The sequence below is a fragment of the Peromyscus californicus genome, unplaced genomic scaffold (assembly GCF_007827085.1).
Source record: "Peromyscus californicus insignis strain IS unplaced genomic scaffold, ASM782708v3 Scaffold_6__1_contigs__length_162567912, whole genome shotgun sequence".
In the NCBI taxonomy this organism is placed as follows: Eukaryota; Metazoa; Chordata; class Mammalia; order Rodentia; family Cricetidae; genus Peromyscus; species Peromyscus californicus.
In genome coordinates this window covers 30,523,435-30,595,523 of record NW_026294584.1, presented here as the reverse complement: position 1 = coordinate 30,595,523, position 72,089 = coordinate 30,523,435, and the positions used below count along the sequence as shown (strand labels likewise).

Sequence of the window (72,089 nt, the reverse complement as noted above, 5' to 3'; positions counted from 1 at the left end):
CTTTCAATATTATGGTGCACTTGAGCTGGATCATCTTCCTGTGGTCCATAAGGTAGCGCCCAATATTGGAAATGATTTTCCAAAATTAAGTAGTTTTGATTGAAACAAGCCTAGCAATTATATTGTTGAGTTATATCTATTGTGCAATAAAGTGTACATGCACACTGGCAGGAAATATCTGGGCTAAAGCCACAAGGCTGGTCATTTAGTGGGGAGTCAGGTTTTATGACTGGCTGGCTGGATTTTAAAACTTTTATCTAACACAGCTTTGTAAGCACTGGAATGCATTCCCACATTGGCATTTGCCAATGAGCAGTTGAATTACTGTAACCCCCATTTCTAAATGTAGTAAGGATGTATTTTCATAGTCATCTTTCTTTTGACAAAATGACTACTCATACTGAGAATGAAAAGAACTGCGGACACTGGCATCACTTTCCCCACATCCTCCATGGGATTCTCCTTGGTGTTTTGCTTCATCTGAGAAAGTATGGTGATCATGTGCTTTTGTTTGGACACATGTGTTAACCTCGTAACTAAGAAATATGGTCCCATGGGCATGTGTGTGGTCCCAAATTTTCTTCTACAGCTCCTCTTTTCCAGACAATCCATGAGCCTTTTCTCCTCTTTGTGAACTCACTCCAGTGTGAGCCCTTGATTGTCAAACTAGCAGCTCACAACTTTTTGGACTTGCTATTCCTAAACAATGCAATGTACTAAAACACTCTTCAAATGTATAAACAGAATACACCTACAGAAATAGCAGACCCTGAGCTTGTACACATGGGAAATCTGGTTTGACTATTTTGATTAACTTCACTGCTCAAGTCAATCAAAATGTAATCACCAGTGAAGGCAACAGTTTGACAGATTTTTTGGCCTGCTGATTGCTGATTTGGTTGGCTTGCCTGTCAGGTTGAAGTGGTCAGATTGACTGGAGACATTCTAACAGACAAATTTGACTCAGGAGGACGTGGGTGGCTGTATACCAGAATCTACTTTAAATAACTTTATTTGAAATCTGCACCTATTTCCCTGGAACCAGGGAGAGAAGTTTGAAAGTGACATGCTACAGCATTTGACTTTCTAGACTGAGATGTCTCAGCGATAGTTAGAGTTGGCAATATATATTTATAGGCTACAACACAATCACATTTTCCTGATGCATACACAGTTCAATAAGACTGAAACTTTATTCCAACTTGGAAACATCGTAAGAAAGCCTCATTTTTGCTGACTTTTCCAAAGGGTTGATGATAGACATATGACAGTAAGTAACTTCTCAGATATCATGGAGCTCATTTAATTGGCAATGCATTTAATCAGCAGTGTTTTTTCGTAAACAAAGTGGACCTTGCCAGGAGTAACAGTCATTCTAGAGAGAATTTATGAGAGAAAACAAAACACTGAATAGAACATAAGAGACAAGAAAATTTGGCAGAACTTATTTGAGCTAGTTTTGAGGGAAGCCATTTCAGGTATCATTTATAATGTCCCCTTAGAAACTTGATTTTGTAATGAACTCCTAAACTCAGGCAAGACAAAAATAACACTGTAAAAATGGAAAGAATGATTTATGCTTATATTCGAGTCTTGGATTTTATGGGGAAGACATAATGAGGTTATTGTCTGCTCTAAGCATATTTTTATAAAGTCTGGTTTATGTTGGTTGAGTAGCCTAATGTATTTACATTGAGAATCTGAAATATCCTGTTATTGTTAGAATGAATTATTTATGTGCTGCTCCTTAACTGCCTCCAAATTCTTACTTTTCATGTGAAAATGTTTTGTAAATGTTCAGGATTTAGATGTTATCTCATGTACTTAAAAAATAAATTCAATGGTAAGTTTAGGTAGAAGTTAGGGGCAAAATGTTTGCAAAGACTTTAAAATAATGACAAGTTTCTTCAAATAGCCTAACACTCATATTTTCTCTATGTTAAAGTCACTTAATTTATCATGCTTTTTTTTTTTAATTTGTGATTGATCAAGAGAAAGAAAGCTTACTTTGGCTTTACTTTCAAGTTTATGTTTCCTAGCCATATTATGAGTAATTGTTCTTAGCAATTAAGCCTTTTACATGAGTGAGACAGCTATGCAAAATTTCTTACTAAAAAGAATGCTATCAGAGGAGCTTTGGGTATATATGTTTAAATATCACATATTCTTAACAAACTGTAATATCTTTATACTGTTTCAGTGATCATCATATTTAAGATTGTTTTAGTAGGTTATGCAAAAGTATTGTACAATTTATCTTACAAAGAGATGATTTTTGAAATGTTCCCTCCTTGGCATTAGAAATTTTCATGAAGGTATTTGTTATCTTGTGCAGCAAAACTTTCATGATGGCTACTGGTTAGTTAAGCAAGGAATTGGTTTTGGATGCTTGCTTTGTTCTATCACGTACCTCCAATCTTTAACAGATTGTGTAGGGCATAGTGAGTAAGGATTCTCACTGGCTGGCCATGATAGTCAGATGAGAAAAGGTAGACAGAACAACAAGAAATGGATATAATTCAAAGCAAACAGTCTGTATTCAGCAAGTTGCACCATTATCATTAAGACTATGAATGTAGTTTGTAACTTAGAAGTGAGCACAAGGATAGAGGTAAGTAGAATGGGTTTGCTTTCGAATCTGTAATCTTCATTTCTCTGCACCTTAGTTAATTAACTAAAATATAAATAAGGGATGGTTGTTATAGGTGATTAAGTTAGAGATCATAAAAGGGACTAATCAATGGATATAAAAATTCTATGTGAATAAATATTTTGTATAATATATATGTGTATATATATATATATTAAGCCTCTGATGGAGAGTGAAGTCACCAGTTGTGGAAACATTGAGATGTCAAATTGTCTGTGCACTACACCACTATTTTTGCTGTGCTCATGGGAAGTGGTAATATTTAATGTTAAAATGTCTACCATTTTGTCATTGTAAAGTGCAAGTCATAACAAAGAAATCAGAGCCATGTATGCTACTGAAGTTTGAAGAAGCATGGTTGATGGACAAGCTTACTTCCCATACCTCTTTCGTGGTAGAGTATTTGCTGTGATGAACAGAACATTCATTGTTAACAAGCATGAGAATTTGCTGTTAGGTTGAGCATCTCCTTGAATGGTTAGTGAACAATTGCAGGGAAAGATGCAAGTCTTGTGAAAAGTCGACAAGGGTAGATCAGTGAGATCTTGATTCTGAGGTTCGAGTGTGTTGAGAAGGGTTCCAAGGCCCTAGGCTAGACCTCAGAGTCATACTGCAGCTCTTCTGATCTCTCTTTTCTGTGTATTCTCTTTGGTCTAATGGAGTCCCCTCATTCACTGGCTCCTCCACTTTCTTCCCTCTTGACCCAGCCCTTCGTCACTTTCACATCCTCCCTTTCCTAATTAGAATTGCATGTCTTGTCTCTTTCTTCTTCTATTCCACCAGTTCATCCATGGCCAGTGCAGTCGGCATGCTGCTGTCGTAGAAGACAGTCCTACAACAATATGGAATACTATTTCCACAAGTTTTCAGTTGCAGCTGGGCCTTCTTGCCTACTTGGCAGCACTCTAGCCTGTCCTCCATCTCATTGGGCAAATTTCTTATATTTAGCTTTGCTCGTCCAGCTTCAGACCTTTTTGCCCTCTCTACATTACCAGCAGATGACTTTGTAAATAACCATATTGAGATAGTACAATACAGAAAGAGATTCTCAGTCCCTTCTCAGATTTCTAAAATGTTAGATTTTTTTTCCCTAGAAAGAGAATATTTCTAATAAAACTTGGGTCTTTGCTTTGGTCTAAAACCTGTTTTCAGCCAGTTACCTAATCAATCACCCCTTCCCCTTGGGTCTCTGCCTGTGTTTAATAACTGATTACCTTTTGCCTATAAACACTATGTTGTCTCTGTCTGTAAGCACACATGCAAACATATATGTACATATAACTACACCTCTCTTCACCACAGAACCATTGCAATTACTGAAAACTGCAAAATGTATCTTCTTGTTTATGTTTAGGCACCCCCAATCCCCAGTGCGTACACATGAACTTAAAAAATAAGAGAACTTTAGAGCATGAGTACAACCTTTAAAGTATTCCCTGGAAACCCCTGGATGGTGTCACCTATACAAAGGGTAAGGAGAGCTTGGTGCTGAGTGCCCTCTACTTCATAGGTCACTGCATCCTTGATGCTACATCACATGGAGCTCTGGTACAGAGAAACAAACTTGGAAGACATTCTTATGTAGCTGACCTTTCAAACTAAATTATCATGAAGCTTCTGGAGAGAGAGGGGTCGGCCGCCCGTCTAAGGCATGAGATCTCCTTGTTCACAATTCACTGTCCCTGCAGGCTGCTTCCCACTCTTGGTCCATGCCTGAGAAGGGTTCTCCTGAGAATCCCCAGTGACCCACTTACCTCCAGGTCTGCTAACAGCATCTCCTCCTCATTGTCCTCTCTCTTCTCTGTGGCATGTGACTTTGTTAAATGCTCTCTTCCTCACACTCTACCCTACTTTGACCTTGTGATCTTACACTGTCCTCAATTCCTGGTACATTCGTGACAGTCTTTGTGTCTTCCACCCCTTGGTGCTCTTCAGATTTCTGAATGCTCTGTCCTTCAGCTTTTTGTTCTCCTGGGTGATTTTATAAAAAAAGAAAGGGACTCAGTGATTTCTTCCAAGTCCACACTTCTACCTGTACCTCAGCCGTGCACTGACTTCCTCTGAGATGCTCCTCAAACTCCAACTTCATTAAGCTTATGCTGAATTTATTGTCTTTTCTTCAAAACATACTTCATTTGGTAATTCACCTCTATACTTCTTATTTCACATCACAGAATTGTATGTGACTATTCTTCCTCTTTCTTGCCTGTGTAATTTCATCAGAGCTACACATATTGTTAATAATTACTTTGTCTATGTTATGATTAACACCTGGCTTATAGTTTACCACTACAAAAACTACTGCCTTCTCTTGGGCCCTCATTATATTCTCCCAAGTTACTGAAAATTGCTATTTGTTCTTGGTTCTAGGATGGTCTTTTAATAACTTAGTCTCCATCTCCTTGCTGGAGGCATACTTCTGAAGAGGTAAACTGACTGTAATGCTCTCTTCCCCCAAACTCCCAGTAGTTTAATAGGGTTTTAAGAACAAATCTTAGAGTAATGTATTCACCTCTTTATCAATTGTCTTCTGCCTCATTTTCTAGCTGTATTCATCTATATTTTGTTAAGATCATTGTGAGAAGAAGGGATGAAGGGAGAGAAAGAAAGAAGAAAGAGAGAGAGAAAGAGAGGGAGGAAGAGTGAGTGAGTTAAAGAAGTCGGGAGGGACTTTACCAGCATATTTACCAGCACCATTTCTGCTATAGGAGCATTTTGGTAGCATCAAGAGGTTAATGGAAGGCATTGTACTGGGGAACTGTTTTTTTTTTTTTTTTTTTTGCCAGCATTTTCTCAAGTCTAGCTATGATTGGGAAATCCCATATTCTCAGCATTTGTAGGCTGGCTGTTTCTTGGAAGTCCTCGGCAAAATCCACAATGTCACTAGAATGAGAAAATAAAACGCAGAATTGATAAAAAAAAGTATATTCATTTATTTCTCGTTGCTGCCATAACAATTTTGCTAACATCGTAGTAGTTTGAAATCAGGACAGAAATTTCTTGTCTTGGAGTCTGGTGGGCAAAGTCCTGGCAGAGCTGCCCTGGGCTAAGCTCAGGGCATAGGCGAGGCTTAGTTCCTTTCTAGGGGCTCCATGAGTTTCTGTTTCCTGCCTTCTCCAGCTTCTTTGGTTAGTTTCCTGAATCATGTTGACTTCAGCACTTACTGCCTTGTCTTCCTCTGTCTGCCTGTCCTGTCTCCATTACATTGGACCTGGACAGCTGATCCAAGGTTATATCCATCTTACGAACCTTTATTACATCTACAGAGTTCCTTGTGCAGTTGAAAATTGCATATCTAGGTTTCTTTTGAAGTTCTGGGGATTAAGATATCAGTATCTTTTATAGGGGAGATATTATCTTATACTACAGTCACAGAAAATTATTTCTAATACAGTTTGTTTTCTTCTTTTTGCCATCTGTGCAAAACTGTTTTCTTTATTTTTTTTAATTGCTTTCTTTTCTAAAAATGTATGGGAAAAAGATCCTGAGTATGAAATTCTACTAGAAATTTCTCTATATATTCCAAATTACAGTATCACTTTGCATTTGAGTTTTATTCTTTCTTTAAATTAAGTGATACAGAAGAAAGATTTAGGAGACATCCTTTCTGTCACAGTAAGTCTTTCCAGATTCTTTATAGATTTAAAAATATTTTATTAGTTTGTGTGTGTGTGTGTGTGTGTGTATGTGTGTGTGTTTGTGCATGCATGTGTGCACATGTGTACATCAGAGGACAATTTTGTGGAGCTGTGCAAGTGTTGGGGTGTGAGATTATAGGCAGGTTTTATTACCTGCCTGTATCTGAAACCTCTCCCAAGGAGAAGTGTGAAGATGGTCACTTGAATGACTGGGGTGTGTGATTTAACTTGCGGCTCATTGCTATGCTTTTGCATTCCGGGGCTTTCAGCTAGTCCATCAGCTTCTTTCATTCTCCCCATTGAATTAATGGTTCTTGGATATACACTTTTTGTATCCATCAAAATTGAAAGCAGATGTATGTTTCCTTGATTCCAACCAAACATTGTTCTTCAGTTACAACAGGAGGTGAGTCTATGACAGCTGTACAACTGAAGGTCATTCCCAAGGTGACACAGTACACAAGAAATTTGACATTGTATATATCTATTAATAAGTGCATATGAAACACAGAAAGCCAAAAAACCATCATCTATACTGTTAAGTAAAACAAAGGCAAGAACAATTTTACCCTTTTCTCATAAATGCTAGCAATCTCTATAAAAATTGAGTGATGGAAATGTACTTATGAACAAAGTCAGTGTCTGTAGTTTGTCAATCAAAATGAATAATCTCAAAGTCTCATTTTCAATTAGATTATTTTAATATTTAACTACCTAAAATGCCCCAATCATACTCTTTTGAAAATTGTTAGACTAGAATACTACAGTTCTAACGATGACATTTTATTATGATAGAAATGACTACATTAATTGATGATCATATATCAACCCATAAAGGAGATAAAAGATATAAAAATACAAGTCAAAGAGAGTTTAGAGCCATTTTAATTGTTTAGGTTTTTTCCTCATGAGTAAACCTTTATATGACACTTTAGGTCTTAAAAATATTAAAATTTCATATATATATATTCATTTCACTCAAATTAAATAGCTCATGAATTTCTTTTATAAAGTTCAAATAAATTGACATTATATCAGTACCATCCCAAATGCAAACACTAGGATATAATAAAAATGGTAAATGTAGTACATGTGTAACAGAATGATGCAAGATATTTCAAAAACAGTGAGTTTTGGATTTTTATCATAAACACTCTCTTTTGTGACTTCAGATCTATTTTAGAAAATGGAGAATTTTTTAAAAAGTGCATTGGTAACTTTCCAAAAATATTTGAAACATGACCTTTTAAAGAAGTCAGTCCTGTTTCCCATTTATTCTCTGCACCATTGAAAGAACATTTGCTGCTTCATAATGAAAATAATATCAAAAGGTCACTGGGGATGAAAAATAGTACAGTCAAGCATTACAGGAGAGTTTTGCTTTAACTGATAAGTGACTAAGAAATACAGAGTATTATTTAAACATGTTTGTTGACTCCTTTTAATAAATATTAGTATTTAAGCTCCCATGAAATCAGTTACCTCCCCCTGCATCCTCGTGTTTCCTAGTTTCCACAGGTACTCAATGTTACACAAACCTGACTAAAAATAATTGAAGAGTCGAAGCTAGGAGCCGCATATAAGAGAGTACACGTGGCATTGTCTTTATGGACTTGGGTTGCCTTAGTCTGTATTTTTCCCCCAATTCCATTCATTTCTCTGAAAATGTCATAATTCATTTTTTTCTTTACAAAGGAGTCACACTGTGTATATATACCACATTTTCATAATCCATTCATTAATTAGTGTACATACAAGCTGCTTCCATCTACTAGTTATTGTGAATAGAACAACAATGGACATAAATATGTAAGTATCCACTTCATAGGATATAGTGTCCTTTGCCCAGGAGTGTATATCTGGTTCATGAGGTCATGTGGTAGCTATCTTTTTATTTTTTTTATTTTTTGAGAAACCTCCAGAATGTACTAGCTTATGGTAGATTATAATACTGTGTAAGAGTTTCCTTTCCCCACAGCTACACCTGCATTAGTTATTATTAGTAATTCTTCATGATAGTCATTCTAATGGAGTGACACAAAATCTTACAGTTTCCTAAAGGGTAGAAGTATCAAGCACACTTTTAAATGTTCCATCACCATTTGTATTTCTTCTTTAGAGAACATACCATGTGGCCCACCCTCATTTATACTGGAATTTTGTGTAGCTTGTTATTACACAGATCTTGGGCATACAGGCTCAGGTGCTGAGAGTTCATGTCTGCAATGGTGCTATTGTGTTTGTAAAATGCTGTTTTGCTACAGATGCCCACTACTTCTGGCTCTTACAGTCTCCATGCTCCCTCTTCTGCAATGATCTCTAAAGTTCTTTGCAGAAACAGATGTGATAATCCAGTCCTATTTATTCTCCATGTGTTGACCAACTATGATTCTCTGCATTAGTCACCATCTACTTTGTAAAGAAGCTTCTCTAATTAACATTTAGATCTATGGGTATGCATAAAAGAACTTACATGGTAATTTATTTCTATATACATTTAGTAGAAAAATAATATTAGATTTTCTCCTAGCTCCTATAACCGAGTCACAGATTTTTGATCGTGTTAAATGTACTGGACATGAATGAGTCTTAAATCCAATCAGAAAGTGATTGGTTACTCTCCTAACATGTGTGCCACTGCTGTATCAGTGACCATATCATGAAAGGCCAGCCATCGTTGTAGCTGCCAGGGTTCACAGCTAGGTTAAACTGCTGATTATTTTACTCCCCTCTTACCCACTTAAAAAATTAGAACGTTTGATTCTTGGTACTTAGCTTCTTTAATTCTTTGTATATTCTCATCATGAATCATCTGTCAGATGCATAGCTGGCAAAAATAATATACAATTCCTAATCCTGTCAAAAAGCCAATTTTATAGTGATAGCCATCACTATCCTTCCAGTTCTTAAGCCAAAGAACTTGGGTTTTCAGCAATGCATTTTGAAAGATCTCTTCAATCCATTTCCCTTCTCTGCTTGAATCCCTTTACTCTTATCACATAGCAACTCTTACTTTAAGCAACTCTTCTTGTTGAGCAGAATTTATTTACCCCTTAAAAAATCATGGGTGAAATTCAGTGGGATGAAGAAAATGAAAACAGTAAATACCCCAGATATGAAAGTTCTATCAGCCTCACAGTCCTAGTCTATGGCATGTCTGCTCTTGTCCAGTTTCTTCTTTACAGTGATTTCTTTTTTTACCTATTACCTCCTATTCTGTGGTCCTTGCACATGGCACTACATCTTGCTGCACTGCTTTTTTTCTATACTCTTCCTCAAGTTCCGACACACTTAGCTGCCAGGTCTAGCTCTCAATCTCTTTCATGATAACTTCCTAGACTTCTGCTAAGGTAATATCTCTTTCCATGTGCTCATAGTCATATCCATCTTTTCCTCCTATTACCTAGAGTACTTGAAGACAGGTAGTCATCTTTATGATTGCTTAATTAAGTTCTTCACACGAAGAGGAGCCATATTAAACTTTCTGACTATTGTGACCAGCTTAAACAGCTATTGGACACAGCTGTCCATGCACTTGTTAAAGCAGCAGAAACTACTTTTCATTTGATTGACTTGCTCACACTTTGTCTAGGACTTTTATGCTTGATTTTATGGTATCTTTTGCTTTCATAGGACTGGTCACATTTAATTATAATTTGGTGTTTAAATATTGATCTCTCAGACTGTAAATTCTTTGAAGAATACATTGTGCCTGACATATACTAGGTACAGAAAAATATTTGTAGAATTGATTGAAGGTTGTCTCTTAATGATAAGTTAATTACTTAGTTTTCATTGAGTATGACCTGGCTTCAATCTCTAGAACTTGGATCTAGAAAAATAACTAATGGATGTTAAACTTGTAAATATAATACTAAGTAGATTTTTAAAGTATCATGACTTTAAAGTATTCTGAATGCTTTACGGTTATGCACAAGCCTTTCTGACTACAGTGTGTGTGGGTATTGCACTTCTTTGAAATCCAGGTGAAGGAGTTAATTTCTGATATGATTCCAGCTTATTGTTTATGCCTCACAAATTTCCATTTCAACATATTTTAAGAGTAGGTCAAATTAAACAAAAATCTGCTGGTATTGTCTTATATCTTTTATATGTATGAAATGATAATTTGAAGAATTCATATAAATAAACCAATAAGCACGTGTATAAATGGGGCTGGATGGAGTTATAAATGAAGCTAGATTTCTTTGAATCTCATTGAATATAAACATTTTATTGCTAGAATGATATTGAACTAGGCAAATTTTGCTTAATAATATTCATGTCTTGCTAAAGTGTTTTAAGTGTAGATTTTTCCTTTAAGACACATCACTGGAATTATCTGAATTCAAATGATTGAGACTGAAGGAATATGCTACAATCACATTTTACATCATTATCCATTAAATGGCTCTGAATTATATAATACTCAACTGAAATATGCTGACAGTTATTCAGAAACCTAAGTAAAACTTTTGATGAACTGAGTCCTACTTTAGTTCAGTACTTACATCTCAATCAGACAGGCTCTGCTGTATAATTTTAGGTTTAGTCAAGATGAGATTTATGGGTGTATCATATTCACAGACTACTGTGAGGAAAGTAAGATTTGAAAAAATGAGTTATTAATCTTCACTGTGGAACATTAAGGAATGTCATGTGGCTATTATAAGTTGGTACCTAGGAGTTAGTGGATTCATAAGCCCCCCAAAATAGATTTCCTCCTATATACCTCTGATATCTGAGACATAATTAATTGTGACCTATTATTCATTTGTGAAGTCCAAATGTTTTACTTCATTTATAATGTTCAAATGGAGCATAAAATTAACAAAATTTCTTAAGGACTGTCATGTTGTAAAGAACATGGCTGTCCATCATTCTTCTTAATATTTGTTTGCATGTACATGTGTATGGTGATTACATATGAGCTTTTTTTGCTATCACCAAGTAATAGATATTCAATTTGCTAATGCATTTTATTTTATTTTATTGATGATCTTATTTGGTATGGGCCTGTGTTTGCTTTGCTAGTCAAAATAGTGGTGACAATATGTCTTGGTACTGAGAGGACTGTGATGTGATAATTGCTGTCGCTCTTTAGTTTAGTGTTTCTGTAGAGAAGTGGTACCCAGAGGCAGATGAGTCTCCTCATAGGCTTTTTGTTTCAGGTCTGGATAAGTGCTCTTCAGGTAGATGATGACATGTAGGTCATAGCTTTGTTTTCTGGAGAGGAATCACATTCTCTTGGGGTTGGTTTGTTAACAAAGGAAACACTTACATGTTTGTTAAGTGGTTGTTAAATTAGCTGAGAGTTTTCATTGTTTCTCTTCTGCTTTCTGTCTATTAAAAGATAACTTTCCAACAAAGCTAAAATAAGTATAATCCTATAATATAAAATAATTTGTATTATTCATAGCAAGATTTAAAGAGATATAATACAGATAGACAGTATTATAGAATAAAAAAGTCACTGGGTCTGCATGTAGAGTTGGTTGTTTTTGACATAAATGCCCACTTGTAACTTAAATTTCCTTTCAGAAAACAAAACAAAACAAAAACAAACAAACAAAACCTGTTATCTCTTTGATGGGTTCTAAAATCCATGAAGAGCTAGGTCAAAAGGCTTTGTTACTACACACTGAAGAGTAAATTGAATTAATAATTTTAGAACAGCTATTTTCGTGTGAAAAGGCGTATATCCAGGTAGGGATATAGAGTGCCCTGCTGCAAGCCATGCTTGTCTGTCTCACCCTCAGTTTTCAGTAGCTCTTCTAGTAGCAAATCTGTCTGTCTGCCAACATCTCTTCTCACAGTGGAGTGTTTGTTATAACTGATGAACTTACATTGAACCCTCACCTTTCCTCAAAGTCTGAGACTGATGGGAAAGATTTACTTAAGGTACTGTTTATACCATGGGTTTCAAAACTGGATGATAACACGTATCTACTCTATGCTGTGAAGACTAGTTTTACTGTTTTGAAGATCCAGTACTCTGGTCCACCCACTTCTACTCACCCTCCAGCCTAGCGCACACCTGACATTTTGATTATCTCTGTGCTTTTCTTTTCTAAATGTCACAGTTGTTATTATGTAGGATGTAACCTTTTTAGATTGACTATTTCACCGAGTGATGTGCTTTTAAGTTTTCTTCACATCTTTTAATTGTTTGAATCATTTACTTCTTTTTAATTTTTTTAACTTTTAAATTATGTGTATATGCATGTCTCTGGGTGGGTTTGTGCTCACTGAGGCCACACTAGGGTGTTTGATCTCCTGTAGCTCAAGAAATAGGCACGTGTAGGTTTCCTTTTGTGGTTGCTGGCAGCCCAGCTTAGGTCCTCCACAAGAGCAGCAGGTGCTTTTAACTACTGAGCCATGTCTTCAGCCCACATTTATTTATTTTACGTGTCTAATAACATTCCATCATCGGGCCATACTACAGTCAATATATCCACTCAACTGTTAGGAGAGACCTTAAGACCACTTCTGGGTTTTCAGTTTTTTTTTTTGTTTTTTGTTTTTTTTTGGTTTTTCGAGACAGGGTTTCTCTGTGTAGCTTTGGAGCTTGTCCTGGAACTCACTCCGTAGTCCAGGCTGGCCTCGAACTCACAGAGATCCGCCTGGCTCTGCCTCCTGAGTGCTGGGATTAAAGGCGTGCGCCACCACCGCCCGGCGGGTTTTCAGTTTTTAATAAAGCTTTCATAAAGGCATTTGCTGGATATGTTTCAGTTAATTTAGGTAAATAACAAGGGCACAAATGCTGGGTTGTGTAGTAAGAGTATGGCTGATTCAAAACATCATGAAATTATCTTGCCAAATGGCTCTATCACTTTGCAATCTTACCAGTGATGACTGAGAGCCCACATGGCTCCACACTCACCCCTCAATAGTTTGACATCACCAGTGTTCTCTAACAGGTGTAGAGTGGTAACTTCATGTTTTAATTTGCATTTCCATGATGACATATATTGCAAAGCATCTCTTATTTGTCAAATATGGGCCTTCCCTGTTGTGATGTCTCTATGGCCTTTGGCCCATTTTTCAGTCACGTCATTTGCTTTTTTCCCCCTATTGTTTGTTTGAGACTTCTTTTGGTATTATGGGTAACAGTTCTTCATGAGCTACAGGTTGCTTTTGGAAGTATTTTCTCTTTATGGCTTCTCTTTCATTATCCTGGTAATGTCTTTTACAGGGAAGAAAATTGTAATACTGTAGTGAAGTCAAGAGTGTTGCATTTTTCATTGTGATACTTTAAAAAATTGTACTACACTGTAAGTCACATGTTTCAATTAGTATTAAATTTCTTTAGTAGAAAATGATCTAACCGAGTGTTTCCAATCTGGTGAGTTTTGACACATTATGTCCTTCAGAAAGTTGGTTCTTTTCATCTAGGTTATCAAAGTAGTAAAGCTAGAGTTGTACATTGTATTAATTTATTATCCTTTACTGACTTGTGTACTGTATAGTGAGAGTGTCCTTCCTCCTCCTCCTCCTCCTCTTCTCCTCCTTCATCTCCTTTCCTGCTCCTCTTCCTCCTTCTCCTTCTCTTCCTCCTCCTCCTTCTTCATCTTCTTCTCTCCTCCTCCATTTTGCTTTTCATTCATTGTTTCATTTTTCCTTTTTTTTTCTTTTTGACACAAAAACTGGATATGTTAACCAGCCTAATTTCAAACTTACGGGCGGTGACAAGACACTTATAACAAGTTCCTAAGTAGCTGGGACAACAGGTGTGCACCACCAGGTTTTACATATTAATAGTTTGAATCCTTTCTCAGTTTTATTATTTAAACTAGGGAACAAGCTTGTTAATTTTCATTCATCTTTTTAGAGAATCAGCTTTGGGTTTTTTCTCTCAACTGAATTCTTAGTTTCGTCTTCACAATGTTCCACTTTAATTGTGTTACAATTTCCACTTTTATCTTGGATTGGATTTGCTCTTCTATATTTAGTTTACTAAAATGTTAATTTAGATTTTTTAATTTCAAAATTGTTATTGATTTTTTCATATATTATACCCTATATTAATTTCTATGGAACAAGATAATACATGCAGATAAAAGAAGTAGATTTTTAATTCAAAAGGCCAGATGAAAATGTTGATGTCTCTTTGGACATATTTTTGAATTTTGGGGGGTTTTATTTTATAATAAAGTTTAATAAAAAAAGGATTACCTCACTTTCCCCTTTCCTTTCCTCTCCCTAGCTCCCCTCCAAGGTAACCTCTTTCCAACCCTTCCCATTCCCTCTCCAACCTTTCCCAATTACTTCCACTCTTTTTCTTTTATTACTGCTACACACGCACACAAACATATGCACACACACACACACACACACACACACACACACACACACATAAACACACACACACACATACAAATATGTAAATATAACCATTATTGCTGTCTTGGTCACTGTTCTATTGTTATGAAGAGACACTATGACCAAGGTAACTCTTATGAAAAGAAGCATTTAATTAGAGCCTTGAATACAGTTTCAGAGGTTTAGTCTATGATCATCATGGTTGGGGTACAGTAGTTCAGAGAGAGACAGAGAGACAGAGAGAAAGAGAGAGAGACAGAGACAGAGAGAGACAGGAAGAGGGAGACAGAGAGAGACAGAGAGAGACAGGGAGAGGGAGGCTTTTGATACCCAATGCCTATCCCCCAGTGACACATTTCCTTCAAGAAGAGCACACCTACTCCAAGGCCACACCTTCCAATCCTTGTAGTTTTTTTCAAATAGTGCCATTCCCTGGTGAATAAGAATTCAAGTATATGAGCCTATGGTGGCCATTCTATTCAAACCACCACAGTTGTCTGTAATTCTTTATCCAGGGGTGAGATCCCATAAAATTTTACCCTTTCCATCTCAGCATATATATTGATATTGCCATTATTCTGGTCTTGTTCATGCAGACATTTCCAGGAGAGGCTATTTCAAACCAGGCTTCCTGGTATTCTGGCTCTTACAGTCTTTCAGGCCCTTCTTCTGTGATTTCCCTGAGACATAGAGGCAGGAGCTGTGCTATGGATGCATCCGTTGGGCCTAGGCTTCTCATTGTACCTTAATCTCTGGCATTGTGCCATGTTGTGGGTTTTGGTGACACATCTGCAGCAAAGAGAAGCTTCTTTAATGAGGTGTGGTAGATACACTTATATCAGAAGACTTGTAGTTAGAACCACAGATCAATTTTAGAACTATGTGTATATGTCCATATCTATAACTATCTATCTGTCTGTCTGTCTATCTATCTATCTGCATGTCTATCATCTATCTATCTATCTATCATCTATCTATCTGCCTGTCTATCATCTATCTATCTGTCTGTCTCTCTCTATCTCTATCTATCTATCTGCCTGTCTATCTATCTATCTATCTATCTATCTATCTATCTATCTATCTATCTCATCTATCTATCATCTATCTATCTACCTGTCTGTCTGTCTGTCTCTCTCTCATCTATCTATCTATCTATCTATCTATCTATCTATCTATCTATCTATCTAACTATCTATCTATCTATCGTTATATATTTCTATTTTCATTGCAATCTGCAAAATCTGAAAAGTTTCGTTTTTGTTTTCATTTAGTAAGAAAATATTTCAAAAGTCCTCTTGAGAAATCTTTGACTCATGTAATTTAGAACTGTATTTCTGTAAGTATTTTGGGATTTTTAACTAGCCCTGTTCCGGTATTTCTGGTAGAATTCTACTGTCTCAGAGTAGACATTGTATAATTTCCTTTCAAGTTGTTAAAATGTTTTGTGGCCCCAGATGTGGTTTATTCAGTATTTTATCCCAGCTTCAGAGAAATGGGTATTATGTTCTTATTGGATGAAGTAGTCTAGAGATGTCAGTTATAGTAATTTATTTGTTGAAGGTGCTGAGTTCATCTATACACTCACTGGTTTTCTGTCTTCTGTGTCTGTGCATTAGAGCATGTTGAATCCCGTTGCTCTAATAGTGGGTTCATTTCCTTACTCTGGCATTTCCATCTTCTTCTGCCACAGGATTTTGGCATTCTGTTATTGCATACACATGAGTGTTTCATTAGCATCCTGGACAACTAGTCACTTACCCTTGTGGAATATCTTCCCCTCTCTCTTTCCCTTCTTTCCTTTTTTCTCTATCTTTTGTGTGTATATTGTGCTGTGGTGTATAAACTTGTGAGTACGTAGAAGCCAGAGAAGGACATCAGGAGTCCTGTGCTATCACTTTGTGCTTTAGTCCCTTGAGACTTAGAGATAGTCTAGCAGCTGTTAAACCCTAGCAATCTTTCCATCTCCACTTGACACATTACTGGAGTTACAGAGATACTTGCCAAAGCTTTAATTTCTTAGGTGGAATTGGGGTTTGGATCTCAGACACTTACAATTGGCAAGCTAGAACTCTTACCCACTGAGCCCTTCCTCAACTGCTGGATCTCAATATTACATGCCCTTGTAAGTACAATGTTTATGAATTAGGGAAGGATAGCAGTGATAGGACACAGGCAGCAGGCAGGAGGGATAAGGATTGCTTTGATACCCTAAGGAAAATGCATCACCAACTGTTACTACATAATGTTATTTGAAAATACACATGGGCTATTTCTCAATGCCTTCTTGGTGTTTTCTGGGGATTCTGTGTCTGTGGCCTGCTCTATCACAGTGATTTTGAGTGTTTCTTTGTCCTTATTGTTTAAAAATATCTCAGTTTTAGCATCTAGCATTTCATTATGCAATGAAACTTCAATTACAGTGTCTTAGCTACTGGACATTCTAAGAACTTGTATTTCTTTTTGTGCCTTAGTATTTGAGGTGCCTACTGAGGCATTCCTTCTTATAGATACCTTCGTGGGCCATGTCTAGTCTAGTAAGTCCACCAAAGGCATTCTTCACTTGGTGACAATGTTTTGGTCTTTAGAATTTCTTCTTGTTTTTATTGGATTTCCAAAAACTGTTTGCATTGCTCTGTGTGGTTGCGTTCGACCCAACTACCTCAGCATATTAGTCATTGGTATTTGATTTCCTTTAAAGATTTATTTACTAAGTACACAGTGTTCTGCCTGCATGTATGCCTTCAGGCCAGAAGAGGGCACCAGATCTCATTGTAGATGGTTGAGAGCCACCCTGTGGTTGCTGGGAATTGAACTCAGGACCTCTGGAAGAGCAGCCAGTGCTCTTAACCTCTGAGCCATCTCTCCAGCCTAGTCATTGGTACTTTAGGTCTCTAGTAGGCAACTCTAACTTCTCTGCTCTGGTTTTTGTTTTGATGCTTTCTTTGAGATGTTATCTTCAAACTGTATTTATTTTTTGGTTTTAGTATAACTTTTGAGAGTCTATAGATAGCCAGACATAACAGGCAAAACCGAAAGGCAAACAGATAGGCATTGGGTAGTATGATTGCAACACATATGGGGTGGATGCTTGCTATATGTACTGTAGTTTGTAACAGCAGTGTATTGGGAAAATACTGTTAAAACATAGTCCAGAATTCTAGAAATACGATCCTTTCATTTTTCCTTCCTTTGAAATGGTCCAATGACAGTCCAGTGAGACTGTAGCTTTCTGTGTAAAGACCGGTAGTTTGCCTATGCCTGAGCAGCATCAGGTCTATGGATTCCCAAAGCTCCTGGCCTCCCTCACAGCACTCATGTACATGGCAATCTCATGACCTATTCATTCATTCAATCACGGCACACACACTCTTTTAGGTACCTGCTATGTGTCTTCTCTAGGTTGTAAGCAGGGGCATGGTGTAAGAGCAACAGCATAAAGAACTTGGTATTTGCCTGTCATGGGCTCCTTTCTTGCCTTCCTGGCCATAATGAGACTGGACAAAGCCTTTTGAACTTGGACACAAATGACAGTCTCCCTCTACCTTCACCATGGTGCTCAGTGCCCACATACTTGACTCTTAAAAGCAAACATTGAGTTGGTGGATAAATAAACAGCAACTATAATTAAACTTCCTGAATATCAGAGAAGATTGGGGGCATTCAGTAGAAGAAATTGAGCAGATGATTTTGGTTTTTTAAACCCAGAAAATGTTTTGTTGTAACTTTGAATTTTATTTTATTTATGTTTTTTAAAATTAATTTTTTTCATTTGTTTACCTACCGACCAGTTTCCTCTCTCTCCTCTCCTTCTGTTCCCTCTCCTACCTCCCATCTACAACACCTCCCCACCCCCCCACCCCCCCACCCCCAACATCCAGTTCAGAAGGGGCAGGCCTCTCATGGGAGTCAACAAAGCTTGGCATATCAAGGTGAGGCAGGACCAAGCTTCTCCCTCTATATCAAGACTGGGCAAGGCATCCTAGCAGGGGGAACAGGTTCCCAAAAGCCAGCTCAAGGGCCAGGGACAGGTCCACATTCCACTGCTAGGAGCCTCACAAATAGACCAAGCTACACAACTGTCACCCACATGCAGAGGGCCTAGGTCAGTCCCCTGCAGGCTCCCTTGCAGTTGTCCAGAGTCCTGAGCTCCCAGGAACTCAGATCGTCTGTCTCTGTGGAGAAACCAGGAAATTTCAGTATTCTGAATGTTGCCTCAAGAGTGTTTAACCCTGAGCTATTCCATTGTTTTGATATCAGTCTGTGACTGGAAAAGTCAGTGATCTGGCAGGATCAGGGGTGGGGAGGAGTTTATGTTATCACAGTTTATTGACTCTTCCTGTGCATAGGAAACAAAGACTTTCCTGCTTAGTTTACTGATGTTCTGTAGATAGCATCCAACACAATCCCCAAGGTTGCTTGCTAAGCCTTTGTGATTCCCTGTGGCAGACCATTCAGATAGGGCTGGTCCCATTGTGAATTTTCTATCATTACAGAGCAGTTGAAAGAGGTGTAGTTCTGTTGAGAAGGGCATCTGTGTGGCTTCTCAAGGGACACAGATTTGTGACATTGTTCCCATTTCTTATTTCATCTTATTTCCATCTGACACGCCCTCTCATTGTTCTTCTGTGTGGGACTGTCTCTCCATGCACCACCAGGCTTATGACCACATTTTCTTCCAAGACGTTCATAAAAAGTGTGGCTTTTTCTTGTCATTTAAAATTCATTGAGTATACTACCGAGCCTTTCTGTTGTACTCTGCTAATTGGAATCGTTCACTCAGAAACCAAGCTACACAACTGTCACCTACATGCAGAGGGCCTAGGTCGGTCCCCTGAAGGCTCCCTTGCAGTTGTCCAGAGTCCTGAGCTCCCAGGAACTCAGGTCTCTGTCTCTGTGCTTAGGGATAGGCTGTGTATTCTAATTCTCTCCCCTACTAGCTGGTGGCTCAGAGGCATGCTATTTAAGGTTTCTGAATCCTAAGTACAGTTAACATAGTTCTGTGGGTACCTATCTCCCCGGTTTTAAATAAAGATAAACAACAACAACAACAACACAATATATGCAAATTGTCTATCCCAGTGATCAGTACCTGTTGCTTTGCTTGCTGTTGTGGTTGCTATGGGTGCTCTAGTTAAATTAGTTCTAACCAAAGATTATGAACCCCAAGAACTCTGGGATCACATCAGAAACACTTATTCTTGATATCCCATGGAAGTATGAGGTTCAGTAAATATGTGTAGTATCAAGGGATGGAGGGTGAAAAGTGAATTAGTTAATAAACTAAGTTTTAATTCCAGATGTTTTACTTAAAAGACAAGATGTGGTCCATTTGTCTGTACAATGCTCTACCATTACATACGATTCATAGCATTCATTTCGTTCCATAGCATGAAAGATTGTTCAAATCTGTGAAACTGAAAGTATTCTTTATGATGTCCATTTTGTAACTGTATACAGACTAAGAGGGATTAATTCAAGTTAGGATCATCTAAACATCTACCCTTAAAAATTACTCTTGGCATTTTAATGAAATGTTATTTTACAGCTTTAAAGCTCATAGCAATATAATTAGTAATATGTATAATCTTTATTACCAGTCTTAATTTTTTTATATGACTGAAAAATTATTTTATGGTAGTACAATTAAAATAATGCTAAAAATGTCAGCATAACAGAATTAGACTAAAGTAACTACTACAATATTGTACCCCAAACCAGCTAATATAAATGCAAAATGCTTTCTACAGGCTATTTATTTGAACTAATATATGGTGAGGGATTTAAGGAGTAGTTTGTGTAATGAAATAAAAAGAAAAATAAGCACTGTACAGCAATCTTTGCTATTGTTTAACACGAGGGAAAATTAAATAGGTTTATATATAGGCCACTTGAGAAAAATGTATTAAAAGCCACATCACAGCATAGTAAATATAAAGGCAACTGGCAGGCAATACTCCATTTTATAGGTTTTTGTAAATACTCCATTTGCAGGTTTTTAAAGGGAAGTCTGAGGTGCTTAAAGCTATCCTTTTACGGATGATGGGATAATATTAGCGATGACATCCAAACTGAGTATGCCCAGAATTCTTTGTTAAATTTGTTCTTTGCCATTTTCATCCATATATATAATGCTTTCTGACTACAGTCCCCATCCCTACCAGCCCTTCTGCCCCATCAGCCTGTCTCTTCCCCACATAGCCTCTTTCTATTTTCATGTGTTTTTGTTTTCTTTGGGGAACCAGTGTTTGTAACCAGGGCCATCTGTGTGAGTGCAGATGCCCAGAATTCTAATGGTCTACTTTGTTAAAGAATTTCAAAAGACATTTGTTCAGTTGTTCACCCCAGAGTAGTTAGGATTTTTCACAGTGCTTTTACCTGTTGATTCATTGGAATACATACTAATTTGTTGTTACTACTTTTCAGAACATAGAAAAAATGAAAATAATTTTAAAACAAAACGCTGCTCAGTATAGAAACACTGGAAAATACAGAAAAATAGAAGAAGAAAAAAAGTTACCCAGGATTTTGTCACTCTTACACTATCATACTTTAATAGTATATCTACTTCTAATGTCTGCTTCCTTATGGATACTTTTATAATTTTCTTTACAAAACCTTTTATTAAACATAAGAATCAAATATGTAATATAGTATATTTTGTATAAGACCAATTAATGTTGTTGAATATGCTTTGTTTCCTTGTAACATTTTACGACTTCTTTTTCTAAATACTCATAGACAACTGATATTTTTAGATTTATTCTTAATGGTTATAGATATTCACTTTTAAAACTACATTTTTTTATCAATTTTTAACTCATTTCTTAAAAACATCAGATCATTAAAATCCTGTCATATTAGAACAGAAGCATCAATATATTCTGAAAGAATCTGTATTATAGAATGCTTAGTGCCTTGGTTCCTTTGTGGGAAAAACTGACTTACTACATTGTGTTTCACATTTCATTCATTTGTTTTTGAATCTATAGGTCCAGGCACACTTGGAAAGCTCTACAAGACCCCAGCTACCGAAGGTCCAGAGACAGCAAATAGCACCTTTCATGACCCTCGACCATCAGGTGTTCAACCAGACTCTCAAGAGGACACCACCTCCAGCACCAAGCTTCATGCCTCTGGCAGAGCATGGACCCATGAGCCCAGACAGTGATGCTGACTCTGCAGGAAACCCATTCACAAAACTGCTGGCTCTTGGGAGAGAAGATGGTGGCACAGAATGGCACGTATGTTCAATGGCTGACTGTGAAGTCTATCATAAGTGCTAGGAATTGAAATGAACAGTTTTGCAGTAAATATTTCAGATGAAAGTATAACAAAAGTTATTATTAGTTTTTAACTAATTGGTCTGCAACTATTAATTATTTTAATTAATTATAATTATTAATTATTTTAATTAATTATTATTAGTCTTTAACTAATTGGTCTGCAATTATTAATCATATATCTATATTAATTATGCATAATAAATTATAAGTGCTCATTTTAATACTAAACTAGCTAATTCATTTTAATACTCAATTAGTTATCAATGAGTCACTTATAATCCTGTGTATTTAGAAGGTTTAAATTTTTTTTTGCATTTCAACAAATAATGCCTTTATTAAATTTATATAATCAAAGACTGTTTCCATCTATACAATACACAAAAGTCTGTTTTTGCTACTACAGCAAATATCTGAGGCAAGGTAACTTTTTTTATTTAAATAAAAAACACAAACACATCAAGCCACACAACTGTCACTCACATTCAGAGGGCCTAGTGCGGTCCCATGCAGGTTCCCCAGCTGTCAGTCCAGAGTCCGTGAGCTCCCACTAGCTTGGGTCAGCTATCTCTGTGATTTTTCCCATCTTGATCCTGACACCCCCCTACTCCCTTGCTCCTATAATCTCTTCTCCCTCTCTTCAACTGAACTCTAGGAGCTTGGCCAAGTGCTTGGCTGTGGGTCTCTGCATCTGCTTCCATCAGTCACTGGATGTAGGTTCTATGATGACAATTAGGGTAGACACCAATCAGAGTACAGGGGAAGGCTAGTTCCAGCACCCTGTCCACCATTGCTATGAGACTTAGTTAGGGACATCCTTATGAGTTCCTAGGGATTTCCCTGGCTCCAGATTTCTCTCCATCCCCTAAATGGTTCACTCTGTTATCTCTTTCATAGCTCTCATTCTCCATCCTTCACCAACTCAGTCATCTTGAACCCTCATGTTCCCACTTCCCATCACCTCCCCTCCCTTCCCTGCTACTCTCTACTCCTAGTTTACCCTGGAGATCTTAACCCTTTCCCCTTCATGGGTCAAACTATGCTTGTCTCTCTTGGGTCCTCCTCTTTACCTAGCTTCTCTGGGGTTGTGGATTGTAGCCTGGTTGTCCTCTGCTTTGGGTCTAATAGTCACTTATGAGTGAGTACATATCATGTTTGTCTTTCTGGATCTGGGTTACCTCACTCAAGATGATTTTTTTTAGTTCCATCCATTTGCATATGAATTTCATGATGACGTTTTTTATCGCTGTGTAATACTCCATTGTGTAAATGTACCACATTTTCTTTATCCATTCTTCAGTTGAGGGGCATTTAGGTTATTTCCAGGTTCTGGCTATTACAAAAAATGCTGCAATGAATATAGTTGAGCCTATGTCCTTGTGATGTGGTTGAGCATCTTTTGGGTATATGCCCAAGAGTGGTATTGCTTGGTCTTGAGGTAGGTTGATTCCCAATTTTCTGAGATACCGCCATAATGATTTCCAGAGTGGCTGTACAAGATTGCATTCCCACCAGCAGTGGAGGAGTGTTCCCCTTTTCCCACATTCTCTCCAACATAAGTTGTCATTGGTGTTTTTCATCTTAGCCATTCTGACAGGTGTAAGATGGTATCTCAGAGTCATTTTGATTTGCGTTTCCCTGATGGCTAATGATGTTGAACATTTTCTTAAATGTCTTTTGGTCATTTGAGATTCTTCTGTTGAGAATTCTCTGTTTAGATCTGCACCCCATTTTTTAATTGGATTATTTGATATTTTGATGTCTAGTTTCTTGAGTTCTTTATATATTTTGGAGATCAGCCCTCTGTCAGATGTGGGGTTGGTGAAGATCTTTTCCCATTCTGTAGGCTGCAGTTTTGTCTTATTTACCATGTCCTTCATCTTACAGAAGCTTTTCAGTTTCAGGAGGTTCCATTTATTAATTGTTGCTCTGAGTGTCTGTGCTACTGATGTTATATTTAGGAAGTAGTCTCCTGTGCGAAATGCGTTCAAGGCTACTTGCCATTTTCTCTTCTATGAGGTTCAGTATAACTGGATTTTTGAGGTCTTTGATCCATTTGGACTTGAGTTTTGTGCAAGGCGGTAGATATGGATCTATTTTCAGCCTTCTACATGTCGATATCCAGTTATGCCAGCACTGTTTATTGAAGATGCTTTCTTTTTTCCATTGTATAATTTTGGCTTCTTTGTCAAAAATCAGGTGTTCATAGGTGTGTGGATTAATATCAGGGTCTTCAATTTGATTCCATTGATCAAAGTGTCTTTTTTTTATGCCAGTACCAAGCTGTTTTTATTACTATAGCTGTAAAGTAGAGCTTGAAGTCAGGGATGGTGATGCCTCTGGAAGTTCCTTTATTGTACAGGATAACTGCTTGCTCTTGGTAGAGAAGACGGTGGTGCAGAATGGCATGTATGATCAATGGCTGATTATGAAGTCTATCATGAGTACTAGGAATTGAAATGAACACTTTTGTAGGAAATATTTCAGATGGAAGTATAACAAAAGAAATGTGTCTTTAACTAATTGGTCTGCAATTATTAATCATATATATTAATTATGTATAATAAAGTATAAGTCCTCATTTTAAACTAAATTAACTAATTTATTTTAATACTCAATTAGTTATCAATGAGTCACTAATAATCCTACGTATTTAAAAGGTTTAATTCTAATTGTAAAGCTTTAGGTTTTCTGAATAACTTTAGTTGAATTCATCAATATCTTAAATAGCCATAAAATTGAAACCTATAGAAGTTATATAAAGAACACCAATTTTGTGGTCTTAAAATGCTCACTACAATAAAATGAATTATCTTATTACATTAAATATTTCATGTAATTATAAGTAGATTTTTTTACATTTGACTTTCAGTACATTTTTAAAAATTCGCCCTTACCACTTATTAAAAGCTGGCATGGAGTGATGCCGAGGTTTCAAAATAAATAAGAATAATTAGCTTCATGGAACATGTTTTGCTTTTAAATGAATCTTCAAAAATGCAGAAAAAAATGATACAAAGTAGGAAATAACTAGAACTTGGAAAAAATTTTAGCATCTTTTTGTAGATAATTTATGTTGATTACAGAGCTTTCTTTTCCTTTTCCTTATTTGCCTTGACCAGTTTCAAGCTCTGTTCTCTCACACCTGAGGCATCCTCTCCTAATCTGAATGGCCTGTGAATACTCCTGCTTCAGGTTGATAGTTTTCTAATAGTAAATTCCCAGCCTCGAAGAACACCGGTAGAGCACTCAGGGTTTCGTTTGAATCCAAAGAGAAAAGAAAGATTTTTAAAAATGAGTTTTATGTTAACATGGAAAGTAGGAAGGAATGAAGACCTGATAGATTGTTCGATGAAAAACAAAATTATCACAATGTAGGATTCTCTGAAATACAAAACTGAATGTTGATCCCTGGATGTGCATTTACTTAAACTTTTTAGTAGTGGAGGGGTGAGTGTGTGTGTGTGTGTGTGTGTGTGTATGGAACTGTCTAAAGTGTATAAACATATATATATGAAACTCTGGGAAGTGGAATACAGAGTCAGCTTCCTTGCTCACTTCATGAAGAACACAAACTACATGTAGGATAATAGTCATCAGCGTAGTAAATATTGAAACTACACCCAATACAATTTGTCCTTCAACTACCTCTTCCAAAGTTTATTTTCTTGTATGGATTATTGATTTTTCAAGAAAAAACAAGTCCTAAAGGTAATTAACATGCCAGTCAATTTTAGTAAAATCTAGAAAGTAATCTTTTGTTTCATGAAGGCAGCATATATCAGTCTTCTGTGTTTTCCATGGGATCTTTTTGCAATTCCTTGGGCTCATGTCTTACCTTTGCCTTTATAGAAAGTTTATACACATACAGGAAATATATGTCCTACTTGGTCTTTTAGGCAGCCTTAGTGAAAGGGAGTTGGAAAGGGTAATATTCTCAAGGGGTTTAGCTACCTACTGCAATATAAAAACGGGCTGCAGGCATTTCCTTTTTTAAACTACTGCAGTAGAAACTATTTATATGAAAGTGTCTCACAGCCATCATGAATGCCACTTTAATCAGAATTTTATAGAGTTTTATTGTTTAGTATGTAAGAGTTTTAAATACTGTCTCTGAACTGGAATTGTATCTACAGTTGACACATGCTGTCATCATTCACACACATATTATCCTCAATAGCTAGACACTTCTTTTGTGGTTACAATTCCCTTTCTTTGACTGTGGTTAGGAGGTCCATGGGTCAAAGAAGCTGTAAGCTGTATGGTCTCAGATTAATCATTCACTCACATTCTTATATATTGAAGATTTTATTTGTTGTTTTGCATTTTTTAATACTTATTTTTGTTGTTTTGTTGAGCCTCACTATATAGCTTACACTGGCCTTGAACTCAAGATCCTCCTGCCTCAACCTTTCCAGAGCTGGAAGTTTAACACCATCCCTGGAAAAAGTCAGTTTGATTTTGTTATTTTAAAACTTGCAAACAGAATGGCATGGTCTGAGCTCAGGAGATGGTAGTTATTGCTGTTTCTTGGTCTTATTCCTTCTTTCCTTCTAAGCCTTCTCCTTCACTAACACAAGGGAATATTTCATTCATCCAACGATAACCAAAGTGTCACTTCATAGGTCCATGAGAGTATCCCCAGATTCAGATGTGAGGCCTGGAATTAGATACAAGTGAGAGATTGGAGGTATCTGCACAGAGATAGGTAATATTAAAAGTCATGCTTCCCAGTATATGCTTTTCCAGGATGAAATTGACAGTTGTAATTACAAGAGTGACAGGAGTCCTTTACACCAACCTTTGCTCCTAGCCTAGAGTTTCCATTCGCCCCTTTACTGTTCTGTGCTTTGCCATATGGGCCCACACAAACTTGAGATTTATTCCCCTGCTCCTCTTAAGGTCTTTCCTTGATGAATCTCCATATAGATTTGATACTTGAATGACTGCACTCATTATGGCATTTTCATACCACATGATACATTTTAAATATTCCATAACATTTTTTCATTCTTTTAGTTTGTTACTTCATGACAAAAATGTCACACCTTACTCACAGGCAATTTTTTTCAGTGATAATTAGTGAATACTTTTGGCAGGTTAAGGAGTGAATGAGTAATGAGTTCAGTCAACCTCCATTCCATGTGTTCTACTGTTTGCTTCTTTAATACTGATTGAACTCCATGAGGGCAAGAATGTCTCATTGTTGGCTGTTGTAGTAATACCTCTAGTTCTTGAAAGATCTGAAAATAAATGACGCTTGATAAGTATTTGGTAATTATTACTTGAATGGGCTTGTGAAATTATTGTCAACTCATATCTTGGAGTATCCTAACAGAGGCTCTCAACACTTGACTCAACTTGACCAACCACCCTGCTTAGAATGCCAGAGTAATGGGATTGTGGGACAGTTTAATGTATTTGGAAATGTTTACTACTGGCTATTACTTTATATGTCATGAGAAACTCATAGTTCGGCCATGTATCTCAACTCAGCATTCACACCTTCTTCAGTTTACACACACACACACACACACACACACACACACACACACACACACACACACACACACACACGTTCCACTAAAGGTAATACAATGAAAAGAAGAGAACTAGAGCTTCAGTGGTTACTAGTTTCATTTCTGTTGCTATGATGAAATGCCCCAACAAAACGAAAATTAGGGGAGAAATGGTTTGTTTTAGCTCACAATTTAAAGTTATAATCTACTAGTGTGGGGAAGGTCAGGTGGTGGGAACTTGAAGTAGCTGGCCATATCACATCCTTAGTCAAGTGGAGAGAGTAAATACACACATGCTGGCGCTGAGCTCACTTTCTTCCTTTTTGAACAGTCCAGGGTCTACTCGGAGTGGTGCCCACATTTAGGGTGGGTCTTACCACCTCAATCAATGCGATTAGAAAGAAAATCTTTTTCAGGCATGTCCGTACCGCAGCCCTTCACTGAGAGGTGATCCTTGTGACAAGTTGACAACAGCAGCGAACTATCACAAGTGGACAGGAGGAAAGGGGGATAGAAAGAGCAAAAGGGAAGCACACAGTCTCTTTTATAAGTAGAAACCTTTAAAAAACCTTCCTGGTCTACCGGGTATTTCCTAAGCCATCTCTGCAGACAAAAGGAAGGTTTTGGTGGGGAAGAATGAAAATGCAAATAGAGATTAGATTGGGGTTAGGACTACAGATTCAGAGTTCAGGAGTCCAAACGTGCCTCAGCCACTCACTAAGTAGGTAATCTGGAGCAAGGTGGGCAATTTCTTTCCCTTTTGATTTCTTTCTGTATGATGAGGATAAGTATTGAATTCATCTCATGGGCTGCTATGAAGCTTAAGGGATTGGGATATGCCAATAACTAGAGACAGAACCAGCGCATCGCTGGCACTGTGCAAGTGTGTGGTACTGTTGTTTAAGGTGTTTGTGTACATTGTTGTTACTGTATCACTAGTTACAGAGATGAAGTGAATACTATGTTTTGATATAATCTAAATTCACGAATTAGTCAGCTAAAATTTCACCACTGACCTTTGGACATCTACAAAACATTTTAAAAGAAAAAAGATAATCTAGAAGTCCTCTGTCAACATGTTAAGACTGTGGACTTTGGTTTGAAACACTTCATGGGAAGCATTCTGTTGATATAGACGCTGATTTCAGCGAGTGTGGCCCCAGGGGGCTTTGTGTGGTAGTCACCAGGGAGCACAGGGAAGGTGATAGATTATAGGGAAAGCAGCCTCAGATTCAGCACTCAGACAGTGTGGGCTTTGATATACACAGCTAAGTGTTTCAAAATTTAAAGATCAAAATAAACTTTCAGTCTGCACTAAAGTTCTCTATGATTTCAAATGAAAGCACCACTTTAACTATTATTTACGGTATTCTGAATTCTGTTAGATGGAAATTGGAGCTGTAATCAGTATGGGATTGTTTTAAAGAGGAAAGAACAGGCCCTTGTCCACTAATGCAAAGAACAGTAAGTGTTTACAGACCCCAAAAGGTCTAAAATACTAAAATTATTAATCACTTTAACTTATAAAACAAAGTAATTTCATTTGACTGGGAAATGGTGTTTTCTTCTTCACTTTTGAAATAGACAGATGACAACAAATGAGTATGGCTAAACACTTGGTACAAGAAGATCATATAATGCTGAGAAAGATTATAGGGTTCCACTGTTCTCTCTTTGTGTGTGTGCGTGTGTGTGTGTGTGTTTATGTATGTATCCCTCTGTATTTATGTATGTACATGTGTACATTATCTATCTATCTGTCTGTCTGTCTGTCTATCTATCTATCTATCTACCATCTGTCTGTCTGTCTATCTAATTACACTTATATTCAAGCATCCAATTCTGTATCTAATCTGCTGTAGCATTATCCAGGAATGATTTAATTTTGACATTTCCTATTTGAAGCCTTGCCTATAATCAAATACCTTCATGAGGTCCTGATTCAGTTTTGACTCTTTCACTATGATTAGTAGATTGAGATGCATAGGCTTTACTCCCTTGTTGAAGATAGAAAAAATTACTATGATAAAATATGAATTATTTCTGAGCCAATATTCAGAGGTGAAAAAAAGGAGAGAGGCCTCATCACCTTAATGTAGAAAGAATTCTGTGTCTAAGTCAGTATTAATTCCTAGAATCACATTCCAAGAAGGGATGTTATCTTATCTTTTATTTGATTACTTTACTCAATGTCCAATTACTAGTCTAGAAATGTTATCTCTAAAGTTTGTGTCTACTCTTTCCACATACCTTGAAGAGTTAGTGTTGGCTGGTTAGTTTGTGGGTTAAGATCCTTTAGAAGTCACAAGAAGAGGGAATATAGAAGGTTTTTAATGAAATTGTTACTTAAAAGATTTCAATTGGAGAATGTGAGTGACTACATTTTGTAGGTTGAGGTCAGCCATCGATCAGTGAATCATTTACTTAAACAACATTAAGTTAGATGCTTGAAATTCAGGGCCTGAGAAATGGTCTATGAAAGCATCTCTTTCCTCTTTCCTAATTCTAAATAGACTTTCTATTGAGAGAACTATCTCTTTCCCCTTTCCTCTAGCATGCAGGACTCCAGACATCACAGTTGACTGAGAACCACACATGCAGGATCAGGTGAGATGGGATATTGGACAGGTGGCCACCTCTCTTTACCACAAAGAAAGTTTCTTCTAAATTATTAATTTAATTTACTTGTGTTGGATTTTCAGGGGAGGTGCTCAGGGTTTGCATTTTTATCCTAACAGTGAATATCAAGTGACTAGACCCTGAAATGGCAACCTGCCCATTTCTGTATGCCCTGGAGAGGTGACCACCTGTACAAGGAATTGGTTTCTGGGCAACACCTGTATAAAGCAGAGCACAAGGACCCAGATCATCAAAAGGAATGCTCAGCCAGTCAGTCTGGCTTCATCAACCTTGACTTCTCAGACTCTCCACTTCCTTAACACCCATCCATGTTATTTTTCTCTTTCCTATTATAACCATCCCTCCCAAGCTCATATCTGAGCTCTTGCTCTTCTTGCTAATTTATCCATAAGTTTAGTATCTTCTTTCAATTTTTGAAGTATATTTCCTCCAGCTTTCTTACTTTACTTGTGTTTGAGCTCATTGTGATGACATACCATTTGATAATGTTACTCTTTTCAATAACTATTATTTCCCAATCACAAAATCTAAAAAATCTTCTTTAATTTGTCTAGAGTCCAAGATATACCCCCCTCCTTTTTGTTTTTTACAAGCACCATTAACTTCTTGTTTTCATAACCTGATTAAATTTCAGTACTGGATAAACTCATGTATTTTGCCACATCTTTACCTGAGCAAATAAATGAGGAGCATCTACCACACTGTGCATGCTGATCATGTTAAATACACCATCAAAGTTCACATGTGTGTTTACTACTGTGAGACAACCTACAATCACTCCCTAGTAAGACTGCCAGTAGTGGAGACTGTGTAATATCAACCTTCCTTGTACTTTCAAGTTTCACCTCCATCATCCACTTTTCTGAAATGTTCTATAATGCTCTGGAGAGAAAAATATGTACAGTCCAACTATCATTCACTCAATTGCTTTAGCAGTTCTCTTAAACCTCCACATTTGTTTCATTTTTCTGTCATCCTATTAGAATAGAATAAAGTTTCTATCTCATTCTTAAATTCCTAAGAATTTCATGATATCATTGTTTTTTTCTGCTGAGTAGTAATCCATTGTGTGTATGTGCCACATTTTTTTTTATCCATTCTTCAGCTGAGAGGCATATGGGTTGTTTCCAGGTTCTGGCTATTATGAATAATACTGATATGAACATAGTTGAGCATGTGTCCTTGTGGTAAGATTGAGCATTCCTTGGGTATAGCCTTGGTGCAGTGGGAAGGGGCTTGGACCTGCCTAGGCTCAATGTGCTGTGCTCTGCTGACTCCCCATGGGAGACCTTAATTTGGGGGGTGCAGGGGGGGGCTTGGGAGAGAGGGCTGGGGATGGGAAGAGGGAGGATGGAGGATCTGTGGGTAGTATGTGAAGCGAGTAGAAAGTTTCTTAATAAAGAAAAATGAAAAAAAAATAAATAAATTCCCAACAATATTTCTTTCTGTGTACATTCCCCATATCATCAGTATATATTGACCTATAGTACTGTTCATATCAGTGTTGTGCTAGTCTTCCATAATTGCCTCAAACCACACCAAACCAAATAACTCTATTTGAACACATTTGTTTTCTGGCCACCGTGTTATTTCAGCACACAAACATTCTCCCACTCACACACCCCAAAACAAGACTTACTGCCTTCATTTCCTCCATTTCAAGATCACCTGATGACTCCATTTTCTACTCTTCAACCAAGCTTTTGTCTTCATGATTTTAAATGAACTCTTACCACCAATTGAAAAGGGTTTTCTGAGTTTATAATTATATAATTTCCCCATTCCCTTTCCTCCCTCCAAACCCTCAAAATGAAAAAAAATTAATACATCAATTTAATATCTGGTATGAAAGTCTCTATTCTCATTTGGCTTGACATCCAAGTTGCATTTGACATGGTTAACCACACCCTGAGTCACTTTCTGAAATACATCTTTGATTGTCTGACATTTCATCTATTTTTCTAGCTCTTTGTTTTCTAACATATGGCAAATGCTGTGTCTCTAGGCCCAGTCTTCAGTCATCTCTTCTCATGTATCTTTGTAGATGATGTCATGCCATCTCCAACTTTGGTCTTTCTTCTCTGTGTTCAACTTATCTGTCCTATGCTTATTTGATATCTGTTGTGTTACAACAGATGTCTCAAACTGAAGGCACCTTATTTCCCCAAATCTATTTTGGTTGATCAGGAAAAATAATAATAACATCAAGAACTCCAAGAATCATGTTGTACTCTTCTTTGTTTTATTCTCCCTGCCTCTACAGTCTGTCCCAATCAAACCCAATATTTCTAAAATCTCATGGTTCTCAACATTTTCTCTCCTCAAGCAACAGTCTGCTCAATAGTTCATCATTAGCAGCTTGCACAATGCCTCACACAACATGGGTGTCAGCAGCTAAATACTAAACAAAGCACTGTAGACTCAGGTACAATATTGTAATTAATTGCTCCCATTAGAATTCCTATTTATGAGTACTCTTAATGGCTAAAGGGCAGCAGTATCCTAACAGGGGAAACAATAAAATATAGCCACTATTCATTGGTTACACAGTTTGATAATGACTATAATGCAATTTTCATGAAAAAACTGTGTATTTTTTCAGAAAAAATATCCATGTGATAGAGACCGATTATATTTTTACACAGAAGAAAGATGCTGAGAGAAGTTTAGTAACCTGGTCAAACTCATTCTTAAATGACTAGACAGATGATTTGGAGCTTGGTTCCATTCCTGTAAGAAACCCATTGTTAATATTGGTCTTGTACTTCTGTGTCAGCCATTGTGAAAAGGTAGCTCATCCATAGACATGTGAGGGGACCTGAGACAGGTTTGACTGTCTGCTACATTGAATTCAGATGACTAGTTAACTTTTAAGTTTAGATATTATCCTGTAATTCCTACCTATTGGCATTAGTTCATTCTTTCCTTTTAGAGATACTGTTGTGGATAGTAACTCATTTATGTTAATGTGCTGGGATATTTTTCAGTTAGGTATCTGTAAATTCTGGTGCATTTGACAATCTCAGTAAATTGTTACAGTTCAAGACCATTCCAGAGACAAGGACTGAGTAAATATTAACAAGCCCCTGTGCTTGCTTGTAACTTGAAAGGATTGCATGACTTCAATGAGCGAGCTTTTGTCAGTCACAATCTAGACCAGATTAGTCTGAAAGTCCAAGGAAGAAGCAAAGTTCACCTTAGTGCAGGAGTTCCTGTATGCCTCTCCTAGTTAGTGTTCGCAACCTCAAGAAGAAGAAAATGATGAAGGAAAAAGAAAAAACCATTGCTATTGTGAAAGTTATAGACCCTTCTAAGTTGAAACTGGTGAGTACACACATTTTGAAATTCTTTCACTATTTGGAGATGAAACTGACTTAAATACTGAATTTAAAATCTATAGAGATATAGTCGGTAAAATAAGGTATGTAGACATTAACACTGAAATGGGTAAACTATAATTAACTGTGTGTTTTGAAGAGCTTGTTTACTTACAAACAACTTTGGAGTGTTCTGGGGTATGCTAAGAAATTGTATAGTTTATTTAGTTAAAAACTGCTAAAATTAATGTTTTATTGTGACTTTTGTATAAACTGTGAGGATTCAGTTAATTATTTTTTTTTTGTCCTCATACTAACAACAGTTTTGTTATTTTAGTGCTAAAAGAATAATGGACGTGTAGTATATGTGATGTGAAACTGTGAGCATCCAGCTCTGTATTGTCCTGTTTGTGTTAAAGCTAGCTTGCCAAGGAAACTCCAGCTCCAGCCCCACTCATTATTTTTATTCACTTACAATGGAACAAAAATAATAATAACAAAATAACACAGCAGGATTTCATGGCTCAGTGTTTGTCATTTAAGCCTCAGAGTGATGTTTTAACAAATAAAATAAAGTTTGAGGCAATTGGTGGTGTACGTCCTAAAGCTGGAAAAATCTGCCTCCCTGAATCTCAATGGATCAACACCCACAAGGAAGTAAAATAATCTTTGGAAAGTCAGTGTTTCATGTGTGCATATGTTCTACAGCCTACGATTCCCTGCAGTGCGCCTCTTTAGAACAGGAGTTTATCTTCTTTTATGCCCAGGTTCTCTATCAAAGTCTCCTGCCCAGTTTTACCATTTCAGATTCACAGAGAATATCTCCATAGAAAAGTAAAAGGCGAGGCTCTAAACAGATACAGCGGTCAGTATCCTTTGAAAACTCTCACTAAATATGTGATATCACACACACACACACACACACACACACACACACACACACACACACACACACCAATTAGGGCTCCTTTTGCCTTTTGTTACTTCACTGAAAATTTACTTGCAAATTTAACTTGCAACCTTCCATAAATTTTGTTCATTTTTGAGTATTTATAATGAGATTATCTAGGCAAAACACACACATTTTCAGAAAAACTTCAGGGTTTTCATAACTAAAATTACTTCTCAGAACATCCTGAGTATATACTGTGGTACCCTTTCTGTTGCTAAGTGAAGGTAAATGAAAAATGTTGGAGTAATAGGTATAAATTACATCTAAAGTTTTATTTTTTTTATTAGTCCTACAGTTCTTTTGTTGAAGAGAAAAATAAACCAAGTTGCCCCCAGGGAGCCTATTGGATAGGGCTGGGCCCCTAAGTTAAGCCCTGGAGAGAAACTGTTTGATTTTGATATTTATGGGTTGGGTGGAGTTCAGAAAAGAGCAGTGGGGAAGAAAAACACAGTCAGTAGCTCCACATTGTTCTGACTATTCCAAACACTAAAACAAGTTAAAGACAAGAACGATTCTGCGGTGTGGTAGAGTGTAGAGAAGACAGTCTTTGTGCCATATAAGCATGAGTCTAGACTATTATTTCAACTTTTTTCTTTGAGGTGGCACCTCCCAGTGGCTGGGACCTCACAGAGTAGGTGAGGCTGGGTGGCTTGTTAGTCCCAGGCACGTATTTCCATGTCCCTGATGCTGATATTACAAGCAAATGCCATCCACCACTCTTGATCTTTCTTCACATGGGTCTTGGAGATCTAACTTGCATCTTTGTGCTTCTAGAACAGTGCTTACAGGACTCTGAGCTGTCTGTCCCCTTGCAACCTCTGCTGCTCTGCTAGTTGTATTATTCTTAGATCATTGTTTTATTTCTGAGCTGCAATTGCTTCACATTTAGAATGATAGTCATAGACACCCTACAAAGTTGTTATAAAGATGACTTAAGATGTTATTTGAGTTATTATATTATACCTGATATGTAGCAAATTATTGACTATGGCATAAGGCATGCTATTGTGTTGTGTTTTATTATCCTCTAAAGATTCCTCATCTACGGATTCACAGGTTCATTGTAATCACAACCCTTACCACACTGGAGCCTGACATCTCCTATTGAAAACTCTAGTATGTGCATGCATGATAATGACAAGGCTTTAGAAATTTAGAAGTATTGGAAATAACATCCAATCAGTAAGAAAAAAGGCTACAATGGCATTTTGAATGCTAAACACAAGAGTTCAGGCTTATATATGAGTTAAATGGCAGGATCTTTAGACTTCAGATTCTTGAGGTCAAATAAATCTTAAGGGTATTTTAAATATGTTGATATGAGAAAGAAAGTGGTTGTTTGTTAGGAGGGATGTAGACACACTAAATGGGGATTCATAATTTAGGTGGTGTAGGTACCCGAAGAGCTTGTGGAATAAAAACAGAGATGAAATTCCATAGTGGATATCATTATTTTAAAATGTCATATCAGGGGTCAGATTGCATCTGATACATGAAAAGTAAGGATCATTTTTAAAGTAGAATTTAGGTCACAGAGTGTGTGGTTTCCTGGTAAGAGGCAACGGATATAAATACAATTTAGAGTTTGTGTATATGCTTCTGCAATAATTTTAGCTGTAGACTTTTTTTTCTTATCCAGACAGCACCAATTGTAAACAAAGGCAAAGCTATTTTTCTCTGGTGTCACTAAAAGTTACATTTTGGCAGAATGGTGTTCTGCTGATTCTACTGTTATCAAGAGCTAGGTATTGTCTCTCAAGAGTCTTATTGTTGTATATCTTGTGTTTAATTCTTTAACCCACCGTGAGTTAATTTTTAAGTATGTAGAAGATAAGATCCCAGAATCATTCTTTTCCCCTTAGATAACTATTGAAACCAATGCCATTCTTTGAAAAGCCCTTTGCCACTGGGTGGTCTTGGCAATCTTGTCCAAATTACCGGACTATATAAGGACATTTCTTTTTGGCTTTGTTATTATTCCCTATTGGCCTATATAATTGTCTTGATGTTAGAATGCACCCTTTGCATTACTGTAGCACTGTACTCAGCTTGGAAATCCAAAAGTATTAATTATTCACTTTGCCCTTTTCCAAGACTGTTTTTAGTTTATTAGTGTTCCTTGATAATCCATACAAATTTTAATTTCTTCAAAAATGTGTGTTCATTTGATGGCAATAACATTGGATATGTGATTGTTTTGTGTAGTGTTATCATCTTGGCAATATTATCTCTTTCTAGAAATATGGGATATTTTCCATTTTTTATGTTTTCTTTACCTGTATTTTTGATTTTTCAGCCTATACATCTTTCCTTTATGGGAATTAAGCTTATTCCTAAGTCATTGTTCAGGTCATTTTAAGTGGAAATGTGTTAATTTCTTTTTCAGTTTGCTCATCACTCATGTATATAAATACAACTGATTTTCATGTGTTGATTTTATGTTTTACAAGTGGGCTAGCAGCTTCATTTGTTAGCTTAAATAAGTGCAGGGTTTTGTTTTGATGTGTTTTGTTTTTATGGAATCTCTGGATTTTCTAAATATAAGATCATGAATCCTGTTGTCTGTAAACAGAGACCATTTGGGGTAGTTCTTGATAGTCTGTGAGTTCTTTGTTGTTCTCGGCTAATTGTTCTGTCTAGACTATCTGTTGAATACAGAGGTGAAAGCAGACATCCTTATCTTGGTCTAGATACTAGAAGAAAGCTTAATATAATCTCTTACTGATTACTTTTAATTTTATTAAAAATTATTTTATACAAGACTGAGAATGGTGGCACACACCTTTACTCCCAGCACTTGGGAGTCAGAGGCAGGTGGCTTTTTCTGTGAGTTCAAAACCAGCCTGGTCTACATAGAGAGTTCGAGGTAGCCAGGGCTAGTGACTCTGCCAAATATGTTTCCCCTCCCCCAGCTCACACCAGAACCTCCCCATCTCCCATCCCACCCAACTTCCTGTTTTTGCTATCTCAACAAGTGAAAAACAAAAAGTGAGAATTGAAAGACACAAACATATATTTAAAAAAAAACAAACTATCCCAACAAACCAACTTAGAAAAAAAATAATCTCCACAAACCAAACAAAAAACTCCACCAATAATAATAAAACAAACAAAAACCAGAACAAAACAAAAAACCTTAAAAAACATGGAATTTGTTTTGTGTTGGCCAACTACTACCGGGCCTAGGTACTGTCTTCGAGTGTGGTTGATATATCCATTGACACTCCATTGGAAAAAAAATGATTTTGCCTGTCTTAGGTAACAATTACAAATAGATGCATGATTAGAAATGGAACTTTGTGTCCACTTTCCCTTCTCAATGCAGGGATTTTGTGTGGTTTGAATCTGTGCAGGTCTTGTCTTGCTGTTGCAGTCTCTCTGAATTCATATTTGTATCAATTTTGAGTCTGTAAGTAACTGTTTTGTTGGAGTCGTCTACCACCTCTGGCTCTTCAACCTTACTACTTCTTCTTCTTCATGGATACCTGAACCTTGAAGGTAGGGCTTTAGTAATGACATTCCCACTTAAGACTGAGTATTACAAAGTCTCTTTCTCTCTGCACATTGTCCAGTTGTGGGTCTCCTTGTTAAAATAATATACTACAAGATGAAGCTTCTCTGATGAGGGCTAAGTGATGATCTGCTCTGTGGAGACATAGCAATATGTCATTAAGAGTCATTGGTCTGTGACCCATCAAGTCTCAGGCTGTTGGCTACTTTAGCAGTGCCATATATTGGTACCTGCTCATGGAGTGGGCCTTAAATTTAGGCAAAAAGTGGTTGGTTACTCCCGTTACATTTGTGCCACCATATAAACTACTCCTCTAATTGTATACTCTGTTTATTTGAATGTTTATTTTATCTTCTTTCTCTCTTTAACCGGTCTTATAGAAACATGATAGTATTGTTAATTTATTTCCCCTCAAATGACTTGTGCTTTGTGAATTTACTTTTTCATGCTTTGCTGTTACTTTATTATTTTTCTCCTGACCTCTTGAAAATAATAGTTTATCTAATTTCAACCTTAATCTATCTTTCTCAGGTTATTATTTAAGCCTGAGTTTTTTTCTTTAGTTTTTTTTGTATGCTAGAAATTACTTTCTATGTGTTTTTTGTTATTTTTCAGTCGTTAAATTTCAGCATGATTTCATCTTTACTCCTTTTTTATATTTATTGATTTATATTCTTCTCTCATACATTACATTCTGACCACAGTTTCCATTCCATCCTTTCATCTTAGTCTCTCTCCTCCTACCTCCCATCTCCCTCAATGCACCCCCTTCTACCTCCCCTCGGAGAAGAGCAGGCTCCTCAGGGACATCAACCAAACATGGTATAACAAGACACAATAAAATCAGGCACATACCATAACATGAAGACTGGACAAGGCAACCCAGTAGGAGGGAGAGGGTCTCACAGTAGGCAAAAGAGTTAAAGGCAGCCCCCACTCCCATTGTTAGGAATTCCACAAGAACACCAAGCTACTCAGCCACAATATATATGCAGAAAACCTAGGTCAGACCCCTACAGGCTCCCTGATCTCTGAAAGCACCGTGAGTCTCGGTCAGTTGACTTTGTGGGCCATGTTCTCATGGTGTCTCTGACTCTTCTGGTTCCTCAGATCCTTCCTCCCCCTCCTCCCCAGGACTCCTGAGAGCCTCCTAATATTTGGGTCTGGGTTTCTGCATCTGCCCCCATCAGTTGCTGAATGAATGCTCTCTAGTCTCTATGATGACGATTTTGCTAGGTTCCTATCACAGAACAATGTGCAAACAGGACAAACTGTAAGTTGAAGGTTTTGTGGCTGAGTTTGTAACTCAATCCTTCCACTTGAGGCCTCTTCTGATTATAGAAAATAACTAGTTCAGGCTTCGTGTTCCCCATTTCTAGGAGTCTTTGCTAGGGTTACTCTCATAGATTCCATGGAGTTTTCATTGCACTAGGTTCCACCGCAATCCCCCCCCCCAAATTCCTGTTGTTTCTCCCTCCCCTCCCTACCTGATCCCTCCTGCTCTCAAGCTTACCCTCCCCCAGTCCACCCATGAAATCTATTTCATTTTCCCTTCCCAGGGAGATCCTTGCACTCCCTTTAAGCCCTCCTTGTTACTTAGCTTCTCTGTGTCTGTGGACTATAGCATGATTTTCTTAAACTTCACAGTTAATATCCACTTATAAGTGAATACATACTATGATTGTCTTTCTGGGTCTGGATTATCTCACTCAGGATGATTTTTTTTTTCTAGTTCTATCCATTTGCCTGCAAATTTCATGGTGTCATTGTTTTTAACAGTTGAGTAATACTCCATTGTGTAAATGCACCACATTTTTTTTTATCCATTCTTTGGTTGAGGTACTTCTAGGTTGTTTCCAGTTTCTGGCTATTATGAATATAGCTGCTATGAACATAGTTGAGCAAGTGTCCTTGTGGTATGATTGAGCTTCCTAGAAATGGTATAACTGGGTCTTGAGGTAGATTGATTCCCAGTTTTCTGAGAAACCACCATATTGATTTCCAAAGTGACTGTACAAGTTTGGACTTCCAACAGCAGTGGAGGAGTGCTGTGGGATGTTCTGTATGTTACGTGTGTTGCTTGATTGGGTAATAAATAAAACACTGATTGGCCAGTAGCCAGACAGGAAGTATAGGCGGGTCAAAGCGAAGAGAATTGGGGGAAGTGGAAGGCTGAGGGAGAGAGCCCTGCCAGCTGCCATTCAGGGAGCATCATGTGGAGGCAACAGGTAAAGCCACGGAACATGTGGCAACATATAGATTAACAGAAATGGGCTTAGTATAAGAGTAAGAGCTAGACAATGGTAGGCCTGAGCTAATGGCTGAGCAGTTTAAGTAATATAAGCATCTGAGTGATTATTTTATATGTGGGTTGTGGGACTGCGGGGGTTTGGTGGGACCTGGAGAGAAGCTCTCCAGCTACAGAGGAGTGTTCCCCTTACTCTACATCCCCTCCAATATAAGCTGTCATTAGTGTTTTTGATCTCAGCCATTCTGACAGGTGTAAGATGGAATCTCAAATTTATCTTTACTCTTGAGTTCCCAACAACTTTAAAATTTTTGCAAATCAAGTGCTGTATGAATTTTGTATTGAGGTTTTCTTTTGACTGAGTGTATAGTCAATGTTTGAATGTTTCAAAGTTGTTGAGAACATCATGTGTTCTCTATTTGTGCAAGTACTGTAAAAGTATCTGTGAGGTCACACTATTACTTTTGTTTAAATGTTTCATAGCATTCCTCATTATTTTGTCAACTTGACATTTCAAAAATGAAAAGAAATGTATAAAAACCTCCCACTCTGATGTTAGGGTATTCACTTCTGTAGGTTTTAACATTCTTCACATATTTGGTGTGGTTTTCATTAGGTACATATATGCTTATAATTAGTCTTTTTAAAAAAATTCACTTTTTATATGTAGTTTCTCTGTTCTTTTACTAGTTATTGTCTTAGTTAGAGTTTTTATTGCTGTGAAGAGATACCATGATCACAGCAACTCTTATAAAGAAAACATTTAATTGAGGTGGCTTGCTTACAGTTTCAGAGGTTCAGTCAATTATCATCATAGTGGGAATCATGGCAATGTGCAGGTAGATGTGGTGCTGGGTCTGAGAGTCCTTACATCTTGATTCAGAGACAACGAGAAATGGACTGACTGTCACACTGAGGGAAGCTTGAGAAAGCCTGCCTTCACAAGGACACACTTCCTCCAACAAGACCACACCTCCTAATAGTGCCACTCCCTATAAGCTTATCAGGGCCAATTACATTCAAACTAACACAGTTCTGGGACAAAACAGTTGACAGCAGCAATTTAAGGAAGGAAGGGATTATTTTAGTTCAAGTTTGGGGGCACAGTTCGTCAAAGCGGGGGAGTCATGGCATTAGGCACTTAAGGAAGCTGGTTATATTATACTCTCAGTCACAGGTAGCTCTCTCTTTTACATACAGTTAGGTCCCTGGCCTGACTAATACTGCCACCCACATTTACAAGGGGTCTTCCCACTTCAATTAGCATAATCTTCACACAGACATGTGTAGCTTGAGTTTTCCTGCCTGGCCCACAGTCATGGCAAATCTCTCTCACCCGCCAGTCCCACAGTTGCTCAAACCCGACCAAGTAAACACAGACACTTATATTGGTTACAAACTGTATGGCCATGGCAGGCTTCTTGCTAACTGTTCTTACCGCTTAAATTAATCCATTTCTATAAATCTATACCTTGCCACGTGGCTCATGGCTTACTGGCATTTTCACATGCTGTTTCTCATCATGGCGGCTGGCAGTGTCTCTCTGACTCAGCCTTCCACTTCCCAGCTCTATTCTCCTCCTTGTCCCGCCTACACTTCCTGCCTAGGCAATGGCCAATCAGTGTTTTATTTATTGACCAATCAGCAACACATTTGCCATACAGACCATCCCACAGCAGTCATGTCCAGAGGGTCATCTCCGAGGTGATTCTAGGTTCTGTTCAGTTGGCCACCAATATTAACCATCGAAATCATTGATGAAGTTTCTAATTTTAAAGCCCACTTTCTTTGATACTAGTATATTTATGTCATCTCCCTTATAGTTATTATCTGCTGGCATATCTGATTTCATTTTTTTCCATTCAACATTTGTGTATCTTTTACTAGCTGACTCTTGTGATTTACATATATCTAGTGATAGTCTTCTTAATCAGCTTGCATTTTAGATGGGGTGATTGACTGATGTTGATAATTATTATTTATATATGTGATGGCTATCCTTTGTTGCCAACTTGACTACATCAGGAACTAACCAAAACCAGTGGCTAGGTATACCTGTGAGGGTTTTTTTCTTAATTAAATCATTTGAAGTGGAAGACTCACTTTTAATCTGGATCTTTTGTGGAACGATACACCTTTAGTGCAGATCTTTGAGGTGGGAAGATGCACCTTTAATCCGAGACATATTTTATGGTGGAAACCCATTTAAAGGACATGAGAGGAAGAAGCTCTTCCTCTCTGCCTACTTGCCCTTGCTCTCACTATCAAATCCATTCCTTCACGGGGTTAGAGCCTACTTCTTTGGGATTCTGGCATATGAAGGCCAGATGAGACATCCAGCCTTGAGGACTAAACAACTACTGGATTCTTCTTTTGGTAGATAGCCATTGTTGGACTAGCTGGACCAGCCTGTTAACCATTCTAACAAATCGCATTTATACATATATGTATGCATGTAAAATGAAATATATATATATATACATACACACACATATTTCATTCTGTAAATTCTGTTCCTCTAGAGAACTCTCATATAATATATTTTCACTGTTTTCTCTCACTTTAGATTATTTATGTTCTATTTTTAAAGCATATTTCCTTGTACTGGAGAGGTGGCTCAGCAGTTAAGAGTACTGGCTGTTCATCCAGAGGTCCGAGGTTCAATCCCCATCACCTACGTGGCATTCACAACTGTCCATAATCCCAGTCTTAGGAGATCTGATACCCTCTTCTGGCTTCCCCAGCCACTAGGCACTTGCATGATGCCAGATATACATTAGACCAAACACCCATATACATAAATAATTTTTAAAAAGTGCATTACCATAATAATTTCTTATCACTTCCTTGCTACCCCCAATTCACTCAGGCTGGAATTATGAAGACTGGAACACTTTTCACTTGTGTTTGATCTCAATCTCCACCATCATCTTTTTCTTACATCCCACAATCACTTTTCTAAGGTATTTGATCAATTTTATCTCATATTTTTGAAACACATCTTTAAATAGCTCCTACTTTTAGGTACTTCACTCAATTTTTTTCAGTGCTACTCTTTCTGGAAGTAAGCCTTTCTTATAATTAATTCATTGAAAATTTAAATAGTATATTATGATCATTTTATTTTCTCTCTCCCAACTCCTCCCAGATCCTCTTCACTTCCCTAAAAACCCAATTTTGATTTTACTTTTTTTGAGGGGGGGTAAACTTAATACTGTATGCTTAGGAATAGTATTATCATGGTCTCATATGTGCATGGTATCAAGGCTGGAATAAAAAAACATGTATAAGCCGGGCGGTGGTGGCGCACGCCTTTAATCCCAGCACTCGGGAGGCAGAGCCAGGCGGATCTCTGTGAGTTCGAGGCCAGCCTGGGCTACCAAGTGAGTCCCAGGAAAGGCGCAAAGCTACACAGAGAAACCCTGTCTCGAAAAACAAACAAACAAACAAAAAAAAAACAAAAAAAACCACATGTATAATTATTTTCCTTTATATTTAAAAAAGTTTATTCATTTTCACTTTATACTTAAATTTTAATTGTGTTACTAAAAATCTTAGAGTTTTTCTCTTTCCATTGTATAATCATTTTATAGATTTAGTTTTTTCTTTATTTTTGAGATTTTATACTAGCATATAATGGAATATGATCACTACACTCATTCCCCCATCTTGCTTCCTTCCATATACCCGCAACATATCCTTTTTTCAACTGAACGTTTTTTGGTTTGATATTTTGATAGCTCCTTAAGTCTGGTTAGTCCTGCCCATCTGTGCTTGGAGGTGGGGCCATCTGCTAGGGCATGAGGAACCGACGAGTGGCCACATCCTTAAAAAGAAAAAGATGACTCTCCTTCCCTCAGCAGCTGTCCGCTGCCGATTGCTCCTCTGTCAGGGGTGGGATCTGGTGATCACCAACCGTATTTGTGCTGTGGCTTGGGTTGGCTTCTTCCTATGCAGGTAGCACAGCTGCTGTGAGTTCATGAACGTGATGGCTATGGCATGGCCAGAAGACAGCAGATCACAGCACTCTTCCCCATCATCCGGCTCTTGCTTTCTTTCTGTCTCCCCTGTTGGAGTGTGGAATGTCTCCTGAACCTTGGTGTTGGCTTACTCTAGATGGTCTGTCTAGGGATGTGCACTGCATCTCTTATTCCCAGCACACTGAGCAGCTGTCTGTCCCTCCACTGGATGCTGTCCACTGAAAAAGGGAGCTTCTTTGGCCTGGTGCATCTCAGCCCAGTTCTATCCATATGAACTTAAGTGTTTGGAAGGTAATTTGACAGCATGAAAATTCAGCAAAATAACAATAGCCAGTGCTACCCAAAGGCATATGACTCCCCAAGCCACAGGACTTTTGACTAGGATTACAGTACCAGACATAAAATTCCTTCCTGCAGGTTCATTGTTAGCTTTACTTGTTATTTTTATTATAGATTATTATGAAAACTTTCCCTTATTTATTATAGGCTAATTGAATAAACTTCTTCTTATTTGATTTTTCTTGTTCTTTTCCTTTTATTTCATGTCTAATGCTGCATTTTTTTTTTTTTTTGGTCAAATTTGTTACATTCCTTAGATGTTTTGCTATTTTGACCTGCGTATACCCCAACATCCTCTAGGAAATACTGGCTGCTTTGAAAAGGTTTATCACTTGTGAAGGCCAGATCCAGGTTATTTCTGTTCCTCAGACCTCAGAAGTGGAGAGGAGAATAAAATCTAGATATCACGAGATCACTGTCAATCACTATTTATCGTTGAGCAGTTTCTTGGAAATGTTATTCTTTCTCTACCAGAAAGACTCATCCTCTTACGCAGATGTATACTTGACCCTTTTAAATGGATTTTAAGATAAATTATTTATTTTTATTAGTTTGGTAACAATACGTTCATTCAAACCAGTCTTCCTTTCCTTAACAAGAAAAAAAGCATCTTCACAAAATACCTTCCATTTGCTTACTGATCTACAAAGACATAGGTCTTGTTGCTGAATTAACACATACCTCTGACAAAGATAGATACAAATTTGCTTTGTAAGCTCTTTCCAATGAGTATGTATGCATTCAATGTTCACTAACATTGCACTCTCACAACTTTGAATGGAGAGAAGTCTCTTTAGATGACCTGAAGTGTATTACATGCTTTGAAACTCAACAGTCTAATGATATTCAAAAAGTGATTAGCCATTTACATGAAATAGAAGAGTACCTACAGCATAAAATTAAATAGGGTATTAATCATTGTGCTTTAAGGCATAGATTATACTGTAACTGGGGTCAGGGGATGATGCAATCTAGCTAGAGTTAGGCAGGAGTAGATTCATTGTTAGACTGTCCTGTTTCTAAGGAATAATGCACCAAGTACTGTCTGAGCAGGTACTGTGGACCCTGTGGGTAGGAGCCTCTCTCTCCATTATTACAGTACATGGACTAGAGCTCTGCTTTTCCTTTAACGTTTCTGCAATTTGCCAGTCTACATTGAAATCCATCTGAATTCAAGCTCTTCAGAGGAAAAGCGCCCCTCCCCTAGTTCCTTCCCCTCCACTCCCTGTCTTTTTGTTCAGCACGTCCATTATATTTCTCAAAGGCACAGTGGAAATGTATGACTCAGGTGGGGAAGCCTCAGCTCATAACCAACAAGCTATTCAAAACGACCAAGGAAAATATGTATGTTTAAAGCTCTGTTTTAGTGATACACATGTTAAGGAAATGGTCTGCATTGTGGAACACCTCTTAATTGTGTTTGCCAGAGATTCACATACATCATCTTTCCAAATTAGTCAACTTTGTTTGTTTTTAAAATGAGTAAATTGAAAAGGAATAAGTACTTAAATATCCCACATCTAAAATCTGTAAAGTAAAAACACATTTTAAAATACCATTATTTTAAAATGTAAATTTTAATGTAAATTTGTAGGGTTAAGGGCATAGCTCATGATAGAGCATGTGCATAGCATATTTCAGGCCCTGGGTTGATCCTGAGCACTGCAAAAATCAATGTAAGTAAATATAAGTAAAATATAAGCTGGATAAATTAAAGATGAGGCTTTCTAATAAAGTTTATGATGAAGACACCAGTATACTAAAATGTATGCCATGGTGACAAAAGCAGGCTAGAATGCACTTCTTGATATGAACATAAATTTATGTATTAGATAATTTAAACTTCATTTCATAGTTGATTTTCCTTAGAAATACATAGTTATTTAATATACTGTAGTAACTTATTATCCTGAAAATGTATTTCAGCCTTAATAAGTACTTTCTTCCTTTCTTCATATTGATTGCCAAACTGACTTTCTAAATCTTGAAATATTCTCTCAGGTTGAACTGGAATTTCACAATAAGTAGGAACGTAGAGTGAATTCTCTGCAATAATATATATATATACTTTTCCTAGACCTTAAGGAAAAGAAAAAAAATCTTCTTATTCAGCCTTTGGTTAGCTGCCCAGAAATAGAATAAAGATATATAAAATAGAAATATTTCATAATTTTAAATCCTATGTTGTAAATGTAACTTTTTTCTGAAATAATGTGTATTATTTAAAATATGAATATTATTTAAATTAAATATTGTTGTATGATCAATAAGCATAGTTTGAGTAATGCATCAGTACAATTTTGAATTGTGCATAAAGCACCTTGGGTTTTTAAGAAATTGTTTCCAAGAAGAACTTCAAGAATTACAGAGTTTATAATTGGAGAGAACCTATGTTCACTAGAGGCAAACTAGTCTTAGTGTGCTCTTGGTTACCAGCTGAGGTATTTAGATCAATCTAGAACACTAGTGTACAGAGGGAAAAAATAGCCCTTCCAGGAAGCTTAGTTTCCCACTTCATTAACAACATGAAATCCCTCCTGATGGCCAAATTCTGAGAGTACTAACAGTACTCTGAAGCTCCCAAAGGTTTTAACATTTTACTTGACTTGTGGTCTGCAAGGAACTTCCAGATTTGCTAAGATGTGTGTTGTTTTTTCAAAATGATACTTTAATAGTACTAATTTACAACCAGGTCATGATCTGGCTCAAACCTCCATAGGTTTGTAAATATTCATCAGAATTTTCCTTCATGCATGAACTGATCTCTCTTTTTCTTGCAATCCAAATACTATTTCCAGTATATCTTATTCATATGCATTTATAATGTATTTAAAAGTAGTCAATGTATATTTCTGTTTAAAACTAACATGGAATCTATTGTCATGATTATTAAAGAGTGACAAATTTAAAATAAGGGATTTAAGGAACACTACTAAATATGTATGTGTGTATAGTGGCGTTAATTAGTTGATCTTTTCTTTCTTTTTTCTTTAAGTTATCTGGTAGTATTTTGGATGTGTACAGTGGTGAGCAGGGGATTTCTCCAGTTAATGCGAATCTTATGAGTACTTCCTGTCCAAGCAACCTGCCCATGAAAAAGGAAATTGCAGGTAATGTCGACTTTTAAAAAAATTTAACTTTTAAAAATTGTTATCAGTTGCATACTATGTGAATAGCATAGTTCCATGCTGAATAGTTTTTTTAAAGTATGATCACAATAGCTAAAAGGGATAAGTGTTGAGAGTAAATCTATCATTTTTTAGTATCACTAAACAACGGGTCAATATCATTTACATTTTAGTTGAATGGATTCTTTCAAACATTAACATTCTGATCCTATATTCTTGGGCCAGGGATTCAGGAGAGGTTTAGCCAGTTGTTGTGACTCAGAGTCTCTTATAGGGCTGCATTCTGGAAATCTTCCAGAGCACAGAAGGTAACATGTGACTGGGGCTAGACAATACATTTCAAAGCTGGTACATGCATAGGTTGTGAGAATGCTGTAAGTTGACAGCTCATCTTACTTTGTAACTGCATGCATCTCTGCAAAAGGTTCTATGGAAAACACAATAGAAGTAGCTTTGAGAGCTGCCTTGAACATCTCCTTAACACTCTGTAATTATTGTAATCCCAGTCGATGCTGGAGGAACTATCTGTGTTATGAAGATCAGGGAGGAAGAATCATTGTGGACTCTTTTGAAACTGATGGCCAGCCAGTCTGTAGAGACTTTTGTTATTTCCTGAGTGGTAGAATGGTTTTGACATGCATATCTGAGATACATAGCTAGTTGCAATTCCTTTGATGAAGCAATCATAAATATTTTTGAAGAGACTAGGTTCGTTTCTGAATCTCAAAATTATGGGAATGATAGTAGAAGTTAATGAAGAGTTCAGCATTTTCCATGTAACATGCCTGTATAGCCCTCTCACTGTTTATCAGGTAGCTATTGCATAATATTTATTTCACAAGTGAAGAGCCTAAGGCAACAAGTTTGATAATTAACCACGTGACTGTTAAATGGAAAGCTAGAAAACAGATCAGGTTTTTGCTACTCCAGGTATTAAAGACTTTGCCATTGCCTTTTGTTAAAACATCCCCTGCTCTACATTCCTTCAGATTGGCATCAAATGTATTATTACACCATTACCATTCTAGAACAAGCAATATTCTCTTTCTACCCAGTGTTTCTGAAGGTTGCATGGAAAGGCTTCAAAGTGGAACTAAACTCCTTTTTGATTATTTTTTTTTCTTTTGTTCAGAAACTGACACTAGAGCTTTGACGAAAGAGAGACAGAAAAAGGATAACCACAACCTCAGTGAGTATGTTTTTTTTTTCTTCAAACAAAATTACTACCAGAGAAAGTGCAAGGAAAATCAAGTATAGAGTCTTTTACTGTCATACCACTACCACTTGAAACTGAATTATTGAAATTAATTGGTCATGTTTAGCAACTTGAAACAGTTTTGGAAATGCAAACTTGGAGATACCTTCAAAAGGTTTTGCATTTTCATAAAACCAGGTGACTAGGAAAGGTGTGCTTGCCTGAGATGAGTGTATTTGGTTACGTTTGAGCAGGGTTGTGATTCACCAACTCATGGGTTTAAAGACATGAACTGGCTGTGAAATGTACTTCATTTCACCAGAAACAAGTGCACCTTCTCATTTTTCAGTATCAATTTGCTCCTCCCTTTTCAATGATACGTTAACTGAAAGGCATGTCTTATGTTGTAATGCTGATTTCCTTGTGCCTTCTTCAGGTCAATTTGACTCTGATAACCAGTCACACGAGATGGAGAAATGCACGTGGGAGAGGTAGTTTAGCAGCAAGGCTGAGATTTAGAGTGCTCAGTCTTGTTTTAAGAGCTTCCGTATTTCAAGTGACTTCCACTAACTGAGTGTGAGGCAGCTTTGTTCTGAGAGACAAGGCTCAACAAAGAAAGAGGAATTATGAAAATGAAAGAGTAAAGCCTCCAGTCAAGCCAGCAGTTTTCTTCTGTGCAATGACCTGAAATTCGTTCTGCATGTACCTGTGAAACCCTTGCCAGTTCTTATTGCACCTGCCACATCAGACTGACAATGGTTAACTGACCCGTAGGAGAGCTGGCCCTTCCTTCCAACTCTTTTCGGCCGTAAACTTTGGGTTCCCTTAGCCCTCAAGGGCATCGCAGACAACTTTAATTCAGACTGTGAGATAAGGGGGTGCATGAGTGGGCAGAGCTGATGGTTAGTACAAGGAATCAACATGCTGGGAAATCATGGGGCCCATGGAGTTACTGTCCTTGTCTCTTTCTGTTCTCTGTATAGGCAGCTGTCCAACAGGTCTTCAATGTACAGTATGGTTGGTGTCTGTCATGTGTCTTATCAAAGTGTTTTGAAACTAAATTCTCATGCTACATCATTTTATTTTGAGGTAAATTAATGTTAAAAATTTAGTGCCATGTATTTTATATGTGACAAATATAAAACAGTTATAACTACAGAAAGTGTGAAGTCATTGCAAAACCACAAAGGAGGTTCCCTTTATCTGATGCCTAAATATATAAAAGTTAAAAATCAAATTTGAAAATGCTAAGTCCTTATCAAGGCCTGGAAGGCCAGGAGTGGGTTGAGAATTCCCAGGACCCCTGAGTTTGGCCTGGGAAGAATGGTGCTTGCTGTGGGGTGGTCTGTATGGCAAATCTGTTGCTCTGATTGGTCAATGAATAAAACACTGATTGGCCAGTGGCCAGGCAGGAAGTGTAGGCGGGACTAACAGAGAGGAGAACTGAGAGAACAGGAAGGTGGGAGGAGACACTGCCAGCCGCTGCCATGACAAGCAGCATGTAAAGATGCTGGTAAGTCACGAGCCACGTGGCAAGGTATAGATTTATAGAAATGGATTAATTTAAGCTGTAAAAACAGTTAGCCAGAAGCCTGGCACGACCCTACAGTTTGTAAGCAATATGAGTCTCTGTGTTTACTTGGTTGGGTCTGAGCGGCTGTGGGACTGGCGGGTGACAGAGATTTGTCCTGACTGTGGGCCAGGCAGGAAAACTCCAGCTACAGGTGCTAGCTTTTATCTTGCAACATACTTCTCATATCTTTCTATTTTATGCTGTCAGTAGCTTTGAATGTGAGTGAACATTCCACTCCACTCCTATACTACCTTTTGGCTGCACACTTACAGGTATGAGCTCCTTCCTTCAGGAGAGGAGAGTTCAGGTCATGGCCTGTCCTGGGCCTCGAAACAAGCCCTGGAGTGAAAGAGGAAGTTCCTTGTGCAAGTTAGCCAGAGTGCCATTCATTCAGCAGGATTCTCTTGGCCTTGGTCTGCCTTGGGGTCGGTGTGGCCAGAGAAGGCAAAAGTGGTCTACTGAATGCCAGCAGAATGCCAGTGGACTAGGTTCACTGAATATGTCAGAGGCATAATGAATAGTGAAATTTTGCAATTTCTTAAAGTGATTTTTTTTTAAAAAAAACTGCATATTCAAGAAGAACCGAAGTGGTAATTAGCCATTTAAAATGTTATAAGAAGAATATAAGGAGAGGAAAGGTTTTGATAGTATGTACAATGTGGAATTAGGTAATTTTGAACAAATGTAAAACTAACCTATTTTGAGACAAAATCATGAACTTTCTTCATTACTGTTGTATGTTTCATTGGTGATATAGAGATAATGTATGTGAACACAGAATTGTTATCAAATTCTCACTGTAAAGCATATAAGCTTTTCTATCAGTTTTACTTTTGTTTATGGATGTAGAAATAGTTAGCTGCTTTGTAAGTCATATGCCAAGAATCAGGAGGATTAGTAGAGAGAGCGAACAAGCTCAGTGATTGATTGCATTCTAACTTGAATGCACCATTTCTGAAGACCAAGCTCATTAATGGCACCTCACTTTGTAGACAAGGTTATGGAGGCAAATGATATTTATTAGTGACTTCGCTCATTTCACGTAGCAGATCTTAGTTCTCAAGTAGGTGCTATTTGGGTATTTTACAACGTTTTTGAAGTATGCTTTTCTTTTCTCATGGCCTTTTTATTTTATCTTATTTTTTGGGGCACAAATTTCTCTGAATACTTTATACATGTAATCCATTACAAAAATATTATAGGAAACTCATTATATCATCAACAGTGAATAGTTTCTACATACACAAAATTGCTACACATAATGAATGTACAGAATAATAAGGAGGGAGAAACTCTAGAGAGCTTATCTCTACAGCTCTCAACTGGCTAGCATTACACAGGAAATCACAGTTTTACCTAATGACATCGGCGCAGACGCTGACTCTACCAAAATCAGAATTCCTGGATGAGGAAAATAAAATCTGTTCCACAATCCTTCCAGATATGTCTGATTCAAGCAAGAGTTTGAAAACCACTTCTCTATACAAAAACTTAAAACTGGGAAATTAGGACGAGTGAGGAGGTTCAGTGGGTGAAGGTGCTGCTGCCGAGCCTGACGACCTGAGTTTGATCCCTGGGATCCACCCAGTGCAAGGGGAGTCCCTGTCCCCACATGACGCCCTCTGGTCTCTACACATACTGTTGTGTGTAAGTCTATACACATATGCACAACACACTAAATCAATGTTAACTAGAGAAAAACAAATTAGTTGTCTAATCCACATACATTTAGTCAGCACATCCTGTATAGGCCAAGCTCTCTGGAGATAGAGTTATAGTTGTTGGGGTTTGTTGTTGTTGTCGTTTTTACTTTTCAGAACAGGGTTTCCCTGTGTAGCCTTGACTGTCCTTGAACTTTGTAGACTAGGCTGGTCTTGAACTCATAGCGATATGCCTGCCTCTGCCTCTGCCTCCTGAGTGCTGGGATAAAAGGCATGTGCCTCTACCACTTGACTTTTTTTAGAAGGCTTTTTATTTTTATTTATTTATTTAGATTTATTTTTTTTATTATTTTGTGTGTATGAGTGTTTTGTACCACATGTATGCCTGATACCCAAGGAGGTGGTGAGCTTCCATGTGGGTACTGGGAATAAAACCTGGGCCCTTTGCAAGAACAATAAGTGCTCTTAACCACTGAGCCAACTCTCCAGTCCAAGAGATACAATCATAGTTAACTGATCACGTGTACTTGCAATGTGCTAAGCACTGAGGTAATGGGTGATGTTGCTCTGTATGCTGTGAATGTGTTGCTCTGATTGGTTGATAAATAAAATGCTGTTTGGCCAGTAGCCAGGCAGGAAGTATAGGTGGTATAAGCAGACAAGGAGAATTCTGGGAAGAGGAAGGCTGAGTCAGGAGTCGCCAGCCAGACACAGAGGAAGCAAGATGTGAAGGCGGAACTGAAAAAAGGTACCAAGCCACGTGGCTAAACATAAATAAGAATTATGGTTTAATTTAAGTGTAAGAGCTAGTCAGTAATAAGCCTGAGCAAATGGCCAAGCAGTTATAGTTAATATTAAGCCTCTGTATGATTATTTTATAAAAGGCTGTGGGACTGTGAGTGAGAGATTTGTCCCAAGCACGGGCCATGTGGGACACAGAAAAACTTCCTACTACATTGAGGAGATGGTAAAACATGGTGAATGGCCTTTAAAGATTATACTAACAAATTGCCAGAATGTGTATGTGTGAGGTATCAGCCAAAAAGGATAAGCATATGAATATATATGTGTGTATATAGCATTATGAGAAAATTCAAATAATGAAAGTATTTTGTGGCAAAATATTTTATCATGTTATGAAATAAATATTCATAATTCTATTACTACAAAATTTCCTGCTAGCATAAGACATATTTAAATTTTTTTCTTATTATTAAAAACTGTCCTTTGACTAACTGGGAATATCTTTTTTACTATTTTTTAAAGATTATTAAATTTACAGCTGACCAACAGTGAACTGTGTTTTAATGAGAATAATCAATAATCTTTCTTTCTTAATAGTTGAAAGAAGAAGAAGGTATAATATTAATTACCGAATCAAGGAGCTTGGCAGTCTTATTCCAAAGTCTAATGATCCGTGAGTTCAAAATCGTTTGTGCAATAATGTTGTAGTCTCAGTGTCTTACAAATAGGTGGGTGGGAAAAGGGAGGACAGATCCAATGACCAGGAAACGGAGCATCTTATAGCAAAGATTAGTCTACTTCTGGTCTCCCTTTGAAATATCTATTTCAGGGTGATAATTGTTAAGCATCAAGGCATTTCCTAGATTCAACCTTCTGATAGTCAAAATAAGTATCTGAGTTCCCCCCAGCTCAGAGTGGCTCTCAGCGTACTAACAACATTGGCAATTTAATGGTAGTGTCAAAAGCTGTTTATGATAATGACTGGGATATTCAACGTATGATAATAGCATTTCTTCCAACTTAAGATTTATTTGAGCATTAAAATTAAATTGTCACAATGTCAAATATGTTCAAGTTCTAGAGATACCCACGTTAAAATGGAATTGTAAAGTACTGTTGATTGGTGCCAACAAGATTTTGGTGCAAACACAAAGCCAAATGTGGTGTTCGAGACTATAAACATCAAGAATAACTAATCAAACTTTTAATTTTGAAAGTAGAGTTTTTGTACAAAAAGCAAAGTCATGATCTGCAGCTTGAATGATGATTTTTAAAAAATGATCACTCCAAACTTCCCCATTCAGAAATGAGGGTACTTGATGAAGTGATACTTGAAAATAGTCTTTCCTTAAATCTAAATGTTATAACTAATTTAGGCAAATAAATAATTCACGTTAGAAAAGACTGTAATATTTATCCTCATGAGCTCACTAGACAGTATAGTCTTCAATGTAAACATGGCAGAGAGACTCGACTCAGCAGAGAGAGATGAAGGGCTCAGGCCTAGCTTGGGCTCTAGTGATAATCATAAAAACATGCTAAATTCACTAAATGTAGAGCTCTTTTGTTATTCAAAGAGAACTGAGTCTGGGAAGATGGGTCAATTGTTAATGCTTGTTGCTCTTCCAGAGCAACTGAGTTTGGTTTTCAGCACCTATGTAGGTCAGTTCATACCTGCCTGTAACTCCAACATCAAGGCATCCAACATCTTCTGGCATTTTCAGGCACCTGGACACACATGGATACATTCATACAGACAGGCATTTTTAGATTTATTTATTTTGTTGTTTTATATGTATGAATATAAATACATATATGTTTTATAAGTATGAATTAAATACATGTATGTGTTACGTGTATGAATATTTTCCTGCATGTACATATGTGGACCATGTGCATGTCTAATGCCACAGAGGTCAGAAGAAGGCATCGGATCCCCTGTTAATAGAGTTACAGGCATTTGTTAGCTACTATGTGGGTGTTGAGAATTGACCCTGGGTCCTCTGCAATAGCAACAAGTGCCTTAACCCCTGAGTAAACTCTCACCTCAATATCCACAAAGGTTTAAAAATATAAATCTGTAAATTATAGTAACTATTTGACTTTCCTTTATAATTATTTTATAAAAATATCAGTAAGGTATACTAGAATACATTATAAAGATTGTTGAAGTATTGCAATCTTTAACATTTTATAGCTATTTTGATAATCTAATTCTTTCTGGTTTAACTCATTGTATAGCACATGACAAGCTTTTCCTATAAATGTCATAAGCCTTATGTTTTATGTAGGAAGTATTGCAGTTATTTTAACTCTGCCATTAATCGCCCCCAAATTAGACAAAGACTACATGTAAACGAGTGAGAATGATTATAGCCATAGAAACTATTGACAAAATCTGTCTGTGGCTATCATTTGTCTCATTCTGGCCTAGAATATGGGAAATCAATTTACCACAGACTCAGCTGAAAGAAAAGGTAGTTGAGAAACCTTCACTATATGTGTTCTTAAGCATCCTTTTCTTCATAATGGACATCAATCCTCCTTACTCTCCTGTTTTATAATGCTATCTGTAGACAAATGACATTAAGATCTTACTGTAAACACACTGAACAGTCAAATGATGAATGTGTCTATATTCTATATATGACTTCTAGCATGTCATTCAAACACCTGAGCACTAAATTCTGCTTTAATATATTTAATATATTTCATTCCCTGGCTTGCTGAGGCCTCACTTGTTACTTCATTGTCCTTTGGGGTTCAGTAGTGAGGATGCCATGGTTGAATCTTGAATCTAGCATCTTGAAAGGGATTTTACTAGAGTAGACTCTGAATCTGAAGACCCTAGGAATGACTAGTCTATGAAACAATTTGGACTGATTGGTTGAATTTTAGATGTTAATACAGATAATTAAAAAGCTTCAGGAAAAATACTATGGAAAGATTGTAGGGACAATACAGAGAAGGCAGGATTCCATTTAAAGAAAGTAAAGTGAATAAGAAATAGCATTACTACATTATGGCAATGTTTAAACTAAAAACTCAAATGGAAAACAACAAAAATATCAAGAGATTATCAGTTTAAATAAATAACTCTCAAAAGAATCTGTTGCATAGGTAACAACCACTAAGATGACTGAGGTTTTTATTTTTATTTTTTATTTTTGTTGTTGTTCAAGAGAATAGCTGGGTGTGGTAGCTCACATCTGTAATTCCAGTACTTCGAAGGCAGAGGCAGGAGGATTACTATGAGTCTGAGGCCAATCTTTGCTATGTAGTGACTTAGAGGCTATCCCAGGTCACATAATGAACCCTGCTTTTTTTTTTTTTTAAATAAAACAAGAGGCAAAAGCCACATGTTTACAGAAGACCAGTAAAGCACACAAGAAGACCTGGAGTTCACCTTCTAAATGTCATGTGTGTTCCTGGGCACAGGCATGGTGGAGCATCTCCTGCTGAGGGCCTTTCCAGCTATCTAGACTAAACTTTGGGGAATGAGGCCAGAGCTACTTCGAAGATGTAGAATTCAATGGCATTGCCATTTTTATATTCCCAAACATTCAGAAATTTGTAATTCTTTGCAGATCAAAATCATGGAGTTAAAAAGAGAATATTATACAGAAATACTAGAGTTGAGAAATAGTATTTAAAAAATACAAATTGAATGTGTCCTGGTGTTTTCTACATTTCTTGGTTATAAAACTCTAATGCTTTAAAGTGGACGTCACATACAAGGTGACAGCTGATGTGCATTTTTTGCAGAGTTATCTGAAGGAAGTCCTATACCAATTCACACCTTAGGCCTTATTGTCTTGACGCTATCTTCAGACTTTTAGCTCTTGTCCCAAAAGTGTTAAGGTCTTCAAGGATAATTGCCTTATGGAAATGAAAGGACAATGTCTCCCTCCTTTGTTTAGCCGTGTCTTCACATCCCACATTTCTATGATAACATATTCTTTCATTTTTTTTTTAATCCTACAGTATGTGAAATTACCTTGGAAGAAAGGACATTCACATATGTCGGGATATATATATATATATATATATATATATATATATATATATATATATATATATATAAACATTTTTAATCATTTGAAGAGCAAAGCCTTATCTCTTCAAATACTGTCGGATACAGCAAACTCCAAAAACAGTTGAAATGACATCAGGTGTCATTAAAAGTGTACTTTGTTCTCCCTCCCCATTTTGTAGATTTATTTTAAATTTAAATAAGTAGTGCTTTAGGATTAGATTTGGCTGTAATTGTCCTTTGCTTTTAATTTTTTTCTTTGCTTTTGAAAATTTTATGCATGTATACAAAAAAATTTGAACATATCCCTTCCTCATTTCCTGCCTCAACACTCCCATATCCCCCAACAACATGCCCCCTCTCAACTTCATGTCATATATACATATATGTATATATTATATATGTTTATATACATATTATATATCCAAGTAGGTCCACTTGGGGCTGGTCATATTGCGTGGGTGTGGGCCATGTCTTTTGCTCCTTATTCTTCTTCCTTCATGCACCCTACCCCCCATGGGAGGAAATGAAACAAAATTGAGGTTCCATAAGGTTCCTGCTACTATTTAAGTGTGCCAATTCAGGAGATCACAATGTTTTTCAGTTACAGATAACTCTTGTTTCAACATCAAAAATGGCTTGTCTTTTCATAATTACTCTACCGTGACAGAAATCCCTATGAACAGGATTGATCCTGACAGTCATGTTGGTCCTAGAAAACTAAGCAGATGATATTTAAAATGAGCAAACATGAAGGTGGTTTGGAGCATTTCCGTAGATGTTTGGCCACTCAAAAGTCTTTAAACCTTTCTGCTGAATGGATGAAAATGTGTCTTCCTTTCATATGTTGCTGCTAATGACTTGGCCACCCAAGCTGTTTCCATGAGTAATATTCAAACTGATGTTCCATAGACTTTATATTCCTAAATCTGACCCATGATAACTAATTTATTAACTGTATCATAGTTTATAAAAATTATACAAACCAGGACTATTTTCAATATATATTTAGACAACCTAAAACAAAACAAAACAAAACAAAAAACAAACAAACAAAAAAAACAGCTGTGGGAAAAAGTCTATAATTTGCTATTGCTTACTTTGTACTGTATGTAAATAATTTTCACAGTGAGGGACGTGGTTCAGTGGGTAGTACTTGCTACTCATTCGTGAGGATCTGAGTGTAGATCCCAGCACTCACATAAAAATCCAGCTTGGATGTGCGTGCCTGAGAGTTTCTGCTGCGAGTCAGAAACGGGAGGGGCTCAGAGCTTGCCTGGCCAGCCGGATCTAGTGGAGTCACTGAGCTTCTGGTTCAGTCACCAGCATTGGCTAACCACTTTAATTAACGTTTGCTAATTAGTTGGTTCTTATTATTAATGCATATTAATAGTTCTCATGCAGCATTACATCCATGATGTTTTCAGATATTAAGATCATTATTAGCCACTTCCACACTTCTATATTATTATTTCTCCTATGTTAAAAGCATTTTAATATTTTTCTATACCAAAACTTAAAAGATTTTTCAGAAATGCTTAATTCTAGTCATTTATCTTAAATACTTAAAAATATTAAAATGTTTAAAAAATAGTGTTCTGAATCCAGCTTTAAAAATAATGATGTTATTGTTTGTGCGGAAAAATTGATTAAATGGTTTCAGGAAGCTTGCTCTGTTGCATAAAGCAATGTTGCCCAACTCTGCTGCATTTCACAACCACACAGGATCACCATTCAGGGGAGAATGTATTTTTTCTTTCTTAGAAACAAAAGCAACCATATTAGGAAATAGGTTAGAAGATTGGTACATTTGAAATGATCTTAAAAAATTTAGGCTTAAGTCGTCAGTAATGTACATTTCCTAGTTCATTAATGCAGAAATACTGCACATAGATTTTAATCTTAGAGTTAATAATAAAAGCAATTTTCACTAAAAATATAAAAACTGTAATGGTAGAATCATGATATTGCATTTAGCTCTCCCACAAAAAGTCACTTTATTACTTTCTTTTGACACTTATTTTCATTCTGGGATTAATTTTACTATATAAGGGCTTCTTAACTATTCTATTAAAATTTCTATTCAGAAGCAATAATATCTAAGAGTGAATAATAGTCATGTAAATCATTATTTCATATTAATGTAAAAGATTTTGTAAGTTCTTATGAATTCTGCTGACATGCACAATTGTGAAAAGGTTATCTCCCTCTTCTGCAGTGATATGCGCTGGAACAAAGGAACCATTCTAAAGGCATCCGTGGAGTACATCAAGTGGCTCCAAAAAGAACAACAGAGAGCCCGGGAGTTAGAGCACCGACAGAAGAAGTTAGAGCAGGCTAACCGGCAGCTTGTGCTCCGGATTCAGGTGCTGACGGCTGCCCTGCGCTGCTCAGCCAACATCTGACTATCCTGTCATCGCTTTCATCCGCTGCTGCTCTCCTTTACACATTTTCTTATTAACAACTTTTATTTTCCTTTGGAAAAATAAGTTTCCTGCCTTTTAGAAGCTTCTCAATTGGGTCATTTCAATTAGATTTTGATGGGAGATCTAAGTTCGAGATGACTTAAGTAGACGTAGAATGGATGAGAACCAATTACCAAATGCAGAAAATAATGTTCATTTAACCCACATGTGATATAGCCTACACACACACACACACACACACACACACACACTCACACACACACACACACACACACACACACACACCCCACTGAAAAACAGAAACCAGACAACATAGTGAAGCATTTGTTTCTGCAAGATGATTTTGGTCACTAAATTTCACCCTCTTCCTTCATTTCTTCAGTAACACTGTTATAGATTTCATTGCCTTGAGGCATACTTTACCAGTTAACATTACCTTTCATCTGTTCATGTGTCACAAAATATTAGAATATGGGCTTTATAATTGCATCTCTTTTTAATGCAAACAGGCACATGGTCAAGTAATACACTTACCCTAGTTCAGTGAAATGCTCTGGAGTTATGACAAGAGATGAACCAGGAGGAATAAATGAATGGAAGACTTTCCACAGTTTACATACTACACTGTTTAGCCCAAGCCACTACGCTCCCACCACATACCATGGAGTTTACAGCCACCGCAAGGACTTTTTTTTTTTTTATTTAAGTAATTTTTAAGCATTACAAGGACACCAGATTTCTTTATTTGTAAAATGTGTTTATAGTTTGTACCCTTCTTCATTTTGATTATTAGTTAATATTTTTTCTAATTTGATTTCAATAATTAAATCTACTTTTCCAATGTACTATTTAATAATTTACAATTTCTTATTGGAAATTGCAGGAACTAGAAATACAAGCACGTGCTCATGGTCTGCCAATACTGGCTTCACTTGGCACAGCTGATTTCAGTACCCACATCACCAAACAGCAGACCCATCCTGAGAAGAACTCAGTAGGCTGCTGCCAACAACTGACTCCATCTCAGGGGACAAGCCCGGAGTTCTGTGAGCAAGCTCTGGCCTTCTCTGATCCTCTGTCTCACTTCACAGATTTATCATTTAGTGCCGCGCTGAAAGAGGAACAAAGATTGGACGGCATGCTACTAAGTGATACAATCTGCCCCTTTGGCACGGACCCACTTCTCTCTGCCACTTCCCCTGCAGTTTCCAAAGCGAGCAGTCGAAGCAGCTTTAGCTCAGAGGATGGTGATGAATTATAAGCCACAAACTGACTCGAGTCATCAACCAGGGAGCAACTCCATGCTGGTGCTGCGCAATCATGATCTGCGTTTCATGCATTGTTTTCACTTAATCCTCTGAAAGGAATTATGTTGCCCATGGGGGAAATGATTAGAAGCAATGGGAGAGTTCATGGAAAGAAGAAACATGGTGTTAAAGAATCATTGAAGGTCACAGTGTTGTTTCCCTCTTTGTCTACAGAGTGCAGATTTCCTTAAATTTGATTTTCCTGGAAAGTGGTTCAGCTTAATAATGTCTCTAGTGTGATACCTCCAGAGCAGTGACATGATAAGATATTGGAACTGTAGTCCTTAAAGAGACTGCAATATACCACTCTCCTCTCAATTCCATATTCTGTGTCACCTCTTATAACATCATTTTTTTAAAAAGAATCAAGACTAACATATTAGGTGATAATTTCCTTTCCATTGTGTGGTGGAAATATGTGTGGTTGAACTCTTGTTGGGAAAAATAAGTATAAAATGTATATTTTTGTCACTTATACTTGAAACTCAGTCTGTAATAACATGAGAATTTTTCTAAATAAAGCAAAGAACATTTCTGAAAATATTATTTTCTAAAAGTAGATTCTGACTTTTAAAATCAGTTCAATGAAACTAATTCTGAACATCTTGCATATTTATGTATCTATGTTATCTTCAGAAAAAAGGAACACATTGAGGACTCTCTTCCAGAACATGGTCCTCAGATTTTATGATTTTACACAAGTACACATGCAGATAACGTAGGTAGGATATATTACTTTGTTTTTCTTCGTTCCTTTGATTATCTGATCAATGCCATAAACTATATTCAAACTTTTTATTTGTTCTTCAAAAGATGTAGAATAATCAATTTTAGTAAATAAATATAAAATGTCCCCATATTAGAACATTTTTTTCTGAATTTAACATTTGTCATCATGTCCAATGTGAGATATAGATTTATTATTAATATGTTATCTCAAACATTGACTAAATGTTGAATATTAGACTGCCAATTGATAATCTGTTAGCTGGAATTACATTGTATTTTATTCAAATGTAAGTGGAAGATGGAGTTCTTTTTCCCTTGAAACTTACAGTGCCCCATGGTCTTCCTTTTTGGTAGCATTTAGTACAAGTATTTGTATATACAATATTTCATTCGTGTTTTTATTCTTGCTTGAACTTGTCTAAAGTTTGATATTTTATCAGTATACATATTGCTATATCTGGCATTATGCCTGGACCTCAGTGAAAGATCATGAATCAATCAATATTGATGCAGGAATAGTTAGAACTGCACTGGGCCCTGTCAATATGTTGAACAGATGAAAAGTACATAATCTAATTCTTAAGGAAACACTTAACAAGACAACATGAAAACAAAACCAAGGGGTAGAGAATGTGCAGAAAAAAAAAACAAACATAAGCTGTGAAATAGAAGAGTTGAGAGAAAGGGAAGGTGATTTCGAAGTTGAGGGGAAATATTACATGTAAAGTGCACAAGATAGATACGAGGGGGATTAATAGAGGGGACTAATTTCAGCCAAATGATCAAGGAAGGGATAAGTGGGGAAATAGCTTCATGAGACGGTTGATTGACAGATGTGTCTACCTTTCTTCAGGAGGTTTTTAGAAACTGATGTTGACATCTGGTTATAGAGATAAATAAATCTAGGATGCTATAACAAATTAGAAGTTAAATTTGTTACTAGAATAGAAATTTAAATAACAAAATGTATAATTCTTGGTTCAGTTGTAATATCTTAAATATTCAAGCAGGTTTAGTGTTTTGTCCACAATATGTCATCAAAAAAACTTTCAAGTCCTTATGCTAGTGAAAAGTGGTCAAACACAACCTCCTTCTGGACATCAGTGGTCCCTTGCTTATCATATATCAGCTCTAATTTAGAAGTGTTAAAATAATTTAATTGTTAGATTTGGAAAAATAATTCATAATTTCTAGGATTGGCCATTAAAGTCAGATGGATTGGTTCAACCTAAAATGTGTCATTTGAAAACAGATTTTCTCAATATTTTTCAAGAGGGCATTTAACACTTTTAATAATAATGACAAAAGTTTCCCTCGGGTGATAATTTGATTTGACTTTGCAAATCATAGGGAAATGAATATTTTGTGGCCCATGGGAACCACACTATTCTAGCTAGAAGATTATTTCTTCTGTGCTTCTTCTGTCCCCTTTGGTCACATTCTAAGGCTTTTCAGGTGACGCTGGTATGCTGACATCATTTTTTTGTTTTTCAGGACAGAGTTTCTCTGTGTAGTTTTGGTGCCTGTCCTGGAACTCGCTCTGTAGCCCAGGCTGGCCTCAATCTCACAGAGATCTGCCTGCCTCTGCCTCCCTAGTGCTGGGATTAAAGGCGTGCGCCACCACTACCTGGCATCATTTTCCATTCTTTTGAAGTAATACTGCTTGTCCATGAAACTGAGGTCTCATAGTATTGGCTAAGATAAGGACTTGGCATATATTGATAATTCTGGAGAAGAGGCTAATAAATTTAATGCTCCATCCAGAATGTGCAATTTCAGGGAATTGAAAATGGGTAAAGATGCTTTTAAGACTGAGTGGAATGGTATTATGCTCCCTGTCGACCAAAATAATCTTAAAATTTTAGACAGTAATTTTTAACTTTTCATGGCATAGATGCCTGGGGAACTTAGCGACAGTCACCTATTCTTTTCCTGGAAAAAGAAAGAACTATGTAGGGATAGTAATTTGCCCACAGCATAAGGTTTTAAAGCTCCTCACAATATCTCCATGGACACCAAATGAAAAGTTTCTGCATCACATCTGTAACTCACACACAGCTACTTAACTATGTCTCTGTTGGAACATAGGAGTCAATACCATATATAGTGGAGGGACTAAACACCATCCGTATTCCAATTCTAACAGTGTTGAGGTTGCATAGGTAAGTAAAAGCACATCAAACATGAAATTATTTGTTAGAAGTTGTCCATTCATAAAGTAATCGGCATTCAAGCAACAACCCTTACTCAACAAATTATGTCTCTTGTACATTATATATTTAAAATTTAGTTTTCTATAAATCTTAGATTTTTATATACATCTTACAATTAAGTTTGGCATGACACATGAATTTCAAGTTAAAAATAATATAAACTGAAAAATAAGTTATTTGAGCATCTAAGAGTCTTAGAAAAAAACCTTATGAGAACTGATGAATAAAAGAATATTGCTGCGGACTTTACCTAATAGAGAAAGGAAAATCATTTGTCCAAGATTTCTATCACAAAAGACTGGTTATCAAATTACTGTTAATAAACAACTTGCTAATTATGCAAAGAAGTAATGTACAATTTCAATGATAACTTTAGCGAAATTTTTAAGATAATGTCCAAGCCAGTCTCTTCTCCCATTTCTTATAAAGTGTTGGATTCCTTTTTGTGGATTTGCATTAATCAGCCTTTCCCATTTCCCAATTCCCTGACAATAATGAAGACCCCAATGATTAGATGTAACTGTGTAGTTTTCAATTCCTTTAATGCTTGCCCTAGTAACATCTCCTGTATCAGTTAGAGAACATGTGCCCAGGACATATCCCCTCAGTTGAGGGTCTTATCAGTGACCCTGCCTTTCTCTATAAAGGTAAAAATAATTCCTCTGAAAAATAAAAAGCTAGATGAGTTGGATACACCCTGAAACAGCGGTCATTTTCATTTTTAGCCTAATTTGTTTATGCTCATATGTGACTGTATGTAAAATGCTTCACAGGGTTTTCCTTAAAAAATACACATAACATCTTCCTTGATTTAGTATGCCCATTTACCACAAACTTGGAAGAAATTACATGTCATAAAAGAAAAATAGCTTATTTTTCTTTTCATTTAGTATTGTAAGTGGAATTATAAAATACCTCTTTTCCTTGTACTGTTACAAGGGCTTTAAAATCTAAGTGAATGGATATTATAACTCCAATTTTTAATTGGACATGGTATTATTGATTGTAGGGCCAATACACAAGTGCCTCGTATATCTCAAAGAGAATTTGAGCTCATCAAATTTCTCTACAATATCTTTATGCTGATATTTTCTTTCCTCATAGCATCTAAGATATGCATGAGAACTGAGATCTACTAATTATATTGCTATTTTATCAGCATTAGAGCAATCTGGGTTTGATGAAAACAACTGAGGCTTGAATTTACTTCAGTATAGATGAGGGAAGAGTCTGTAGGTGCAACAAAGGTACATCATTTGGCCTAACCAGGCCTTGTCTCTTTATTAGTTTATATCAACCTGACTTCATGGAAATTACCTGTCCAGAGATTTCACCCCATTGCCCATTTCTCATCATTATTCATTGCTACGTATTTTATTATTTGTATAGTTTTTTTTAATTTGAAAATAAGGAAAACATTTTTTTTTTTTATATTGAGAGGTTAAAAACCCACAAAAAGCAATCCTTCTTCTGAACCTAGTGGTATATCCTTTTAATAAGAACACTTGGGAAGCTGCAACAGGTGAAGCAGAGTTCAAACACCAAGAAGACTATGGGACAGTTTCAAGACTAGCCAACACAGTCAGCTTCTGATTTGTTATTGATGGTGGTTTAGTTTTTTAAGACCTACTTCACAGTTTCTATGCCACATGTTTTTATTTTCTGTGAGTTTCATGTGGAATGTGAGTGTATGAGAAATTATCAGAACTGAGTTATTTTGATATAAAAATAGTCTCCCCAAAATTCATCTCACTTGAGGATAAAGTGCCCTTGTGTGCACTTTATACATAAAGGAGAACTTTTTATCCTCATTGGGGGGCTTGCTTTGTGTATTTCTTACATGGAAGGGCTTGCTTTGTGTATTTCTTACATTGAAGGGCTCAGTAAGTGCATTTCTTAACAATCAAATTAATTCTATTGTTTCTGATGATAAAATCCTCAGTAAAATTCCAGTTTTTACAGCTTAGAGGGTCTAAAGAATAAAAATAATGACCTTGCTGTTTACAAAATTAGATTTCTACTTCTATGCTAAACCATAATAAACTTTCTATCTTATTTAAATCTTATTTTGTGTAACAAATAAAATAGTCAAAAGAAAAAGGAGACTATTATTTTCTGAAAAGAATTACATAACCATAAGCTATCTCTTACTTTGAAAATTATGAGTATGAAGGTTTAGATAAACTAAGTTCTAGAATCTTATCTATCAGCAGAGGTTGCTTATGGCATGCCAGGCTAAAAATTAATTCAGCTATTTAATCTTAATAGTAACAATGTAGTTAAAAATCTTTGACTTTAATAGCATTACATATATATGAATAGCTGAAATAGCATTCCAATAATTTTCATCTAACATTGGTTATATCAAGAAAACATTGTTAATATAATAAGACTGTAGAATTCATAATTATTGCTATTTTTCATTTTAATAACAAAGTAATGTGTCTTATTTTCTATGAAAATGAAGAACATTGGTGTACTTTAAATGCATACATGAATTTTTGTACAAGTACTTTTTAAATGTACCAATATTTTCTTTGCATATATTAAATGAAGGAGCATAACCATTAAAGGTTTTAATATACTTCTCTCTGTTCTGCCCTTGTATATAGACTGTAGAGGGAGTTGCCATACGGGTTAATCATCTGACAGGATACTTAAGTGCTGCAAGACTTCACAAATGACAACTGCTTGCTACACAGGCCAGGCTGACAACAAGGATCCAATATTTTTCTGTTATGGAAAGTAACTGTTACATTCTCTAATACAGTCTCTTGCCATCTGCTTCTGCATGCTGTTATGGCTTTGATTTATGGAAAATATTTATCAGGATGTTGCAAAATTGCTAACAGGCATAATGGTAGCAATGAAATCACCATGAAACTGCAAAACCTTTTAATATACTAGATACTCCCCAGACAATCTAGGATAAATAGAATACTGTATTCTAATATGTAAAACATTTTATAGCTGCTAATTGCTATTGACTACACCCATCCCTTGATAATGAAATTAATAAGGAATTCAGAAGCATTAAGACTTTCTAATATTTAATACCATGTTTATGGATTTTGTTCTTATATACCTGTACAAAAATATGATAAAACAGGCCCATTTTTAATTAGTTATAAAATGATACTTTGATTGAAGCATTAAGTTCATTACTTTTTGAGGATAAGTACCAGAAAACAGGTGCTGCAAAACACTATCAACCCTTAAAATACAGATCGATATAACTCCTATGTAGAAAGAATAGCCAATTCAAACCACATGAAAATATGCCAATGATTTCAAAAACTCTACATAGACTAAAAAGGTGAATGGCAGGATGGGTTTTATTTTTGTTTTTTAGGTGTATATGTACATAGATGGTGTGTTCTTTTATGTGAGAGAGGTTTTTATACAATTAGTGTGTTATTCTTTAATCTTTATAAAATCAGATATAGAAAGAACCTTTGAAGCCATTTTTAAATCTCTTTTATTGGAAACACACACACACACACATACACACACACACACACACACACACACACACACACACACACACACACACCCATGCATGCACAGAGACAGGTACACATACATGCACACCAAAGCACACATACACGGAGGCATACATGCACACTTGGGAATGGGAACAAACACACTCATTCACACACATGCATGCACACACAGAGATGCACACATGTACATGCATACAAAAGCACACATACACAGAGGTACACACTTGCATGTGCACACACACACGACTTCAAGTTAAGGCAAAAAGTTGAGGAAGATTTAACACTTTAGTATTTCTCACTAAAATAGTTGATGATTATAATTTTAGAACATGAAATATAATGTAAATGATGATTTTGCTAGCCAACAAAAAGAAGTTTACAACTCACCTTGAAAGTTGTTAAAAATTAATCTCCTTTAGAGTTCTGAGTATGTGCTGGCTAAAGGGTACAACAGGATTTCACTTATTTGTTACATAACATACCTATCATGTTAAATAGGCATCAGTTTCATTAATTGGCAACCATGAGACAAGATTACAGCATTCTGGATGGTGAGGATTTTGATAGAAACCACCACATTGTGGTTAAGTATATGATTCACATAATAAGAAAAAGTTGCCTCCGGGCTATTGTTCCTAGCATGGATTAAAATTTACATATTGCTTCTCCTTATGTCAAAACATCTGGTGCCTGCAAATGCTAATGTTTCCTTAAAAAGTTTCACAAGCCAGGAAAGGTGGATTGGAAACATTGAATGCGAATCATTTAAGCATTATAATAGAATAAGAACTATGCTCAGAAAAAAAATTAAATTGCTGCAAACAATACTATAGTCAAGATTATAACTTATTTGCTTATATGTGAAAAGTAATGTGTGCACATATAGAGAAAATGGAGTTTGGTGTTTGAGTTTTATGTTAATCTCTTTAAAAATACTTTGTGTAACTATATGGAACACGTAGATTTTTTTTTTTTTCTAGACAGGGTTTCTCTGTGAAGCCTTGGCTGTTCTGGAACTCGCTCTATAGAGCAGCCTGACCTCGAACTCACAGATACCCACCTGCCTCTGCCTCCTGAGTGCTGGAATTAAAGGCGTGCACCACTACTGCCTGACAGAACAGGTAGATTTTTAAGATGTTCAAGATTTGTAGTCACTTTAACAGTGCTCAAAGCAGTCCACAGTTACATAAACCTATTCTTATATGTCCAGGACAGGATCAGGAGATATCTAAGACATTCACTCTGGAATTATATTTCTACTTATTCATGGGTAAACAGGAGAAGTGCATTGTAATGTAGACTGATCTTTTCCATGTAGGTCCTCAACTCAATACTGTTAGTCTTCACAATGACGGTCCTAGTCTGTTACGTTCTTTCTTTTACAAGACCATTTAAGATTTTTCCATTTGTAAGGCTTTTTTAAAACCACAGTAGTCAATGGTAATCACTGTCATAATGTTCTCTGGATGTACCAGCCAGGTGACCCTCAAATTCTACCACCGTTCTTTATTCTGACCACACGGATACTATCGATACAGCAGGCTTTAATCCTTTGAGGTGTCAGAATATTTGAACTTACTGAGAGTACTGCATCTTATGAACACCTTATATATTTATTTTTATTTTAAAAATATTTTACATTAAAATAGAATTATAGCACTTTCTATATAGGCAACTAAGGACTGTTGGGAGAAGGGGAATTAGCCTTTCTCAGGGATGACCCCCTTATTGGCTATCCAATACCAAAAATGGACATAGAAGGTTGTATTTATAGATTTGTATATACATATATATGTGTATTTAACTAATAATAAGATCTCTTTAATCATAGAGAATCCATGTTACCCAGGTTATTCAGAAAAGGGACTCATGGCCATAAGTTCCTTTTGATACTTTTATTAGACCCAAAGAATACCTTCCTTTCTGTGTTTCTGTGTCCTCTGTCTCTCTCTTTCTCTCTCTCTCTTGTAGTATGTGTGTGTACACACATACATTTTTGTAGAGGATAGAGGGGGAAGGGAATTGATGCTTATATATGGAACCTAGAGTGTGGTTATCAAACATCTCTACCACAACTCACTTCCTCTTCCCAGACAGAATGCGTTTTCTTACTAGTACTAATCCTATTGTAAAGTCTATTCTTCCAACCAGCATTTTCCCCCTTTTAAGTAACTTATATTGATTATTCATGCCCAGAAGTAAGGAGTAAAAGCTTGCTTCTCTTTATCAACGGTCTTCATATCTCATTTAAGAAACCTAATGTAGAAAGAAGGATCTGGAAAAAAAAAAAGAGCAACAGGGAAGACAAAGACCTCCTATCAGTAACATACATCTCAGTGTCTCACTGGCTAAAACTGTGGCACTCTACATGAGTGAACAGTTCAAAGGACAGACCCCAAACCAAAGAAATATTGAAATTAACATAAGGCAAGCATAAAGTGAAAACAATTCCGGAAATGGTGTCAGAAAGACATCAGATGTCCATCAGGATGAAACTTAGGGACATCTATTGAGTGCAATATAGTGCCATGCCATGCAAAAAGAATGATGAAAACTACTAAGGTCTGATATTGAAAAATATTGTAAGACTAGATTACTTTTACTTATTAATATATGATACAGAACTACATGTAAAGTATTTTCCAAGTGATGACAAGAAAATAGAAGACTAAATATCATACAGAAATAAAGAGTGTAAAAGAATATATAGGAGACTAATAACTGTTAGTGTCAGAGAAAATGTGGGAACATCTTTACAATATATATTTTAATTCTTTATATAGTCCTAGTCCTATAAGTCCATATACACTCTCTCTCTCTCTCTCTCTCTCTCTCTCTCTCTCTCTCTCTCTCTCTCTCTCTCTCACATACACACACACACACACACATAAACACATACATATCTTAAATATACAAAATACAAGGGTAAAACTCAAGATTCATTAAGTTTACATTAATGGTTTATTGCTTGGTTTCCTTTTTCATCCTCCTATAGTATCTTCTGTGACGTTGGGTTTTGAGTCCTTCTAACCAGTGATCCTTCTAACCTATGTGTTTATCCAAAAACTAAGCAGCAGAAACAAAGCATAGATGGTCTAGTTTTACTTATTTTGTGGGAAGGTCTTAGAAGGAAGTAGATTTCTACCATGACTTGAATAACCAGCTTTCCTTGAACTGTTGAGAAGTGATAACTAGTTGTTAAGACCCAAAAGATAACCTCATTCTTGCTGTGAGCTCTACCGAACAGGTTACCACATGGTAACAAAAGCCTGTCAGTTGTGTTTAAGATCATACCTTTAAAATGAGAGAATATCATGGATAATGTGGTGGGTCCAATCCAATCACATGGGAACTTGGAGGCACCTGTGCTCAGAGTGCTAAGAAGCTCTCCACTCATCTGAGATGGGAGTGGTGTGACTTACTGTTTTACAGAGCTAGATCTAGAGCTACAAACCCAGGCTACCATGCTGTCAGTCTACTGTACCATTTTTGCAGATGGTACCAGATCAGCTGACATGGTGTTTAGAATGCAGTTGTTTTCTCAATAAAAACTTACTTAAAGCTGGGCGGCGGTGACACATGCCTTTAACCTCAGCACTCAGGAGGCAGAGCCAGGCAGATCTCTATGAGTTTGAGGCCAGCCTGGTCTACAGAACGAGCTCCAGGACAGGCACCAAAGCAACACAGAGAAACCCTGTCTCGAAACAAAATAAACCAAAACTCACTTAATGAATTAGATTCAGAATTTCCATTTAAAAAGTACTTCTCAAGATTTTAAATCTTGGAGATGAGGAAGGTCACATAGACTATACAGACTCAGATTTTGAGTAATGGATTCTTTGAGGGTACCATGTGATAGTTGAGATTTTTGCAGATCACCAAGGAATCTCAGGAAGATTGTACCTCAGTCCATTTAAGCTGCTACAACAAAATGTACCACCGTGAGGCTTATCAACAGTAGGATTTTATTTTGTATGTATCTCAAAGATAGAAAGTTTAATAATGAAAACGTTGAGCGTCCCATATGGCCTGGCTTCCTGGCACTTAGGTCTGTTTCTCTTTGCTGTGCTCTCACATGGCAAGATGGCTGAACAAATTATCTATAATCTTTTCCACAAAAACACTTATTCCACTCAGAAAGGGCCTGCTCTTGTGCAAAACCTTCTAAAGGCCCCATCTCCTATCATGACCAGCTTCTATGTATGAATTTCAAGGTATACAGATAACCCCTCTATAGCAGATTTGAGACTTTCAACATAGAATTGTTACTTGCCTATGACAGTAGGTAGGATCTTAGAAGTATAAAATGGAAAAAAAAATATAAAGAAACCAAGTATTAAAAGTAGCTAAGAGGAGGGAGAATAATGGAAACAAAGAAAAGGACAAGATGAAGGGAGGAGCAAGCAGGACTGGAAGGGAGGAGGAATGAATGAAAGAAAGAAGCAGTGATGAGCATAGCCCATGGAGTTCCCTTGATTATTCCCGAGGAGGAAGGTAGAGGTTCTAAACGACTCCTTTCTCTTCAAAACAGCATGCTCTGCTCTAGATTATTTAAAACAACAATTTTGAGTACCTCATTAATTTAAGGTGTTTTCTCAAACAGATCACATTCATTCAACAAGAACAGACATTCAAGGGTCTCCTGGAATGAGCTCCCAGTGACTTGCACAGACTGTGAGGCAGTGAACAGTATTTGAGAGCTTGCTGTCTCTCAGTCAGAAAACTTGATTCAAGTTCTCTCTCTCCTATTAGTGCGTGTGACCTCAAGGTTGTGTTGTTCTGTTTAGTACCTGTCTCATGCATAAAACAAGTTTAACAATCACATTTAAGGTTCTGGCTTCGTTGAAATAAAGTAGGTACCGAAAAGATTTAGCCCACACCTCTATAGACGGCATAGAGTCAAATAGACAAAATTGGAGACTGTTGTAAAGATGAGTTTCTCTCCATTACTGTTTCTGAACGTATTTGAAATCCAGTTTTTATAGTAAATCCTTGGTAATGCTCTATTTCTACAGCTTCTTTTGCACCCCCTAGCTCTTCTTTCCATCTGCCTATGAATCCATCTATCCTTCTACACATCCATTAAGCAGGATCCTTATTGTGGAAAGATACCAGTTCCCATAGCACCTTATAATTTTCAAGGTGTTTACCCAATTCTTTTACCACCGATACATCACAGGC

At 36.8% G+C, this 72,089-nt stretch overlaps 1 protein-coding gene across 2 annotated transcripts; it reads left to right on the top strand.

Moving 5' to 3' along the window:
- The first annotated feature begins 21,605 nt into the window (after nucleotides 1-21,605).
- On the top strand, nucleotides 21,606-60,957 carry Tfec (transcription factor EC). Of its 2 annotated transcripts, none has more exons than XM_052721405.1 (6): nucleotides 21,606-21,851; nucleotides 47,392-47,506; nucleotides 48,657-48,713; nucleotides 53,295-53,370; nucleotides 58,949-59,096; nucleotides 60,040-60,957. In XM_052721405.1, exons 1-6 carry the CDS (start codon nucleotides 21,672-21,674, stop codon nucleotides 60,415-60,417), a joined length of 954 nt encoding a protein of 317 aa, XP_052577365.1. In that variant the 5' UTR covers nucleotides 21,606-21,671; the 3' UTR covers nucleotides 60,418-60,957. The 2 variants fall into 2 exon arrangements, with proteins under 2 accessions (XP_052577365.1, XP_052577367.1); XM_052721407.1 differs by lacking the exon at nucleotides 21,606-21,851 and adding an exon at nucleotides 33,308-33,373.
- The last annotated feature ends 11,132 nt before the right edge of the window (nucleotides 60,958-72,089 follow it).

Coding starts and splice junctions, on each gene's coding strand:
- Tfec (XM_052721405.1), top strand. CDS start 21,672: ATGACCCTCGACCATCAGGTGTTCAACCAGACTCTCAAGAGGACACCA. Junction 21,852..47,391: donor ATGGTGGCACAGAATGGCAC/GTATGTTCAATG, acceptor TTTTTCTTTAAG/TTATCTGGTAGTATTTTGGA. Junction 47,507..48,656: donor CATGAAAAAGGAAATTGCAG/GTAATGTCGACT, acceptor TCTTTTGTTCAG/AAACTGACACTAGAGCTTTG.